Here is a 72,089-nt window from a genome sequence, read left to right as displayed (position 1 = left end):
CTTTGAAGGGAGCGGCAACAAACTGGTACTCGGCACTGAAGCCGGGTACCATCTTCTCCTTTGACCAAATGAGCCACCAATTCGTGGCCCATTTTGTCAGCAGCCGACGTCCCCGAAAAGGTTCGGAGTCCCTCATCAACATCAAGCAGAGGGAAGGGGAGTCCATATGGGCCTACATCAACCGCTTCAACATCACGGCGTTGGAGGTCCGGAACTTGGACCAGTCGGTTGCCATGGCCGCCCTGAAAGGTGGCCTTCAGAAGAATGACCTCTTGTACTCCCTGGAGAAGAAGTACCCCAGGGATTTTGCTGATCTGCTGGCTTGGGCTGAAGGATACGCCCGAGCGGAAGAGGCCTTCAAAATGAAGGATGAAGAGACTGCGAGGGAGCGCCAGGCGGGAGATTCTGGCAAGCCCGCAGTTGAGAAGAGGCCAAGGGAAGCCCGGCCTCGCTCCCGATCCCCTCCTGGGCACAAGCGCGCCCATACTCCACCCCGGGCACGCAGGCAGAGAAGCCCGGACAACAGGTTTCGACGGGGTTCCCCTCCAGGGAAGTTTCGCAGCTACGCCCCCCTCAACGCCTCGAAGGCCCAGGTACTAATGGAGGTCAGGGAGCTGATCCCTAGGTCGGAGAGGATGCACACGCACCCCGGGAAGCGCAACCCCAACAAGTTCTGCCTCTACCACCGCGACCACGGCCACGACACCAAAGAGTGCATCCAGCTCCAGGACGAGATCGAGGAGCTCATCCGGCGAGGTCGGCTCGACAGATTCATCCGCCGCAGGCCCGAGGGTAGAGGAGACCTGCCAAGAGCCCTCCCACCGCCCGAACCACAGAAGAGGGAGGAGCAGCCCGGAGACCGGCCTCCTATCGGGACCATCGACTCCATCACTGGAGGGCCTCAAGGAGGAGCGGGAGAACTGTAAATGTATTGCTTACTGTTTCGTTTTGAATCTACTTTTCTTTCTAGCTAACGCACCCCTCCTGCTTAACGCGGATGTATTATGACTGGATATGACCTCTCCAAAAAACAACGGCCGTGTCAGGAACAGGAGGAGAACCTCGTCCTGACATGAGCAAAGTCAAAGGCCCGGTTCTTTTAGATCGGATGGGGGGAGAGGCCTTACAACGCCCTAATGTGCCCCCACAGCCCTGTTAGGGACAGGAGGAAAACCTCGTCCTAACTTGAGCAAAGTCAAAGGCCCGGTTCTTTTAGACCGGATGGGGGGAGAGGCCTTACAACGCCCTAATGTGCCCCCACAGCCCTGTTAGGGACAGGAGGAAAACCTCGCCCTAACTTGAGCAATGTCGAAGGCCCGATTCTTTTAGACCGGATGGGGGGAGAGGCCTTACAACGCCCTAATGTGCCCCCACAGCCCTGTTAGGGACAGGAGGAAAACCTCGCCCTAACTTGAGCAATGTCGAAGGCCCGGTTCTTTTAGACCGGAGGGGGGAGAGGCCTTACAGCGCCCTAACGCGCCCCCACAAGCCAGGCTGATGACGAGAACCTCGCCACCGGCCCAAGCAAAATGGAAGACCCGGACTCCTACGGGAGCCGGGTTCCGCCGCAAAGGTAGGCTCCACCCGGACTCCTACGGGAGCCGGGTTCCACCGCCAAGGTAAGACTTCACCCGGACTCCTACAGGAGCCGGGTGCCGCCGCCAAGCAAGACTTCACCCGGACTCCTACGGGAGCCGGGTTCCGCCGCCAAGCAAGACTTCACCCGGACTCCTACGGGAGCCGGGTTCCGCCGCCAAGCAAGACTTCACCCGGACTCCTACGGGAGCCGGGTTCCGCCGCCAAGCAAGACTTCGCCCGGACTCCTACGGGAGCCGGGTTCCGCCGCCAAGCAAGACTTCGCCCGGACTCCTACGGGAGCCGGGTTCCGCCGCCAAGCAAGACTTCGCCCGGACTCCTACGGGAGCCGGGTTCCGCCGCCAAGCAAGACTTCGCCCGGACTCCTACGGGAGCCGGGTTCCGCCGCCAAGCAAGACTTCACCCGGACTCCTACGGGAGCCGGGTGCCGCCGCCAAGCAAGACTTCACCCGGACTCCTACGGGAGCCGGGTTCCGCCGCCAAGCAAGACTTCACCCGGACTCCTACTGGAGCCGGGTTCCGCCGCCAAGCAAGACTTCACCCGGAATCCTACGGGAGCCGGGTTCCATCGCCAAGCCAGACTTCACCCGGACTCCTACGGGAGCCGGGTTCCGTCGCCCGGTAAGACTTAGCCCGGACTCCCACGGGAGCCGGGCTCTCATCGCCACTTCTACGACAGGGGTCAATGATGGTAGCAAGATTCGGCCGCGCAACAAGATCGGATGGAAGGAAGGAGCTCCCCCCCCCACGGCGACATCTACATCAAACAAGCCAAACGACAAGAAAGGCCCAACAATCGACATTATCAGTACTACACGCGAACAAGGTAACACAAAGCGCTCCTTTTTCTATTTTCAATATATACACTACAAAGCCAGAGCGGCCAGAAAAAGAAAAACAAAACGACAAAAAGAAAATAGCTACATAAAGACAAAGGGGCTCTAAGGGGGCCCTGCCTCCTCCGACCTTGAGTCACCACCTGCATCCCTCAACCAGGACGGCCTCAGGCTCTCCACCATTTCTTCTAGTTCTTCCTTCTTTCGCAGCACATCCTGGAGCGCCTGACGAAGTCGCCGGACCTCAGCCTCCGCTTCCCGATGCCACTTTTGCAACACTTCAGACTCCGCCTCTGCGTCCGCGACGGCCTTCCGCTCAAGCCCCAGTTGAATTTTTACTTGTTGTAGCTCAGCTGTCTTCTCCCCAAGGGAGACAGAAATCCCTTCGACAGAGCCTCTCAGGGCTTGGAGCTCTTCGTTATCTTGGGCGTTAGCAAGCTGCGCCCTAGTAACCAACTGCCTCTGGAGATGGACTACCTCGTCCGCCGCTCGACGGAATCTCCCCTTGTACTCCTCTACCTGTCGGCGCCAGCTGGCCCGCTGCACATCGTGGCTCATCTCAGCATCTTGAAGCTGCTTCTGGAGGTCGAAAACTTTTTGTGACCATATCTGCTCATCCCGCGCTGTGAGTCGGGGTGAGTTCCCTTCCAGCTGGCCGATCCTCCTCTTGGCAGCCGACATCTCCACTTTAAGGGCGCTGATCCTGGCCTCTTGAGCCCAAGTTCGGTCACTGGCGCTCTTCTTACATTCCTCAAGCTCTTTTGTGAAGCTCGCCTTCCGCCGACTGTAGTCCATGATCGCCCTCACTTGGATACTCCTGAAGTGGGCGGCCTCGGCAGCGGCCTCGGAGTAGCATTTTTTCGCCTGGCGGAGCTCGCCCTCTGACTTTTTCAACTTCTTCGTCAAGTGGAGGACCTCCTTTTTGAGCCGCTGGATAGTCGACTTCAGCGGGACCCCCAGGGGCAGGGGGAGTGCTTCGGCGGGGCGCTGCCATTGGAAGAGGCAAGCGTCAAAGACCGATTCGTTACAAGAAGAAAGGCCGGAAAGAAGGAGCAGAGGGAGGAAAAAATCATCCACAAAAAGGAATTCGGCTTTATTGATTGATCTTGAAGACAAATGAAAAGGAAGCATGATAACAAAAGAAAGATACAAGGTCGGAGGTCTCAGACCTCGGGAGCGGGGGGTGGAGAGTTCGGCACGGGGGGTGCAACTGCTGTGGCGGCGGGCGAAGGGCCGGCCTCGTCGTCGGACTCCTCCAAGAATTCGAGGCCAAGATCGGGATATCTGCTGGCCACCTTCTCCCGGCAAAGCTCAAACCCTTTGGTAAATGCCTCCAGGCCGAACTGGACGTTCAGCTCCCTCATCTCCGCGGAGGCCTTGAACTCCTCCACCGCAAGGGTCCTGGCCTCCGAGACCAGAACCGGAGTTTGCTCGGCCAGCTGGGCGACCTCGGCCTCCGCCTTCCTCACCGACTCCTCCAGGCTCCGTCTCTCCGCCTCCCGGGCTTGTCTCTACTCCTCCCGGGCTTGTCTTTCCTCTTCCCGGTCCTGTCTCTCTCTCTCCAGGGCCTCCCGGAGGGCGGCCACCTCGGCCGTCTTCGCTTGAAGACGAACGACCTTGTCTTGGCAGCGCTCCTCCGCCCGGAGGAGATCCCTTCTCATGCGGCCCGACGCCTCGACATAGGCGAAGAGCTGGTGCCCGATCTGCAAAGACAGATGGAGAATTACAACAAAGATCGAGGCAACTGTGCAAATAAAATCCGCTTACCTCAAGAAAGGACCCCAAGGTGTCCCAAGCCCGCTGCTCGGGATCGGCGCGGTCGATCCTCTCCACGACATCGGACAGGATGCAACCATCGAGCAGCCGACGGATTAGAGCCTTGTCGTTGAAGGGATTCTCCGATCCCCCCTCGGAGCAGACGGACTCGTCTGCAGCGGCTCGGTGGCTGCTCGGCCTGCGGGCCACCGATTTTCTCCTCCTCCCCGCGGCAGGCGCCTCCGCAGGGCGAACCTCCGGAATTGGGACCCCAGTCGGTGGGCTCCCTGGGGGAGCCCGAGGGGCCGCTGGCTCGGCATCCGAAGGAATGTCGATCGTCGGGGTCGCTTGGACGGGCGCGGCCAGGCTCGTCTCCTCCACCCTGGCCCTCTTCGCCGAGCCGGAAGTCGTCGCGCCCTTCCTTTTCTGGGCTCTCATGGCCTTGGCAAGCATCCGTGTGGCTTCGACGTCCATTGCTAAAAAAAAAAAAAAAAAAAAAAAAAAGAAAGAAAAAAGAAAGAAGAAGAAAAGAAGAAGGAAAAAGCAGCACCAGTCAGTCCAAAAAAAAAAAAAAAAAAAAAAAAAAAAAAAAAAAAAGAGAAAAGAAAAGAAGAAAGAGGAAAAAGGAGAGAGAAAGGAAGAGAGGGAAGAAGAAGACAAGAAAAGGAAAGATGTATACTTGCTGGATCTTGAGGGCTCAGGCCGATGTTGAAGAGAAGCGGCTCCCTCAGCAGGTTTGGAAGGGAAGGAGCGGGATAGCTCAGGAGCTTCTGGGCGGCCTGAAGGTCGTCCTCTCCTAGGCCAGGAGCCCGGCGGACGGAATCCCTCAGAGACCCCCAAGGGGGTAGGCCCAATTCCATGGTCGGGCAGTAAACAAAGAGGAATTTCCCCTTCCAGTTGTGAATCGAAGAAGGGGCGCCCTTCAGCAACCCCTTCTTGCCGAACTGAGGGGAGAAGTACCACCAGTCCTTCGCTGAAGGATGGCGTTTGAAGGTGTAGAAATGTCTGAATAAGGAGAGGGATGGCTGGACCTCGGCTATGTGGCAGAGAGAGAGAAACCCTATTAAAAACCTAAAGGAATTCGGGGCAACAGAAGCAAGTGAAATATCTAAAAAGCGAAAGAAGGCGGCGACGAAGTTTGGGAGCGGAAGCCGAAGCCCGGCGCGAAAGGCCTCCTGATACAGACAAAAGCGGCCGGGGGGGGCGCTGGCCCTATCAGAGGGACCAGGAAGCTCCAGGTCGTACTCCGCAGGGACCCCGTATCGAGCCCTTATCAGGAGAAGTTCGTCCGGAGTCGACGAACACGAAATGGCGCCCGGCGCGAAAACCGGGCGAGACCCTGCCCCGAGCGCGGGTTCATCCGCAGAAACGGGGGCCTGGGGGTTCGAAGCAGAAGAACTCCCAGAACTTACGGGGACAGAAGATTCAGAAGACATTTTTTCTCGGGGAAGAACCTAAAGGGCCCTAGAAAGGCAAATTGAGAGGGGAACGAAGCGCCAAAGGTCAACCCGGAGGAAGACACGAAGAGAATGAAAAGACGAAAGAGCCCTAGGCGGTGAAAAGAAGGTGGGCACTAACCTATCTTGCTCTGAGGACCCGGGGGGCGAGAGACGGAAGGCGCCTACGGCTCGAAAGGGCGTTCGCAAGAGCAGACTCTCGGGGAGATGACGGACGCCAGCGAAAATCAAAAATGGAGTAGGACGCCTGAAGGGGGGAGGACGGGTTTAAATAGACCCTGGAATCCGGCGCCATAATGATCTCGAATCCCCCCAGGCCAGTCCGCGCTCGACACGTGTCCCACTCCCCATGGCAGACGGCTGAAGGCGGCTGGCGGTTGGCAGGGCCATAATTGTGCCGTACCTAGGCCAGCGTACTTGCGGGGTCTTCGAAGCGTCCCCTCGTTCCGCCCCAATTCGAAAAGACTCCGGCACGCGCTCATTTAATGCCAAAATATCTGGGAGCGGCAGGGCGCGGGATTCGAAGGGACGGTTCCGGCTGTACTTCTGTGTACTTCCTTCGTTTGAAATTCAAAACTCGGATGTAGGGAGACTGGTGTTGGGTATAAAATATCCACAGCCGGAGCCACGGCGGAACCGCCATCAGCAAGCGCTGCTCCGCCCGGACTCCTACGGGAGCCGGGCTCCACCGACAACATCAGCAAGTGCAGCTCCGCCCGGACTCCTACGGGAGCCGGGCTCCGCCGCCATCAGCAAGCGCTGCTCCGCCCGGACTCCTACGGGAGCCGGGCTCCGCCGCCGACATAAAAACAGCTCCGCCCGGACTCCTACGGGAGCCGGGCTCCGCTCTCAACATCAATTGCTGGTAAGCTCAGTCCGGACTCTTACGAGAGCCGGACTTCACCCTTGACTTTGTTTGCAGCGCAGCTCCACCCGGACTCCTACGGGAGCCGGGCTCCACCGACGGCATCAGCAAGTGCAGCTCCGCCCGGACTCCTACGGGAGCCGGGCTCCGACAACATCAGCAAGTGCAGCTCCGCCCGGACTCCTACGGGAGTCGGGCTCCGCCGCCATCAGCAAGCGCTGCTCTGCCCGGACTCCTACTGGAGCCGGGCTCCGCCGCCGACATCAAAACAGCTCCGCTCGGACTCCTACGGGAGCCGGGCTCCGCTCTCAACATCAATTGCTGGTAAGCTCAGTCCGGACTCTTACGAGAGCCGGACTTCACCCTTGACTTTGTTTGCAGCGCAGCTCCGCCCGGACTCCTACGGGAGCCGGGCTCCACCGACAACATCAGCAAGTGCAGCTCCGCCCGGACTCCTACGGGAGCCGGGCTCCGCCGCCATCAGCAAGCGCTGCTCCGCCCGGACTCCTACGGGAGCCGGGCTCCGCTCTCAACATCAATTGCTGGTAAGCTCAGTCCGGACTCTTACGAGAGCCGGACTTCACCCTTGACTTTGTTTGCAGCGTAGCTCCGCCCGGACTCCTACGGGAGCCGGGCTCCACCGACGGCATCAGCAAGTGCAGCTCCGCCCGGACTCCTACGGGAGCCGGGCTCCGACAACATCAGCAAGTGCAGCTCCGCCTGGACTCCTACGGGAGCCGGGCTCCGCCGCCATCAGCAAGCGCTGCTCCGCCCGGACTCCTACGGGAGCCGGGCTCCGCCGCCGACATCAAAACAGCTCCGCCCGGACTCCTACGGGAGCCGGGCTCCGCTCTCAACATCAATTGCTGGTAAGCTCAGTCCGGACTCTTACGAGAGCCGGACTTCACCCTTGACTTTGTTTGCAGCGCAGCTCCGCCCGGACTCCTACGGGAGCCGGGCTCCACCGACGGCATCAGCAAGTGCAGCTCCGCCCGGACTCCTACGGGAGCCAGGCTCCGACAACATCAGCAAGTGCAGCTCCGCCCGGACTCCTACGGGAGTCGGGCTCCACCGCCATCAGCAAGCGCTGCTCCGCCCGGACTCCTACGGGAGCCGGGCTCCGTCGCCGACATCAAAACAGCTCCGCCCGGACTCCTACGGGAGCCGGGCTCCGCTCTCAACATCAATTGCTGGTAAGCTCAGTCCGGACTCTTACGAGAGCCGGACTTCACCCTTGACTTTGTTTGCAGCGCAGCTCCACCCGGACTCCTACGGGAGCCGGGCTCCACCGACGACATCAGCGAGTGCAGCTCCGCCCGGACTCCTACGGGAGCCGGGCTCCGACGACATCAGCAAGTGCAGCTCCGCCCGGACTCCTACGGGAGTCGGGCTCCACCGCCATCAGCAAGCGCTGCTCCGCCCGGACTCCTACGGGAGCCGGGCTCCACCGCCATCAGCAAGCGCTGCTCCGCCCGGACTCCTACGGGAGCCGGGCTCCACCGCCGACATCAGAACAGCTCCGCCCGGACTCCTACGGGAGTCGGGCTCCGCTCACGATGGCTCCGACCGTTGCCGAGCTTCAATCGACAGATCCACGCCCCCTGATAGGCCCGAAAAATGGCCGCGACCCTGCTCCACCTCCTGTGGCGGACTCCGTACAGCTCCATTATCCCCCTGGCAGGCCGCAGTAACGGCCACGAACCTGCTCCACCTCCTGTGGCGGACTCCGCACAGCTCCATTATCCCCCTGGCAGGCCACAGTTACGGCCACGAACCTACTCCACCTCCTGCGACAGATACCATGCGGTTCCCCTGACGACGGACGCTGCTCCACCCTTCATAACGGATTCCACGTGGCAAGTCGAGGTGATACCCGCGTGTCCGCTCCACTATCTTTCGCAATCAATTCCCCTGACCATGGGCGGCCCACTACCAGGCAGTTACGCACGTCGCCATCAGTCCGTTGCCTCCCCCGCCTATAAAAGGGGGGACTCAGATACGTTATTTTGGAAGCTCATTTCTCTTATCTCATAACTCTGCTAAATTCTCTGTTCGAGCACTCTATTCTTGTTGAGGCAGAGAACTGACTTGAGCGTCGGAGGGTCTTGCCGGAGCAACCCCACCTCCGGTTTAGACTTCCCTTGCAGGTCCCGGCGGCGACCGCGGCCTCCTCAACTCCAGCTTCTCCGGCGCAGGCGGATTTTTGCACCAACAATGGGTATCGGGGTCAAGAGTCCCACTGGTTGGGACTTTTCGATCAGGGTTACATATCGATGAATTCTGATGCCCGATTGCCCATCGGATTTGAACTCAATATTTATGAGAGATTTAATTAGTGATTTAATCACTAATTAACTCAATTTGATTGAGTAATTATTTTTGGATCAAGTCCAATTGAATTGGATTCAGTTGGGTTTGACCCGATTAGGTTAAGAGTTGACCTAATCGTCGAGATGGTTTGATCCCTGATTTGATCAGAGATTGGGCTTAGTCAATTTTTGATTTGATTAGAATTTTATTGAGCCTAATTAAGCCTAATTAAGTTAAGTTTAAATTAGTCTAATTGGACCTAACTTATTTGGTTCAATTAGATTGGTTTAAATAATTAAACCACCTTGACCCAATCTCCATGCGCCACCTCACTTCCATTGCACCTATTTGAATTCATGAGAAGGAACTTCTCATGAATTTTTTCCTCACACCAAGCCCTTCTCCACGCCCCACTTTAATGTGCCAAATGAATGGATAAGGATGATTGGTTGGCCATTTAAATTCAAAATAAAGTTTGAATTTGAATGGGCAATCAATCTTTGCACCTTATCCCTTTTTCTATGCCCTATTTATTACATGAGAAAAGGTTTCTCATGAAATCACTTCATGCACAATTTAAGCCATGCCTCACACCTTTAGTGGATAAGGGATAAGTTGGTGTCCATTTGAATTCAAAATTTGATTTGAATTCAAATGTGCAATTACTCATCTTTATCCTTTCTTTTGGATAAGATATTTGATGTTGTTATAAAAGGAGGAGAAGAGTGGGGCGTGCAAGAAGAAGATTTTTGGAGAAAAATTTTGGGAAGTGAGAAGTCTTGTGCGTGAGAAGGAAGTCCATATCCTTTCAAGAGAAAAAGAAAGAAAAGAAAGAAAAATGGGTGCAAGGTTTCCAGTGAGTTCCCTAGAGTTTTAGCCTGAGGTTCGGGAAGTGGAAAAGTGAGCTACAAGTGTCGTGAGCCCACAAAATCTCAGAGAGATCTTCAACATCCTCTCAAGCACATCTGTTGATGATCCAGAGCATCTAAAAAATTGACAGACATCGATCGAAGGAGTTCGATCAGCATCGGCCGTCAAAAGAGCTCTACAAGGAGCTAGCACTCGTGAGGAGTCAATCAGACCGGGAGCTTCGTGTGGATGATCTGTAGAAACTAGAAATGCTATGTGGCTATATCGTGATGATCAGACTCTCCCAACGGTGATCAGATTACGGCGATCTACTATCCACACAAAGGTATTGTGTTTTGAACACATTACAATAAAGTGTTTACTGTTTGAATTTGAAATTCAAATTTAAATGAATGCATGCTATATATCATATTTAGATCCTAGTGTAGGATAAATTTATATTAATTAATTAGATTAATTATTATTTTTTTACTGTAAAATCATAATTTTAAAAAAAGTTTTAAAATTATCATTTTACCTCTGCACTGAATTTTCCCCACAAATGGTATCAGAGTGGATTCTTAGATATGATATATATATTTACATGCGTAGATTAAGTTGTAATCTAAAAGTTTAAATTTAAAATTTAAAATTTAAAATTTGATTTTTGAAAGTTGTTCGAAATTCAAAATTCAAAATTTTGAAATTTAAAATTTAAAATTTGAATTTTGAAAGTTGTTCGAAATTCAAAATTTAAAAATTTGAAATTCAAAATTTGAAATTTAAAATTTGAATTTTGAAATTTAAAATTTAAAATTCAAAAATTTGAAATTTAAAATTTGAAATTTGGTTGAAATTTCAAATTTGAAATTCAAAATTTAAAATTCAAAATTTGAAATTCAAAATTTGAAATTTAAAAATTTGAAAATTTGAAAATTGTTTGAAATTTAAAATTTAAATTTTAAAATTTGAAATTTAAAATTTAAAATTTAAATTTTAAAATTGGTATATTTAGATATACTTGATCCAAGTAGTAAGTAATCGAATTGGGTTGGTTGCCATGACCGTCCGGTCATAGGAGAAAAGTAGGGGTTAAAGGCCCTCTCCTCCCATTTGATAGTCTCCTATGGCGGTAGGGGTGCCACTGCAATTATATCCCATGCAGATGAAGCAGCAAAAGAAATTAATAGTAAAAGTTCAATTGTGAAATTTATCATGAATGTGTTAGATTAGATCTAAAAGAATATTCATGATTTATTTTGATTGAGTTATTTTCTGTTATGTAATTAACAATAGGATTGCTATTTATGAAATATGCTGACTATTTATGAAATGAGTCAACATATTTAGTGAACAGAAAATAAAATCTTTCAAATTTAAAAATTATTTTTGAAATACCAAACCCTGACCCATCAGCCCAAATACTTAATTAAAAGAATTAAATGCTGTCTAGTAGGTCTAGAATTGTGAATTAAGACCTAAGACAATTGCATAAACTTGTGGGTCAATGGGTTAGATGGATTAGGTCCATAATTGGGTTAGACCTAAGGTTAGCTTAAAGAAATGGACTAAATTAGAGTAATTGATCAAATCTAATCAAAAATTGAATTAGATTAGGTCAAGGATACTCTAGACTCAACTCCAATAGTTGTAGTTGAATGGGTCCATGTCTTTAACTAGACTAAGATGGACTTAATTCATGGCTACGTGGTGGAACCCTATTTACTAAGTTGATCAAATTAAAACTAATAAACCGATTGGTGTCTAAGGTAAGTTTGGCATTTTGACCAGTAGTTTTTAAGTGGGAGCTACTCGTAGTGTTTGATCTCTGACGAGTTAATGGCTTATCCCCATCACTGATCTCACTTACCTGGCCAACCTAGTGAATTAGGTTTTGATTAGATCACTTGGTGATTAGGGCTCACCCATGTCATTAGGTAAATCAGTTTGACTGATTTAGGTGCTCCTAATGCCAGCTTTAAGTAAATCCTTTTTAATCTGACTTGGTGAAGTCAGTGGGAAGATTGAAATTGGCTGGATGTTTTCTTCTCATCTATCCTTTAATAAAATCCTCAAAAATTATTAGGTTCCTAAAAATGATTATGTTATATTGATAACTAAGTCATAGCCTCCCATTAAGTGAGTGATAATGAGTCCATTAGTTTAATAATAATTGGAGGCCCAAAGGTCTGGTGCTTATTGACTAATGGAATTATCATTCATAATATGATAATTTGGTTTGAGTCTTTCTGATGGTGATCAGGTTGGCCGGCCAAAGTCGGGCCTGATCATTTATTGGTCTGATTCACCAAATCAAATCATGTTAATGGTTGGACCTAACCAGATCTTTTCAGTGGAGGCAAAGCCTACTGATTAGGTTCTGGGGCAAAATCAATTACTAGAAGTTGTTTAGAGAAACAACTGGTTATGAACCTACCCATAGATGCACATGGGTTGACCAACCAAAGTTGGGCTCGTGTGTAGTCTGTGTGGATTCTAGTACCCACTAAGGAATTAAAGTAATTCCTCGAATTGGAGGTTGAGGCTACCAGTTCGTAAAAATACTGGGAGAAACTTTAGACTAAAGTCCAAGTCTTTAGTATTTATAATTTATGTACTAATAGAGGTCTGATTTTCCTTTATGCAGCTATGGCCACTACCCTGTCCCTCCGATCATTATTAGATAACGACAAGCTCATGGGACCTAATTTCGATAGCTGGTATCGAAAATTAAAAATCATCCTTGAGCATGAGCGGATCCTTTATATAATAACGGATCCTGCACCTGAGGAGCCAGCCCCGAACGCTTGAGGAACGGTTCGAGACACTTACCAGAAGTGGCTCAACGACCGCACCACCATTCGGTGCATTATGCTGGCGGCAATGAATGATGAGTTCAGCCGCAGGTTCGAGAATGCCCAACCACAGGAGATGCTTCAAATGTTGAACAACTCCTTTGGCATGCCTGACGATGTTGAAAGGCACAAAACTAGTTGTGCCATTTTCAATGCTCGGATGAGGGATGGAGCCTCAGTCACTGATCATGTACTGTACATGATCGAAATGATTGAGCGCCTAAGTAAACTGGGCTTTCCCTTGCACGAGCAGCTCGGTAAGGATGCGATCCTTAATTCATTGTCCAAGTCCTTCCTCCCCTTTCTTACTCATTTTTGGATGACAAAGCCTGTAGTGAACTACCACGGCTTGTTGGGATTGCTGCAGAACTTTGAGAAGGATCACCAGCTCCATAAGAAGTCGGTGAATGTTATGGGAGGGTCTTCTTCTGGTCGTCGACCCTTTAAGAAAGAGAAGAAGAAGAAGAATAAGAAGGTGCAGCTGCATGTTGGGACGTCTGCACAGGGTCAGACCAAGAAGCGCAAGCCCGACCAGAGCCAGGTGGAGTGCTTCTTTTGTAAGAAGCAGGGGCACTGGAAGAGGAACTATCCTCTATACATTGCCTCCCTGGACTCGAACAGGCCGAAGAAGAAGCAAGATACTTATATGATAACACCTTGTAATTTTTTCATTTGTGATACTACTGCCTGAGTATTGGATACCGGAAGCCCTTATCATATTTGCAATTCGATGCAGGGTCTGCAGGTCAGTAGGAGATTTGATGAAGGCGAGAGGTTCCTGAACATTGGAGATGGAAGCAAAGTTTCAGTTCTAGCATTAGGAATCATGAACCTTGTAATCAATTCTCGAAACGTAATTCTGAGTGAATGTCACTATTGTCCAAGCTTTTTATTAAATATTATTTTTGTAGGCCTTTTGGCTATGAACGGTTATCAATTTTTAATAAAAAAAAATATTTGCAATATTATTTTGAATGGTGTTACAATGTTTGTTGGATAACTTAATAATGGAATTTACTTTCTATCACAACCTGTTAATGTGGTTCAAACCTCCGGTAAACGCCCTAGAATAGATAATGTGTCAGAAGTCTACCTTTGGCATTGTAGGCTAGGTCATATCAATAAGAACAGGATAAACAGATTGGCTCAAGAAAAAATTCTTGAAGTAGGTGATTGTGAATCACTTCCAACCTGTGAGTCCTGTCTTCTTGGTAAAATGACCAAGTCACCTTTTACTGAAAAAGGTGAGTGAGCTAGTGAACTCTTGGCTCTGGTACATTCTGATGTATGTGGACCCATGAGCTCAAGTGCAAAAGGTGGATATTTTTACTTCATAACCTTCACAGACGATCTATCGAGGTATGGGTATGTCTATTTAATGAAGCATAAGTTGGAGTCGTTTGAAATGTTCAAACTATTCCAAAATGAGGTAGAAAAATAAACTGGAAAGTGTATTAAAACTCTTCGATCTGATCGAGGAGGTGAATACCTTTCCAATGATTTTCTGACATATCTTGGAGAGAATGACATTCTGTCTCAGTGGACACTTCCTGAAACACCACAGCATAATGGTGTGTCTGAAAGGAAGAATCGAACCTTGTTGGACATGGTTCGATCCATGATGGGGTTTGCTGGTCTGCCGATCTTCCTCTAGGGATATACGCTCGAATCGGCTTGTTACCTTCTAAATAGAGTTCCGAGTAAGTCTGTAACCAAAATGCCATATAAGATATGGATAGGACGTAAGCCAGTACTCTTGCACCTTAGGGTTTGGGGGTGTCCGGCTTATGTTAAACGTTTAATTACGGACAAGCTTGGACCTAGGTCTGACAAGTATAATTTTATAGGATACCCAAAAGAGACCAAAGGGTATTACTTCTACCTAGCTGATGAGCAAAAAGTGTTTGTCAGCCTTAAGGCAATCTTTTTGAAAAAGAAGTTTCTTGGTGAAGGGACTGTTGCCTCTAAGGTCGAACTTGACAAAGTTCGACAGGTGGAAAAACTGACACAAGTTGCTAAACCTGAACCGGATTTGATTAGATCAGATTCGAAGCCTATTATTCAAGCACCCTTAAGATGATCTGGTAGAGTACCACGTCAACTGGACAAATACTATAGTTTCTTGATCTGGGATGACGATCCTATCGAACTTGATGAAAATGATGAGGATCCGATCACCTACATGGATGCAATGCAGAGACCCGACTCTGAAAAATGGCTAGAGGCCATGAAATTCGAAATGGAGTCTATGAAGGTCAACGATGTGTGGACATTGGTTGACCCACCCGAAGGAGTAAAACCCAAAGGGTGTAAATGGGTCTTCAAAAGGAAGAGAGGCACAGACGGAAAGGTGGAAACCTATAAAGTCCATCTGGTTGCCAAGGGATATCGTCAACGTTATGGTATAGACTATGATGAGATATTTTCTCCTGTGGCAATGCTCAAATCCATTCGGATTATGCTTGCGATAGCTGTCCATCTGGACTATGAAATCTAGTAGATAGATGTGAAGACAGCTTTCCTAAACGGAGAGCTGGATGAAGAGGTGTATATGATACAACCTGAAGGATTCACATCCATAGATGAGTCTAAGGTGTGCAGGCTATAGAGGTCTATTTATGGACTTAAGCAGGCATCACGGAGTTGGAACATACGTTTTGATAAGACGATCAAGACGTATGGCTTCGTTAAGAATGGAGAAGAGCCATGCATTTATAAGTGGGCTAATGGTCCAGTAGTAGTATTTCTTGTATTGTATGTGGATGACATTCTCTTAATCGGGAATGATGTCCCTGCATTACAGGGAATAAAGATTTGGCTGTCGTTACAGTTCTCCATGAAGGATGTCACGCCCCTGGCCCGAGATCGCGAGCAGGAGGTCGCGACAACCGCCGCATACTTATGAAGAACTCTCTCCATAAGCATGCAAGGCATCTCATCACGATATCAATGCATCACAGCGGAACAAATTCAAATAATTATTATTCAACTTTAATTCAAGTAATTAAAATAAATATCTTACATCCAATAAAATTTTACTAAAAATAAAATAATAGATCTAAGTTCAATGAAGTTGACAATGCTAAATCTCGCCTCTAAAAGCTCTGTCCCAATATTTCTTCCCACGCTCGAAATTAATTATCTGAATCTGAAAAATAGAAAGAAAGGTAATGAGCTAGACAGCCCAGTAAGTAACAAATATCTCAACTAGATATTTCAGATATTATATAATTTTTAAGAATAATGTTGCAAATAAACATAAAAATATATTTCATGCTGATTTAATACAAATCTAATATTTTTAAATATTCACATATAATATAATCATAAATCTGATTCGATTCAAAACACTCGTAACTCAACAGCCTCGACTATGACCAATGTTTAACCCCCATTGGTGGGGTCCACAGAATATCAGCGCACAACCTCCACTGGCAAGGTCCACAAACATCAGCGTACAACCCCCACTAGCAGGGTCCACTGAGTACCAACGTATAATCACCATTGGCAGAGCCCACTGAAACATAGTTAGGCTGAGAGCATAAATTCGATCTGTATCAAAATACTTTGTATCATAATATATCATAATTTTTCACTGAACATGTGCATAATTGATGTACCATAATATTTTAAAAGTACTTTTCTTTCAAAACATAATTCATAATTCATGCATAATTTCAGAGAATAATTACTTATTTTCAGAATAAATATGAAATATCTCGAGAAGATGATTCATTACTTACTTTTCACAGAGCACTGAATGATAGATCGACTAATTTCTAGGAGATTTTTCAGTGCCTATTATCCAAAATTATATTTTTATTTTAATTTTAATTCAAAATTAAATCTAAACAAATTCTAAATCAAAACCTCACTTAGAATCAGACTCTTCCCTAAACTCGATCAAAATCATCAAAATGAAGCCTCTCACTACGCTAATCTTAGAAGGATAACTTTAGAGAGAGAAATCCATCTAGAAAGAAAATTCTAGAGAGAGAAGATTCTAGAGAGATAAAATTTTAGAGAGAGAAAGTAAGGGTTCAGACTGAAAGAAGAGAGAGAAACTCTCTCTCATTTTTATTTTATTGTTTATTCATTTATTTATTTTTTTTCTTTTTTTTTCTTTTCTCTTTTTCTTTTTTTCTTCTTTTTCTTCTTTTTCTTTTCTTTTCTTTTTTCTTTTCTTCTTTTTCTTCTTTTTCTCGGGCTCCTTCCTGGCCGAAACAGGGGACCGGCGAGTCCCCTCCTTTGCCGGGCCGTTCAGGCCACGGCCTTTACGGTGGAGGCCAGCGGCAGAGGGGGGCCACTTTTTCGGGTTCGGAGATGCAAGGCTGGCAGTCGGTTGTGATCGCCGGTGCTGGAAAATCAAAGGGAAGAAGAGGCCAAAACAGGGGTCTCTTTTTCAACCAAAAATTGAAGACACCTATCGCCGGCAGTCGCGCACAAAGGCACGGGAAGAAGGGGGAAGAAGAGAGGAAGAGAAGGAAGGCTTACTTCGACCTCCGGTGACCTCGTCGGTGAGCAATCACGACGAGAGCAAAACGAGTGTCCGCAGCTCCAATCGAGAAATCAGGGAGAAAGAGAGGGGAAGGGGGCCGATGATCGACTTCTAAGGAAGGGGAGGGTCTTTTTATAGAGAGCCCTAGGACTCCTGGTGGTCCTAGGACTCCGATCTCCTTGGTTTGATCGGAGAAGAAGACTCCTACCGGGAGTCTTCTTCCCGATCCCCTGTTCTTCCTCTTTTTTTTTGGGCTTGGTTCTTTTAATTTGGGCTTGGGCTTGGGCTATAACAAAGGATCTGGGAGAAGCTTCCTATATCCTAAGGATGAGGATCTATAGGGATAGATCTAAAAGGTTGCTTGGTTTATCTCAGTCTACGTGCATTGATACTATGCTGAAGAGGTTCAGCATGGAGAATTCTAAGAAAGGCTATCTTCCCATAGGCCATGAAATTTCTCTCTCGAAGAGGGATTGTCCGACAACACCTCAAGAGAGAGAGCATATGGGTAAGATTTCATATGCTTCGACAGTGGGATCTATCATGTACGCCATGACATGTACACGATCAGATATGGCATACTCACTAGGGGTAGTGAGTAGATACCAATCTGATCCAGGAGAGAATCACTGGAAGGTTGTTAAAACCATCCTGAAGTATTTAAGAAATACTAAGGACCAGTGGCTTATTTATGGTGAATCAGACTTGAGACTTATAAGGTTTACAGACTCTACTTTCCAGTCTGATCACGATGACAGCAAAAGTGTGTCGGGATTTATTTTTACCCTTAATGGTGGGGTTATCTGCTGGAAAAGTTCCAAGCAGCACACAGTGGCTGATTCAGTTTGCGAGGTGGAGTATGTCGCTGCATCAGATGCTGCCAAAGAAGCAGTGTGGCTGAGAAAATTCATCACCGAGCTCGGAGTAGCACCCTCCATTGTTGGTCCAGTTCTGCTCTACTGTGACAGCTCTGGAGCCATTGCTCAGGTGAAGGAACCAAAGGCACACCAGCGGACGAAGCATATTTTGCGCCGCTACCATCTCATCCGGGAAATTATGGATCGAGATGACGTCGATCTTCAGAAGATCGATAGGAAGGAGAACCTGACTGACCCATTCATTAAAGTCATTGCGGTGAAGGAGTTTGACAACTACAAGTCGAAGATGGGTATTAGATACTGCATCGATTGGCTTTAGGCCAAGTGGGAGATTATTGGGAATAGTGTCCCAAAGCCAATCGTCAGTCTGTTGATGGTTGTGCTTATTTTTTGTATATGTACATGAATTATGAATTAATAAAAATTATTTTGATATTTTTTTATCACAAAATATTTCATCTTCTAATGAACTCCTATGTTGTGGTGAAGTCCTTAGGACTATTTAGACTCGACAAAGGAGGATTTATCGTTGAGTCCTTAAATCTGTTCGCGACCAAATGATACGTTGTTATCAAGGACGACAACATTTATCAAGCATAAGTCATTGTGTGCCATATAGGTTGGTTATCCTCTTAACCAATGAGTGTGGAGACACTGGTATGGCATACAGATGAGATGTAAGGGTACATCTGCACTGAACGTGACCGACTTCGGAGCTATTTCTGCTATCAAGATTTGCTCTGATGGAATATGGATATAAATATCCCTCCGACCTGAGACCGCCACGGTGACTTGCAAGCAACTCACTGCACTTAGACACTGGACTACCTGAATTTCTAATTCAGTGACGGAAGGCTGCTGGGTGTAGTCAAGTACTTGACTTGTCAGTGCATGTGTCAAGATGAGATTGACCACTCCAGTTTAGGAGCTATGTACAGTCGTGTTTCAATTTAGCAAAACCTTGGCCAGGGTAGTCCTTGTGAGGAGTCACGGGACTGTTTGAATTAGCATGATTTGAATGATCTGATCAGGGTTGATAGTTTAACCCTGAGTCATCCTAAACACAGGGGTCAAAAGGATGAATTATACAGTAACCATATTCATGTAGGTTCTGAGTGTTGTGATTGCGACTCTCTGACCTATCCGAACGTCGGGTACCATTGCTAGTGGTCACTTCGATTAGTACAGGAATTGGTTCCTGTGCTACCGACTTAGGTTCGAACCTATGGGGTCACACACATTAGAGGTTCCTATCTGATCTGATGGTTGATGTAGAATTCTATATGTTTGGGACTCAGTGATCGAGAATCAGGATTCTTTGATCACGAGTTCCACACATTATGGGTATCGGGGTCAAGAGTCCCACTGGTTGGGACTTTTCGATCAGGGTTACATATCGATGAATTCTGATGTCCGATTGCCCATCGGATTTGGACTCAGTATTTATGAGAGGTTTAATTAATGATTTGATTGCTAATTGACTCAATTTGATTGAGTAATTATTTTTGGATCAAGTCCAATTGAATTAGATTCAGTTGGGTTTGACCCGATTAAGTTAAGAGTTGACCTAATCGTCGAGATGGTTTGGTCCCTGATTTGATCAGAGATTGGGCTTAGTCAATTTTTGATTTGATTAGGATTTTATTGAGCCTAATTAAGCCTAATTAAGTTAGATTTAAATTAGTTTAATTGGATCTAACTTATTTGGTTCAATTAGGTTGGTTTAAATAATTAAACCACCTTGACCCAATCTCCATGCGCCACCTCACTTCTATTGCACCCATTTGAATTCATGAGAAGAAACTTCTCATGAATTTTTTCCTCATGCCAAGCCCTTCTCCACAGCCCACTTTAATGTGCCAAATGAATGGATAAGGATGATTGGTTGGCCAATCAAATTCAAAATAAAGTTTGAATTTGAATGGGGAATCAATCTTTGCACCTTATCCCTTTTTTACGCCCTATTTATTACATGAGAAAAGGTTTCTCATGAAATCACTCCATGCATAATTTAAGCCACACCTCACGCCTTTAGTAGATAAGGGATGAGTTGGTGTCCATTTGAATTCAAAATTTGATTTGAATTCAAATGTGCAATTACTCATCTTTATCCTTTCTTTTGGATAAGACATTTGATGTTGTTATAAAAGGAGGAGAAGAGTGGAGCGTGCAAGAAGAAGATTTTTGGAGAAAAATTCTGAGGCGTGAGAAGTCTTGTGCTTGAGAAGGAAGTCCATATCTTTCCAAGAGAAAAAGAAAGAAAAGTGGGTGCAAGGTTTTCAGTAAGTTTTCTAGAGTTTTAGCCTGGGGTTCGGAAAGTGAGAAAGTGAGCTGCGAATGTCGTGAGCCCACAAAATCTCAGAGAGATCTTTAACATCCTCTCAAGCACATCTGTTGATGATCCAGAGCATCCGAAGAATCGACAGACATCGATCGAAGGAGTTCGATCGGCATCGACCGTCAAAGGGCTCTACAACGAGCTAGCACTCGTGAGGAGTCGATCAGATCGGAAGCTTCATGTGGATGATCCGCAGAGGCCAGACATGCTGTGTGGCTGCATCACAACGATCAGACTCTTCCGACGGTGATCAGATTATGACGATCTACTACCCGCACAAAGGTATTGTGTTCTGAACACATTACAGTAAAGTGTTTACTGTTTGAATTTGAAATTTAAATTTAAATGAATGCATGCTATGTATCATATTTAGATCCTAGTGTAGGATAAATTTATGTTAATTAATTAAATTAATTAATATTTTTCTACTGTAAAATCATAATTTTAAAAAAGTTTTAAAATTACTATTTTATTCCTGCACTGAATTTTTTCCACAGATCAATGATGAGGTTTGACGATTCATCCATGACCTACCATCTGATCGAGACTCATGATAGAGGGACTGTATCATACGTTAACTGCACCTAGATGTTCATCACCTTTTATTCTGCTGGAATACCACTATATACTACTAGGTGTCATTGGTGGATTGTGAGACCCACGAGCATCATCTTGATGATTGATGATCCTTGATGGGTAGAGTTGGAATTATTCCAACCTATTGAAAAGAGTTTCAATGATATTGTGATAGGGATCACAATATATCTCACTACCAAATAAAATAAAACCTATGGGGTCACACACAAAGAGGCATTTGACTGATCAGATGATTAAATTACAATTATAAATTATGATAGGATTTGATTATCAATTTGATTGATGATTGATCTAATACAAAAGTTGCATTAAGTAACTCGCTAAAGAGTTAGTAAGTTATAGGAGGATTAATTAGTAATTGAATTGCTAATTAGCTTAATTTGATTGAGCTATGAGGCTTGCATCAAGTCTAATTAAATTAGATTTAATTTGACTTGATATGGATTTGATTTAATCAAACCTAATTGGGTTATGAGAAAACTAAATTGCATGAGAGAATGATTCTTAATTGAATTCGAATTTGGGTTTGACTCAATTCTTAATTAGACTAGGATCTAAATAAGAATATTTGAATTCCTATTTGGACTAAAAAATTTTATTTTCATGGGTCCACCAAATCTTAATGGATTAGGATTAAATTGAGTTTGACTCAAGTACCAAGAGAGAGTTCAAAAGAACCAGGACTCTTTCTCTAATTATGTGACATCTAATCTAAATAGTTTGGGCTCCTAATCAGATTTGAATTTTCATCTATTTGGGTCTAATCAATTTCTAATATAATTAAAATTTGTTAGAGTTTTAATTGATTTAATTCAACCACCTAAAGAAGAGTCTCATATTCTTAAAACTCCCTCTCCCATTCTCCATAAAAGTCCTATGCCCAAACTAGTTTTTGATGCCATTCTTCCTTTGTTTTTAGCATGTAAGAATGACTCCTAAACTCCTTTTTTTTGTGAGAAACCTGGGTGCAAAAAGGACTTGTTATTGTGCAGCATAAAATTGCAAGAGTCCTAAAAGATTTGGACTCTTATCTTCCTACCCAAAAACCTTATCTCCTTTGCCTATTTAAATGTGGGTTATATGAGGCATTCAAGGGGCTGAGAAGAGATCAGGTATGCACCCAAAAAGAGACCAGGTGTGCATGAAAAATCAAGGGAGAAAGAGGGATGGCGTGAAGCTTCATGGTGTGAGGTAAGGTGGTTACTTCTATCTCTTCTTTCTTACCAACAAGCAAAAGTTGGTTGTTAGGTCCTTTTCTCTCTCTTTTGTCCATATTTGGACATGGATTTTTCCTCTTCTCTTGATCTAAAAGTTAGACAAAATTTTTACATCTCTAGTGTAGAGATTTGATGCATGGATTTAAGAAAGAAAAGAGAAAAAAAGGTTTTTCTTATGATCTCTAGCGTAGAGATTAACATCCATCTACGTTCTTCTTCTTCTCTAAGATTATCTTGAGAGAAGAAGATTTTCAACCATCAAGATGCGATCTCTGCAAGGGAGCTAGTATCCTGATGAGATTAAAAAGTTTTTGATCAGATCAGAGTCTCATATGGATATCCATAGATGTCGGACACTTATGCGGCTTCAAGGAACCTTCGAAAGATATTCATGATCATCAGTTCGCGGTGAAGATCGATCCATGCTAAGGTATGTTCTCTATTTATTTTTTTTTATTTGATTTCTATATTTGAATCCTATCTCACATATGATTATCCTATTTATGGTTTTAAAATTTGATCTTATGCATGCTTAGATTAAATTAGATTTAATCTGAAATTTTTAAATTCTGCTGCATACTCCTTTTGAAAAATTTTTTGCATGCATGAAATTATGAAATTCCAACAGTCTTAACATATGAAAATTTGATGTTCTATCTTTTTTGAGAGAATCAGGTCACCATCTTCATGAGTCGACTTGACCTGCTTGAAGGTTGATTCAAATTGTAGATCCAAAAATATAGTTCTCTATCTTCTTTGAGAGAATTGACTGTTCCTTTATAGGAGTCGACTCGAGCGCATGTCAGTTTGGTCCAAGCATGCTAGAGTCGAACCAAAAGTATATGTGGCACCTCAGATTTGATCATATTGGAGAGGACAGAATAAATAAAATAAAAAAAGTATGGGCTCCATGGCTCATTGACTTTCGAGTCATTTTCAGTTTGTGAATCCTGTCTTCAAGAAATGATGGCCAAACTACCCTTTGTAGGACATAGGGAGAGGACTACTAGGATACTTGCCTTGGTACATACTGATGTATGTAGCCTATTTGATATGCATGCCAGGGGTGATTATCTTTACTTCATTATTTTACTGATGATTTTTCACAGTATAGGTATTTGTGTGAGACACAAATCTAAAACTTTTGAAAAGTTTTAAAATTTTAAATATAAGATAAATAAGCAAACTAAAAAATCTCTTAAGATTTTTCGATCAGATTGAGGAGGTATATACATTAATGAGAGTTTCTAAACTATCTTAAGAAAAATGGCATAGTTTCATAATGGACTCTTCTTGGTATATCTCAACTCAACGGGATGTCAGAGAGGAGGAACAAGACTCTAATGGATATGGTCCGGTCTATGATGAGCTTCACTAATCTTTCTTTATTTCTTTAGAGACATGCTTTGCTTTCTATAATTTATATAGTGAATAGAGTTTTCTCTAAATCTGTTCCTATCATGCTCTATGAGATGTGATATGGTAAGAAATTGAGTCTTGATCGTCTTAAGATTTCAAGATGTCTGATCCATGTCAAACGACAACAGACGGATACGTTAGAGGTTAGGTCTATGAGAGCTTGTTTCATAGGATATCCTAAAGAGTCTTTAGGATACTACTTTTACTTTTCAGAGAATTACAATGTGATTGTGAGCCAACATGCTATATTCTTGAAGAAATAGTTTATCTAAGATAGATGTAGTGAGAAGAAAATTAAGCTTAAAGAAAAAGTCTCTAGAGGGCAACGAGTCATATAACCTAAAGAACCTATTCATGTTGAGCTAGTACATATAGTACCTCCTCCATCTCATAGATGAAGTAAGATCTTCCACCTACTGAAAGATACTTAGATATTCTAATAGAGGACATAGAGAAAATATTCTTCATGGGAGATAGAAAATATGAAGATGATCCTAAGAACTACTATGAGGTATGTCAAACATCAGCTCCAAGAAGTAGTTGAATGTCTTGAAGTCAAAAGTTGACTCAGATTCCAACCAAGTTGGTTCTTTAGTAGATCCACCAGCAGGTATAATACCTATTGGAAGTAAATAGATGTACAAAAGAAAGATAGGTTCGGATGGATAGGTAGAGACCTATAAAACAAACATCTCGGAGTTGGAACACTCATTTTAAAGATGTGATTAAATCATTTGATTTCATCAAGAATGAGGAGGTACTGTGTGTTTATAAGAAGGCTAATGGGAGTGCTGTCACATTCCTCATATTATATGTGGAAGACATCCTTCTGATTGGAAATGATGTTCTCATGCTAACTTCGGTTAAAATATGGTTATATAAGAACTTCTCCATAAAAGATCTCGGAGAAGCATCCTATATTCTGAAAATAAAGATCTATAAGATAAATCTAAGAGGATGCTAGGCCTCTCTAGAAGATGTATATAAAGGATATGCTGAAGAGGTTCAGCATGAAAATTCCAAGAAGGGTTTCTACCCTTTAGGCGTGGGATTGATCTCTCCAAGAAGATGTGTCCTAACACATCTGAGGAGATTTAGCACATGAGCTAGAACACTTATGCTTCAGCTATTGGGAGCCTTATGTATGTCATGATATATATATGATCTAATATAGCCCTTGCTGTGAGCATCACAAGCAAATATCGATTGAATCCAGGCTAAGAGCACTGGATAATTGTGAAAAATATCCTTAAGTACTTGAAAAGTACTTAGAATATATTCTTGATCTTTAGAGAAGGAGAAGAGTTGAGGGTAGAAGGATATACTGAATCAGACTTTATGTCTGATATTGATGATAGAATATCTACATCAGGGAGTATGTTCTTGTTCACGGGTGGATCAGTAAATTAGAAGAGTTTCAAACAACCAACCATTTTTACTATGAAAGTAGAATATATCACCACTTTTAAGGCTGCTAAAAAAGTCTTTCGGTTCAAAAGTGTGTTACAAAATTGGGTGTAATATCATCAGATGGTACAATAGTATACTGACAATAATAGCGCTATAGCTCTAGCTAAGGAGCTTAGGTCTCACCAGAAGTCCTAGCATGAAGAGTGATGATTTTATATTATTACATGACTATCTCGAGGAGAAATACTTCGAGGTATAAAGAGTAGACCCCATGGATTATGTGGTGGACCCACTAACTAAACCATCTAGCCAGCAAAGAATTAAGGTACATCTTGAGAAGATGGGGTTAGGTATATGGCATATTGACTTTAGTATAAGTGAGAGATTGTTAGATGTATGCCTTAGAAGTCAATCGAACTAATGCAATTATTTCTTCTAGGATATAATTTTATACTTGACCTTATTATTTATTAATAAATGAGTAGTTTATTTCTATTTATGTAGTGTATGTATCCATGAATCATCCAAAGAATTAATTAGAGGATGACACATATTCTCAAGAGTTGAGAATTTGAGATATATGTCATTAGTGATTAATTTCTAAATTACTTTTGATTACTATTGGATTCTAGTTACGCAGTGAAATATAATTTTTAAAATTTTTTATATATTTAAAAATAAATTTAAAACAGAACAATCGAAACACAAATCCTAAGAACACCTTGTAGATATCAATCAAACAAATCATGCATACATATAAGATAGAATTTATACCTTCTCAAAGATGATGAACCGTTGCGATGATGGTCTCCATAAAACACCAAAGTAGATATCTTCCAATGATGATCCTCACAGAATTGATCAAGGTCCTTCCTAATTTGATGTAGTGCTACAGCCTTCTTCACAAATTCACTATTGATTTTTTTTTTTCAAGAATGGATTGCACTACCACCTGAATGCCTTCAATCTTCCATTAGGGCCATATCAGAAATCTTTTTTCAAAAGATCTCACCACTCCAAACTGATTCAAAATCCAACCATTGAAAATTCTAAACCCTAGGATTAGCAACATTTGCCTTTCCTTTTCCTCTCTTATTTTTCTTTCTATTTTTTTCTCCTTTTTTCTTATCTTTTTTTCAGATTTTTTTGTCTTTTTCTTGTCTTAATCTTATGCCTAAACACCCATAATCTTGTATGCTAACCCATAAGGAGCACCCCAATATATAAGGAATGAAGGGGCATGGAACTCTTCCTTTAGCGCACACACATCTCCACATATAACCCTTAGACTTCCACATAATTAAGACATCACATGGAAACCAAGGCATATGGAGGAGACCAACAGAAGAAGGTCTCTTCTTCCCTTATCCAGAAGTCAAGGTGCCATGAGATGGCATGGGGAATAAGGTGTTTGCGTGAGAAACAAAGAGAACTAAATAAGGACTTCTTCTTTTTGCCAAAATAAATGGGGTGTTAACCAAATTAAATAGCATAAAAAAGCCTTCATACAGAAGGAATCCTCCTCTTCTACACCCACATATTTTCAAGAGCCATCTGATGGTGCATGGAATAATGCAACACTTGGGAAGATAAAGAAGGTTGTTAAGAGGAGTAGCCTAAAAAGACTCTTTCTTCTGGATGCCATTTATTATTGGCTTGTCATTTATTTTGGCATAGCATAATGGCATGGAGGAAGTTGGTTCTAGATGAAACACTTTCAAATGGATTAGTTAAACCAACTAGGAAACCTTAAGGTTTGAACCTAATCCTATTAGGTCAAGGCATCAGGCTTAGGATTAGCTCAAATATCTTTGAACTAAACTTAATTGAAAACTTGAGTTAATTCAATATGCTAGCATGTTAATTAAATACATAAGATTTACAATAAATCTAATTAGATTAGACTAAGATCAAATCTCTAATTTGTGTGATCCATTAGATTCCATATCTAGCCAATAGTGGATTCAGGCTCATGACCTGAACCAATTCGATTAGATTAGGTCAGTCCAAATACATCAATTAATCAGAATATTTTTTAATTAATTTTTAAATTAACTTTTTTTAATTTTTGTGAGTTGATAAGTCAAAATTGATATCTAACAACATATCATGATGATTCAGAAGACATAAAATTTGATAAAAATATCAAAAATACCCCTCCATGGTGAGTTACGAGTTACTATATAATTCAATCCTTCGATCACACAGCATCCCAGACAAGCTATGAGTCTGAAATCATATCAAGCTTAAATATCTATCTATATGTATCTCGATTTAATGATGATGATCCGATTAATGAATCATTAGAAATTCTTTCTAATATTTAGCTTGCTCTGGTCAGAGACTTCTTGAGTCATCATCCTATGAGATTACATAGGATGTTCTCTTCCTTTATAAGGAGTGATCGATTTTTTGTTGACCATTCACAACCTTCATACACACTTCACCAAATCCAAAACATCTCACACATATCTCAAATAGTCATGCTAGGGAATAAACTAAAGCATGGATCCACATACATAAGGTACCATGATAATCTCAGGTCTAAGGATCACTTGCACCACTCTCACTGGAGAACCATCTTTTGACATGCTAATAAGGCTCTATCAGATGCTCTCCATGTAGATCAGTTCAGTAAACTCATTCTCTAATGAGTACCTACATCCTTATATTAGTGTCATCACACAAGTGATTGTGAGATCAATCACCCTCTCCATTGAGCATACATAGGATGTATCAGTCTTACCGGCATCATCAATTTCTGACTCGATGATCCTATAACTATGAATATTTTAGATTAGGGCTATCAAAGTTTCAGATCTCATGATATGATCTCATTGTGGTCTTAAAATTATTGTCCTAATCTATGGGGTTCATCATAATCATAATTAAAATATAATATGATACAGCAAATGATGAAATAAGATACCTTATAAGTATAAAATAATCAATGTCATGCACATGAGTAGGAAGATAATACAGAATAGTCCCATCGCATCATCCATACGATTGACTTATAGGGTACTATTCTTTCAGGTGGATCATCATAGAGATGGTGATTAATTCGATAAGATTGATGCACGGATAACTTTTTTTTGATAGATAAGTCTCGAGTCTACAGTATAGGAACATTGGAGTAAGAGTATAGATGATTGTTAGAGAACAAGAGTATCAAGCATGATCAATAGGAGAGGTCACTTAGATGTCTACTCACTCATTAGTGACTTTCTTGATGCTATAGTAGTATGACTGATTCTTTGATCTACGGTGCCTCAGCTACTCATAATGATGTTGCTGTAGTTTGATAGTACATACACTGATCCTTAGCCATTCAGATTCTTGCAATACAGATTGGCAGTAGTAGGTTCATTGTAGGAGTAGAATGTACATCTAGATGGAATCTATCGATCTTAATAGATAAAAAGAAGTCCTATATTATTTATGATACTGAGCTCTAAAGACCATGGTAATGACAGTGTAAATAATAGAAAAGAGTTTATATAAGATTTCATAGTATGAACTCGAGTCGAATAAATCTTACATATAATAGATGATGGGGTTTGACGAGTTTTCATAACCTCCATATTGTCGAGACTCATGATAGAAGAACTGTATCACATGGTAACTACATCTAAAGGTTCAATATTTTTAATTTTTCTAGGTTGTCACTATATACTATTAGGTATCATTGGTAGATTATGAGACGAACGAGAACTATTTTGATAGTCAATAATTCTTATGTAGTGAGTTGGAATTGCTTCAATCCGTTGAAAGGAGTTTCTATGATATTTATGATAGAGATCATAATATATCTCACTACCAAATAGAATAGAAGCTATAGGATCATATATATAAGAGGTTCTGGCTGGTCGGATAGTTGAATTACGATTTTGAATTACAAAAAGATTCAATTATCAATATAATTGATAATTAGACTGATTTGTAAAAATTATGTGAGAGGACTTGTTAAGAGTTAGTAAGTTAAAGGAAGACTTATTTGTAATTATTATTATATTATTTGATTTGATCAAATAATTGAGGTTGAGTCCTAGTCAAATTAAATTAAGATTTAATTTGATTGGACTTGATATGAGTTTGAGTCAAATTGGGTTGGACTAAGTCAAAAAGTTTAATTTGGTTAGAGTCTTATGGAACTAAGACTCCTTTTGAATTGAGATTAGATCTCATAAGGTAACCCAAACTTGATTGGACTTGGACCAAGTGTTTGACTTGGTCCAAGCAAGTCTCACACCCCAAGAGGGATCATGCTATGTTTTCTTACAGTGGGATAAGATGTGCCAATATATTCACGTGAGAGAGGAGAGAGAGCGTCAAGGAATTTAATCTACAGAAGGACTCTCCTCTTTCAGATGGCACCTCATATAGGACTGCCTCATATGGTTTGTGCGTGGGATTTATTTTGGCACAAGAAAGGATGAGGCGCCTCTATCTTGAAGAGTCTAAATCCCTCCAAACTCTATCCAAAACCCTAGGGGCATTGGGATTAAAGGGTTGGTTAAAATCAGTGCCTCCTAATCTGATTTAGTTGTTGAACGACGAGAGAAAGAGATCTGAAAAGGATGGGAATTAGCGTAAAAGAATTCACGCATAAGAAAAAAGACTTTAGATGCTAGGGAGGGTGTGCGCACTTCTTATCTGATGCCTCCCTTTCTTCTGTGACATGTCCAAGGTGTTAGATGTTCTCAAGCCTCCCTTCTTTCTTCTCTAGGGTGTCCAAGGGTTTGGATTTTTTCTAGCTTCCACATCCCATCTCTTCTCCCATCTTCCTCCTTCAGTTCTTATTATTCTCTTGAGAAGAGAAAAAAGAGAAAATATTCAGCATCTAAGAAGCGATCTCTGTAAAGGAGCTAGCACCCTGATAAGATTGAGATCTCTTGATCAGATCAGTCTTGTGTGGATACCTGTAGAAGCTAGATGCGTGTGTGGCTTCAGAAGAATATTTAAGACATCCACGGATCATCAGATCACTATGAAGATCTATACATGCAAGGTGAAGATCAGATCTTTCTCTATTTTATAATTTCATATCTGAATCTCATCTTTCATATGAAGATCCTATTAAGTATTTTTGTAGATGAGATCTTATGCATGCCTCTTTGATTAAAAGTATTTTAATCTATATTATTTTCGCTGCATTCTTGTTTTAAAAATTTGCATGCATGAAAAACACTAGATCTTCTAACATCTGCACCATGAAGTACGATGGTGTAGCAATGCCAAGCTTGGGCCTAATCACCTCAAACTTTGCCAACCCTATGCTCGGTTGAAAACTTCATCTTCAAGTGATAAGTAGAGATCATAGCTCAAAGCATATTAAGTCCTGAACATCTAAGGATGGCATTGTAGGCTCACGATGCCCGAACTATGAGAAAGTCAACTTGGGTTATGGATCATCAGGGAGCTTTTCTAGCTATCACTGTGAGGGTAATAACTTTTTCAATAGGTACCACATCACTAGTGAATCCTACAAGGGGGAATCTAGTCGCCCCAATTGCTCAGGGATTATGCCCATTTGAGAGAAAGTATCGTAAAATAATATATCAATCGAACTTTTATTATCTACTAAGATGCAGCATACATCATAACTTGCAATGTTCATAAATACAACCACTGCATCATTATATGAGAATTGAATCCTTCAGCATCCTCTTCAGAGAAAGTGATTGCTTCCTTTGACTTCAGTCTTTTGGCGAAACTCCCTGGACCCATTCCTCCATGCCTCCCAGTGATTGTATTGATGATGCTTGCCACTGGCTGATTTTTCACGGGCTGATCTTGTTGGGGTTGCTCTTCATGCCAAGGTGCCCTTGGGGGCGCACAGGACCTTCCCTTATTCTATGGATGAAATAGTCCAACCTTCTTCGAATAAACTCCTCAATTTCGTCATGGAGCTGAATACAGTCTTCAGTATCATGATCGTGATTGTGATGATAGAGACAATATTTTCTTCAATCATAGTTCTTGGACCTCATTTTCGGCGACCTTGGGAGCTACTCCTAGATTTCCATGAGCACCTGAGCCCTTGAGGTATTTAGGGGGGTATAGTTAGTGAACCTCTCCTGTAGAGAGGTGTACCTTGGAGACAGGTGATGCTACCAAGGTGGGCTTTTGGGTCTTCGGGTCCGTGGTGGTGTCCAAGACCTTCGACGTTAAGGAGGGGTTCTAAACTGTGGGTGACTCCTAGCTAGACTTTTCAAGGCTATCAGCTATTTGGGGTCTTTACTTTCCTCAATTAGTGCTTCGGCCAAAGTTCTGTGCTTCTTGAAAGCTTCATCAGCTTGGGTATATTTCTCCACCCGATCCAGCATTTCCACAAAATCCCGTGGATACTTCTTCTCCAAAGAATAAAAGAGGGGATTCTTCTATAGTCCCTCCTTAAAAACAGTCATTGCGATCAACTGGTCTAGGTCACACACCTCCAGAATGGTTGTGTTAAAGCAGGCTATGTAGTCACGGACGAACTCTCCTTCCCTCTACTTGATACTAATCAGGGATTCAGATCGTCAATGCTATCTTTTACTGGTTGCAAAACGGGAGATAAATATTCGGCTCATCTGGTTGAATGAGTAGATAGAGTTGGCTTTCAAACTGGAGTACCAATCCCTGACTGCTTTTTCTAGGATAGAACGAAAAGCATGGCATAGGATTTCGTCACTTGCTCTGTGAAGGAGCATGAGGGCCTTAAAGCTCTCTAGATGATCAACTGGGTCAGTTGACCCATCATAGGTCTCTAATGAGGTGCCTTGAAGCCTGCGGGCAATGGTTCCCACATGATTTCTTCAGTAAAAGGTGGATCAGTGTGGAAACTGGCTTGGTCATTCTGCTTAGTGGCTTGGTGCTGCAAAGCTTCAATTTTGCGGTTAATCTCCTAAAACTTTCGATCCACATCAACATCGTGAACCATGCAAACTTTCGTACAATAAATTGGTGAGCAGCCTAGAGTGGAGCCTTTTTCGGAGTGGGGAGTGGGAGAGCGCCTCCTTTGCTCGAGACTTCAAGGTCGACTTAACCGTGTCTGTCTCCTCTAGTTTGGACTTCACATGGATGAGGTTGTGAGGTGGCTACTACACCGAATTCTGCTGTCGCATGGCATCCATGATGGCCGTCAATGCCTACATCTGTGCAACCAATGTGTTAAATTGATCAACATTTACCTCAACGGCCGGTGGTGGAGGTTGAGCAGATGCTTCTGGCCACTGGGTGGGAACATGATCCTTGTCCAGGTTCTCAATCGGACGGGATGCCACGATGGCGGAGCCTCTGGCAGTGGAGTGTCTTAAGGATGCTTTTCGTGGTGGCATTATTGTTGATGGCACGCTCCTTCCCAAAAAAATGAGCAAGTCCTTCCTCTAGCGCTAATCTTTTGCCGCTAAAATTCAGCTCTTAGTCGAGTTGATTGGAGTTGAGGAATAGACACATCCTTTAGGGAAGATGACTTATAAAATAAGTTCTAATCAGAGTTGACTCCGACGGAGATCTTCTGACGCTAAAATCAGATCTCAAAGAACAAATGAGAAGGAGAGTGCGAGGGACAGTGTGTGCGTACCTTGAGGATCCCTTTTTGACCTCTATTTATAGATAGAAGCGTGCGTTATTAGTGGGGCATTTTTTCTGGCCCATTCCAATCAGATCGGATGTAGCGTGCTGAGAATTAGGGGAGAGATTTTTAGAGTGTGGTAGTTATTACTACCTTATCCGCTTTGGAGCCCGTTGTTGTGCAGTGGCCGTTCGAATTTGAAATGAAAGCATGGGACTAGATCTAGCTAGCTTCGACTGAATGGAGGTAAGCGCCAATTGGGGAAGGCAATCGAGAGCTACATATATTATGGAAATAAGGATCGGTTGAGTACGAAATATACCTGCTACAAAAGTCAAGATCGGCTTAATCATGGGTAAGTATATTGTAGGGATGAAGACCAGCTAGATCCGATGTAACCCAACTAGAACTTCTTCGTGTCTTCAGCATAAAGATAATATTGCCCCCAACAAAAATAATAAAAAGTAATAGCCGTTATACAATTTCATGTTATTTAGAAGTGATGAAAATTATTGTAAAGACCGCTAGAACAACTATAATCTTATTTAAAACCACAGCAAAAATCAAAGAAAATCAGGTCAGGACTGCATTTTGAATGGCTAGCTCTATTCAAATTTCACAATTCATTTAATTGGCTTATGATAGATTCATTCGCTCTCGATACTTTCTGTTCATATAGGATGCTGAGCATTTATTTCACCTGCTAGTTTTCTTGGCGTCATGCCAGTCCAAGCCAGAATGAAAAAAAAAAAAAATACTGATATTTGGGAACTTTTACTTCTATAATTTTATTTATATAAAAATATTTTTTTAATAAAAAACAAAAAAAATATCCATTGTGGCAGGAAAAAATCTTTCGGCCCTCCTCGTTATCTTCAGCGTTCACCACAGCTCATGTTGGTGGCTGTCCAGTGCCAAGCAGTGCCCATTTATTTCTGTCGCACTTGGTTGCTTCACTCACACCACATCTCTCGCGCGATGGCGGCGTCGTTGCTGCCTTTCCGTTCCTGCTGCTCGCCTCCCGCCTTCGCTACGTCACCCTCCGGCAGGGGTATGTTTATGACTTATAACCGATTCGATTGTCGACCCTAAAAAAAAAAATATTATATGCAATTGTTGCGTTTCCTCAAACCGGTCTTGTAGAATTGTTGCTCAACTCATATTATTTTCTCAATTTAGGGGTTTAATATTGAACCGATCGTGATAGTTTTTCTACGTACACACCTTTTTTGAATTTGCTTCTCTTTAATATTGATGTTAAAGAAGATGCTCATAGTTCGTATAATTTGCTGGCAACAACCAATGGCACATAACAGAGTTGTCGTCCTGTGAAGCTGTTAATTATGTCAGCGCTTACTTTCCAAGAAATCGCCGAAAGCAAAGGTTTTGTCGCACAGTCCGTAAAGTTAGTGCTGTTGCAGTGCCTTCCACGGAGGAACTCAAAGAGTAAGCGTTCTTAATCACGTTTGTATCTTCTAGCTTTTAATTGTATTTTTTAAATTAGATGAGGTAATTAGATGTATAAATTCTTTTCTGTTTTCTTGTTAACGTCAGTGTAACATCGCTCCGTTGTTTATTTTTTTATTCCTCTCTTCAATTAATCTTTTGGGCCAATCCATTGTGTAATGTGCGGTTATTGTTTCTAGATTGTTATATGCACTTCTATCTAAGCAAGAGAGAAGTACAAAGCATATTTATATTGGAAGTTTTGGGGGCTCTGAATTTGATGCTCACTCTTCACTTATATGTGGAATTTTATTTAAAAAAAAAAAAAACACATCAGAATGGGTTGCTAGCATGAGAATAGATTATATTCTGCTGAATAGACCATCTAGGCAACATGATATATGATGTAGACTTGCGAGCAACTGTTAACTCAGTCAATTGGCACCACTCACCTAGGAGTTTGCCCTTGGGAGGGTCCAGGGTTCCAAACCCTGGTGGTGGCACAATGACCACCCTATTGCTCCATTTTTTTTTTTTTTTGTAAGAACATGATGTAAAACTAAGAAACATAATTAGCAACAACATTAGATGATGTGTTGGTGTTGCACAGTTGAGGATGGAGTAGGGGATATTAGATGGTATGGGCATGTTTGATAAAATTCAGAGGAGGATCAATGTGGAAAGAAGCTTCGGTTTGAGTGACAATCTTTAAGATTCATGAAGGAAGAGATAAAGATAGATGTGATTAGCAGGAAGTGGTAGCATCATCAAAGGACAATGAGTAGTGATGTTGGTATCATAAGGCCAACTTGTTGCATTAATGATTATGATAGCATGAAAACCTATCTTCATACAAGTAACAAGACGATGAAGTCATCACTAGCACAACCACTAACATTAAGCGATTGTTTAATGAATTTATATAGTAGCATAAACTGAAATCACCTTAAAAGTTGAGTTCCAGAGCATTTTTGGTATGTCAAATCAGATCCTAGAACAATTTCAGTTTTACCTTCACTTTAATTTGAGAATGCATAAGGATCATTTCTTTTTGGTTATGTTGAGTTGCTGTAGCAAAAATGCTTATAGCTTTTGGTTCTTATTTGTTGACTGTTTTCCTTCTGATTTCTTTATATCATTTCAAACTATGTAGCATTAACTTTGTGAACTCAGGTACTCTCTGCCTACTTGGTCTGAATTTGAACTAGGAATGGCTCCTGTGTTCTGGAAAACCATGAACGGCCTTCCTCCTACTTCTGTATGTTTGGAATTCAATTCATTATCAGTGTCTCTGGAACTTTATTTTGACCCACTAAGAATTCACTTCAAGCTTTGACAGGGAGAAACTTTAACACTCTTCTACAATCCTGCTGCAACGAATTTTTTTCCAAATGATGAATATGGGATTGCATTTAATGGTAAGTTTATCACTCAAAGTGGTTGCTTCAATTGTAATTGTCATAAAATTTCTAGATTCCACATGAAGACTTTAAAAGCCTACAGGTGGATTTAATCAGCCTATCATGTGTGGTGGTGAGCCGAGAGTAATGACGAGGAAAAATCGTGGGAAAGCTGACCCTCCAATTTTTACTATCAAGATACGTGTTCCTAAACATGGTTTGTATGTTTTCTTAAATATTTTGTAGTTCTCTAGTAATATGCTGGCATATGAATAATATCTTATAACTGTGTTTAGTTTCAAAATTGTACAGCTGTTAGCCTGATTTTTTCGTTCACAAATGGAGTTGACTGGGATGGTCCATACAGACTGCAGTTTCAAGTTTTAAAGATGTGGCAGAACAAACCAATAAGCTTTTTCAATGAGGTAAATTGTTGCTTCACACTTCCTGTGTAATGTTTATTGAATAGTTTTACTGTTGTCACACACATAAAAGGAAAAGGAAAAAGGAACCTAGAAAAAGTAAAAAAAAAGTAACTGTACAGTTCAGCCTGAGCAAAATTTTCTATCATAATTAGAACTCAAATCTATAGTTCTTGCAGTTCATTTTAGTCTTTGGAAATTGCAAGTAAAGAGATAAGTTTGTTTTCAGGTTAAGGATGATTTATTGTGCACAGTCTTAGTATCCAATTGATGCTATGCTTGAATATGGAAGCGAACAGGACCTGCTTTATGCATAATTTATGTTTTTGTTGACTAAACTAGTCCATGCAGTTAACATGATATGGATCGGATCTCACCATTAAGATTTCTTCAATCAACCATGATTTGTTAGAAACTGTAGCTCAGCTTCTTTTGCTTCAGTTAAAATCAATAGCAATTCACAATTCACCAAGTGATTAAAATTAAAAAGAAAAGTAAATTCCCAAAGAAAGGGATCAAGGAAATTAAGTGGAGTCACTTTGCTTTATTCGAATTCATACATCTTAGGCAACATGCTTGAAATGAACCTTCAATCAAGAAATATCTAACTTATCCTACTCCCAGTATAAAAGGCCAAGAGAGCCTTATCTGATGTTGATGTTGATAAAGAAACTGTGCATGTGTGCGCTATGCCTATATATGTTTGACCCTTTGAAAGAATCTTTCAATATTTGTAACAGAAAAGTTGATTATTTCATCCTACATTAACTACCTTTGCGTTGCCACCTGTAGCAATAACTACCTCATTGTTGGTGCTACCAAGATTTTAAGTTCTGGTGGGACTGGGGGGAGGGGGGTGTGTCCTAGCCATCTTATCCTGTTTCCTCCCTCCTCCCTCCCTCCCTCTATTTCCTTCTCCCTCTCTACGTCCTTCACCTGTTTCTCAATTTTAATACTGAAATCATTCCGGTCTGCCGCCAGACAGCTCGGTATGCCTTGAACTATATGTTTTGAAATAGTTTTGCCAATGCTACCTTGGGTGCTACCATCCATAACTTCTTTCTGTAAACTCTGTTGGGTCACCTCCAAAATTTAAGCTTTTATGAAAAAGATGCTAGAGATCAACAGCCATATCACTGCTTAGTTTATGGTCCTATTCAAAAGTTTGTGACTGGTTGACAGCACCTGGGACACTGACTAACACCAACTTTTCATGTGCTACATTTATCCTCGACTGCCATGCTGGATCAATGAACTGATGGTGAATGAATGGGTGATTTTTAGCAGTACTTTTTTCATGGGTAGTTGGCTATATCTGCATAAGTATCATGGTTAAACTCCTTAAATGCCACATGTCATTCAGATTACTCAGTGATCAAAACACAGTTTGACTGATTGACTGCCAGTTTAATACCTCCTTCCTCTTCATATTTTTTAATTGCACGCGTGCGTGCGCGCGTGCATGTGAGAGAGAGAGAGTATTTTTCATGAGGATTAACATTTTTTCCACAAATTGATAGGTAATTGATGAGTATGTCAAAATCTGTGGATGAATGATATGTGAATATACCCTAGTTTTCCCCCAATCTTTCCCTCAATGGGTGCAGAGGTGATTGTCTACTTATCATCACTGCTAAAGTAATTTTACCTGCACCCTCACTATGTTCTGTATCAATAGACTGACCATAGAATCTAAGTAGCCTCTGATGATGGTAGAAATTATTATGCTTATGTTGGCAACTACAGTAGAAAACATGGTTCATTGTGCATCCTTGCACTGAAAGGGCTGAACTCACCATAAAGTTCACACTAAAACACTCTGTACCAACTCTCTGTTTCATTTTATCTAATGTGAAGACGTCACATTGAAGCAAAAATTGCAATTTGATCTGCCATTATGTTCCTTTCATAGAATCATCCCATGGTCCTGTCTGCTCATGAATGGAGTCATGACCGAGTGAAATCCATGTATGACACCATATATAGGCAGATGGAATGTTTTGAAAATAATGCATACACAGGTAGAGTTGCATAAAAAAATCTAGTGTAAGATGACATTGTCCACCACCAATATGTTGAAGTACAATCTTTTGTCATCAATTAAAATTTTGTCCCTTCATTGTTTTTCATTCTTTTTTAACTGTACATTCATTCATTCATTACTTTTAAATAAGCATGATTCTCTGAAATCTTAGTTTTTTTATTTTGGGGTAGTAAATTGCATTATGTATCATATTTGTTGTTGTGTCAGTTTGATGACATTTGATGCTTTTGGGTTATTGATTTAATGTTATGACTTTAAATATTCTTGTAGATTGCTTGCAAGGAACCATAGAGCCTCTTTGATCCACAGTAGTTTCACAGAATTTGCTGATTGTTTGATAAGTTTTTTTTTTTTCCAAAAAGCAGTTCCTTTTTCAGTTCTATCTGCACGTCTTTTATCTGGTATTGTACGAAAACTGCCTTTGATGTGATAATGGTATAGAAATTATGTTGGTAATATGCTCTGCCATAGACATTTCTTTATTTACTTTCATTCCAGCAGACTGTCCACAATGATGTAATGGTAGGGAAAGTCCCTCTCTCTGTTTTGGTGGTTGTTGTGCTATCGCTGTTGACAGATGGAAGGGCATTCTAATATATTCCTTCTCAAATTTACAGCATGATAGTAGTGAAAATTTTTTATATCACTGGCAATCAAATTGTCACAAGGACATCCAAGCATCCCTTAGTCCATTGACAGCTAAAAACACTGCATAACATGCTTATAGCTTAAAAAATCTTAACTAATTTGTAAACCAGCACAACTTAGAGGGTAATATAAATTAAATAAAGAACTGCTGGACACAGACGGTAATGTAGATTGAAATACAAGCTTGCTTAACATAGATGGTGAAGAAAACTTGTTTGAAAGGATTCAGAGAATACCATCAAATTCATTATGCTACAGAATAATCTACCTGGAAGAACTTCTATGGTAGGTGATATTTTTCATGGGGCTTGTCCGGATGGTTCAAATAGCGCCGCTAATTGAGGCCATGTTCACTTACTGTCAAGCTTGTAGCACACATGCCTTCCAGTTGGCATGTTAGATTTTTCTATATATGCTATTTGATAAAAAGAGGAGTTTTGTGCGGTAACATATCGATAATTAAAGAGTCGTCAATATATGCATGCAGGGTCTAGCAGAAGAATTGAGTGCAGAAGGTGCCTGTGACAGAGCAATCTTTCCAGATTCAAACAATGTGATTGCAAGTTGTGCAATTGGCCACTTGTACTCTGAGGGAGTAAGACAATTCCTTCTTTTCATCGTATGCAAGAATCTGGAGGATAAAAAAAAAAAAAAGAAAAGGAATGATGGAGTAGGGACATTATCCTCACAAATGGATGCTGACCCCATTCTTTTACAGGGAAATCGCTGCAAGTTGAACCTTGTCCCGGGCTGCATGGATCCAAGCTCCCCATTGTTCGATCCTTTAGCAAATGTGGATGATGGGTCTTGTTCATTGGACTCTGATTCAGAAGAATAATATTGTCCACTGATAGTCAACAGTTCCTGGTAAGAACTGTGATTGAGAAGTGAATATTTGAGGTCTGCTCAAGATGTATATACCAATTATGCTTGGACGCTACATTGTTTATGCTGCAGCTTTGGTTCCCTCAACACAGTTGAGAATCTCTCTCTCTCTCTCTCTCTCTCTCTCTTTAAGGGTAGATGCTCTTGATTTTAAACTTGATGTTATGCTGCTTCCTCCTCATTGCAAGCTAAATTGGTTGGTACAAGTCTGAAAGGGAAAACACTGATTTTCTGATCCATTGATTTTGAAAGTAGCGAGTAGTGGTTCTGGTACTTGCCCACCGCATTCTCTCAAATTTTCCGGCAAGAATGTTAAACAGGAAGCCAGATGATTAGCTGAGAGAGTGCGATGATAAAGCTGCATCTCTTGCTAGAGCTATTGATCTTGCCGTCTCAACTTAGTCACGGTGTTCTGAGTGGAGGTTGGTGGTGTATAAGCGGTTGTATTTCTAGCCTCATGTTAAGAATTTTATTTATATATGAGGCAAAAGCGAAATAGCGTTTGAAAATTACAGACTAGCAACTCAAGGTGCTATGGATACTTAATTAAGGCAAAACTGGAGCATAATAATTGTTGCATTAACTTGCAAAATTTTTGGAAGATAAAGCTAGCTTGAAAAGCCACATGTTTTCATTAGTAGAGATGGTGAAAAGTAACTATCACCCTTATACTATGCTCTACTAGTCGTATTATGATACTTTTTACAGAACTTATTGCTTCCGGTTTCATGTTAACTTTCACCTTTACTTCCTTATGATGCTAGATTATAATGTTGATATGTTTCATCAAATGGATTATTTTCATGTGCCTCCCTAATTTCCTATTTGCCTTTCTCTAATTGTAGATTTGTGCACTCTGTATTTCTCACCTTCGATCTCTACCCTTGCTGGATGTATTTATTTGGGTCTTTCCTTGTCTCGTCCAACCACACAATGCAGTGAAGTACTTGGCCTTCACATGTCCCTTTGTGAAACAGAATCTCCGGCGCTTGATACTTTGGTCAATCTATTATTTTGTAACCTCATACCAAAAAAAAAAAAATCTACCTTTTATATGACTGGAGCAATGTTTGTTGCATTATTGGAACTCTACCATCCCAATATGCACCTAGTTCGGCAAACTCACTAGTATGATTTTCTTACCAAGAGGGAGCAACCTTGCATTGAGAAATATGCGCTGAAACCCTTCTTCCATTCCCATCCAAAGATGTTCTTACTCTAACCTCTTATATTGTTTCCATCACTGTATCTTCATAGGGTACATTCTCCTTTGGCATTTTTATTTGTAATTATTTTATGCTTTTTTGCATATATGCTAGCATCTCTCACTATTTTCCCCAAGCTGATGCAGTTAGCTCTACCTTTAAGCATCTAGCATGTATTCCTTGGGCGAAGTTTAGGCTCAAGGATCATCATAATGTCGTCTCATCGTTGTTTTGATCCTTCAGTTCAATGCTTGTTTTCTAATTATGTCACCTTCTGAAGGAGTCCCTCAGTACTCGGCTTGTGCTAAACCTCTCCTTGAATCTACAGGAGCATGACACCTTGCCTAGCCTGTCTAGTACTTCAAAGTCCTTTCCCATCGCCTTTCCACTGCTACCCTTGTTCTCTCCTTTCTGAGCTTTCCTTTCACTGTAACTCTTGGATGCATCCTTCAAGCAAACTCTCTTTATACTTTCTTCCTCTTGTCTTCTTTTAGGCATCACCTAGTATATTCATTTTCTAGATATTCTTCATCAAAGTTCTTCTGTATCTGATGCGCTCTCTCATTTCTTCAGGAATTCACATGTCCCTTCTTGCTTAGATGATGATCTGACTATCTGATATTGCAATAATTCTAAGCACACTACTTATCACTGCAATCAAGGGGGTTGTGTCCTATGCAATTTGACTACCTTTCAGTTGATATGCCGGAATAAAATTCCTTCAGGAACCAAATCCAGAATCAAGACTATTGAAGTCTGAGAACCCTGCTTTTTGGGTCTCAAGAATGCATTTTTCTTTTCCTGGAGGATGCTAGAATAATCTAATGGGTTATGGTAACAGAAGAGAAGAAAGTACTAGATTCATTATAAATTTTACTGCCTTGGAATTGCCGATACAGCCTTTATACTTCAGATGAAAGAGGAGGACACAAAATTTGCAATATTTGTTTTTTTCATCGATGAAGATTTGCAAGTCCTGGAATCTTTTATATTACATTGTTTTCAAAGAGCATATGTAGATGTTGAGAGAAATTTTACATCTTAATTTTCTTTTATTTGTTGACGAAGAAGAATTAGCTAACTCACATAAGTAGGCAATATCTCTATATATGCAAGTCTGATGTGAAATTCTGCATGCATAGAGTTAAATAAGCATCTCGTCATACAAGACTTGAGGGGTTGGATTTTTTTCTCTGTCGTTTTTGGAACTATTCCTTCTACCTGGAATTGAATCTTCAAAACCTTTTGATATGGTTTGTGATCTGCAAGACGGTTCCGAGGATGCTACCGAAAAAGTTACTTTTGTTTGAGAGCTGCTTATTGACAGCAGATCTGTGCTTGTTTCTTGCTCGCCTATCAATTCATTTGATGTTGGTAAGCTACTAACTGAAGAGCGTGCTGGAGAAAAATCTTCAATTATGTTAATTGTTTCTCCATCTACTATGCATTTTAACGCATGCTCGACCTGTCATGGATCCAAAAAGATGACATTTAGAGGTTCATTCAGTTGAGAATTTTGAACTCTTGACTAGTAAATTTTGTCTAAATTGGAATTCTTTTGAGGAAACTTTCTTCAATAGATTTTGTCAACCCAAATTGAATGTCAATCCTCTCCTGAATTATTTTCTTCATACTGTCCCCTGAATTGTTTATAAACTCATATTATTGCCTTTCTAAGTCAGTGACTCCTATCTGCTTCGTATTCTATAGCAAGCTGTAACATAAGAGTCAATAACTTGTTTGCACCATAAGACATGGCGGACTAAAGTTATACTGACTACGATTTGATTATGTTTCAGAGTATTTGGATGATAAAAATTTGCATTTTCTGTTTTTATAGCTACTTGCTTAGAAGCATCCTTGGTGTTTAATTCACATACACATTATGAAAACATGTTGCTGGATCATGGTGTGTCTGCAAACTCCCGGTGCTATTTGTCTTAATTAATTAGAAAGGAGTCCTACTGGTTGCTATTCAACTAGTCTCACTGGATATGTAAGAATTTGCAAGGAAGAAATTTGTTGATGGCAATATAACCGTGAAAGGAATCAAATATAGGGGTGTGAAGAAGATGTGCCTTTTTTCTCATTATGATTTTTGATGTTAGGATAGGTACTTTCTAATATCATTTCTTTACACAACATGCTAGGAATTGAACAAACAAATAACCTAAATGAATAGGTAGCTTGGTGATTGTTTAGGGTTCGAATCTGATAATACACTGACCACGTGTGGGAAGGCCTCTCACATTGGCATTTACTGAAGAAAGGTCTGGGTCCCCTATACAACTTCCCTAGCAGGTGCTTCTATTTTCATGTCAAGGAAGATATGGCTTATATGTTTGCTGCTACATTGCTTCATGATATGATTTCAGTAGTCACTCCACCTTAATTTATAAGGATGCATTTGGTTAGTCATTAAAAAAATATTTTTTTTGTCTTTTGATTTTTAAAAAATAAAAATCAAAAGACAATGTTTGATAACACAATGAAAAACAAAAATCAAAATAATTATTTTATATATAAAATAAAAATTTTTTGCTTCCTAAAATTTGTTTTTCTGTTTTTTTTGCTTTCACACATTTAAAATGTCAAACTAAAAAATAAAGAGCCCGAACCCTTCTCTCTGGTTGAGCTCTTCACCTCCCCATTCCCTTCTCCCTCTCTGCCTAAACTCTTCTCCCTCGTCGAACTCTTCACCTGCCGTCTCCAAACGTTATATTTTGCTTTATAGCAATGTAATTACCAAACATATTTTTTACTTTTTTGTTTTTACTCAACAACAAAAATAAAAAATAAAAAATAAATATTTTTTAAAAATCAAAAAGTGTAATCAAATGCGACCTTAATTTATTTCACGCTGCTTTAGTCAATATTGTTATGTAATGCTTATGGTTAAACTTAACAATAACTGGGTCTCAAAATGCTACAGTATGAAACTATGAATAATATAGTAAGTATTTCATCTTTGCGAGACAAATTAAATAAAGAGTTATAAAGCGCATGTGGTACAAGGTTTATTGCCTTATTAATGGCAAGATTATGAGATGTCCTCAAGCATCTTATAGATTGAGGAAACGAGTAAATTACATGTTTGCATTTTTGAAAATTACAAATGTAATCTAATGCTCAGAAAAGAATGCTCAAACATGTGTTGCAAAACATTGTTAATGGTCGGAGTGCAGGTCTCTTGGAGTTTTGTCTGGCTCGTGGAACTTAGCATTTTTTTTTCTTTTTTTAAAATTGGTTCATAACTAGTCAAAATAAAACTTCTATTAAAGAAGATGATGTTTGCAGTTGGTAATTCAAGCACTGTGACTTTGAGGTTCATAAGGCCTAGATGGGGTGCAATTAGTAACAAGATAAAGATCATAGATTCTGGTCAAGAAGTTTTGTTAAATTATGATCTTAACATTTGAGGATGAAAATAGAATCAGTACCACTCATAAGACCTAGATGCCACTAGAAATGGAATGATCAGTGTCAGAACTGTGACATTAAAATTATACAGCTTAACCAAAATAATTTTATTTCTAGAGTGAGGCTTATAGAAGCAAGGTGACTTTTGTTGAGGCTTTAGGTGTCCCTCCAGCGGGAAAAGTTATCACTGTGAAGCAGTTGATCAGGTATATCCTGTAGCATGATGTCTGTCTATTTGTAGGAATAGATTAAAGAACTGGTCCAAATAGAAGCAATGTGATTATTGAATTGCAGTGTGAGACGGTCATGTATTAGCATGCACGTTGACCTAATGGGAGATGATTCACTAAGGAAGGTTCCATGATTAAATTCTTGGTGGTCTATATGAGATTTCAAACCTCTCTTATAGTGGATTATATACCAACTTCGCTCGCTCCAGCAAATACTATCCTTTCTACTTCTGGTATCACTTCAATTTTTGATAACAATTCTTCAGGAGCAGATGTACAATTTTTTTTTTTTTTTAAATTGTGCTGTTTGATCATTTAACTAAAACTATGTGGTAATCAAAAGAAAATTCTGCATCTATTGATGTGAATTTTATTTCTTTACCTTTTCCATGGATGGCCTATCATCAGGATCCTTACTAAGACACTTGTCAGCCACAATGACCATCCAGAAAAGTTGATGAACATCATGACATTCGATAATTCTTTCATCAATCAGTTCTGGATACTTTCTTTCCTTTAAAAGTGGTCTGGCCTGTAAAAGAACAAAAGAAAACTGTGCTGAAGGAAGAAACAGTGAGATGATCAAAGAAAGAGTGCTATTGCTTAACCTTACCCATCCCACGAGACTTTTCTCTTGAAGAGTCTTGTCCAGAGGAGTCCGTCCGGTGATTAGCTCTAGTAGAACTACTCCAAAGGAATAAACATCAGTCTTTGTTGAGACCCTACCTCTTTCTGCATATTCTGGTGCCAGGTATCCAAATGTTCCCACTACCTTATTTTCTGATAAGTGATCAGACTCATCCTGTTGTGTTCTTGCCAGCCCAAAATCTCCTAACTTGTATGTTCGACAGGGAAATGGGATTCAGCCTATAACTTTATCATTTCAAACTTCAAATTAACACGAAAATATTCATGTTTAAGAATAGCAATCCAGTACCAGAGGTTTATATTCATGGTTTATAAGAATGTTGTTGGGCCTCATGTCTCTATGAATTATGTTGTTTTGATGCAGATAATTTAAGCCTTTAGCAGCTCCAAGTGCTATATTCATCCTGTGTTTCCAACTCAAGACATTTGGACTGTGCTCTGCCATCATTCAATAAATGGTTAAGAAATTATATCTCAATTGTCCTGTTGTTGGATGAACAAGAAGTAGCTAAATTCTAGTTTCATTCCATCATGTATGAAGCAAAAGTAGAGTTAGGTGTGGCCTTGAGAGATAAGGCTTTTCTAGTCTACGAAGAAGAAAGGTCATACAGATAGAATAAAAATAGTATGAGAAGCAATTTTGCCTAATAAAAATTGATAAAATAAAGTTTTTCAAGTACAAAGACCCTTTAAAACTGTAATTTTGGTATCCTCTGCCTCTTCATAATTGACAAGTCCACAAAGAATTCTGGGACGGCTGTTTATGAGATCCTGAAAAATTTTCATGAGCATTTATTATCCGTGACTAAGCCAATAACAATCCTTTTCCCTCTTTCCAAATCATGTATCATTTTCAGGACATTGTGGACAGACAAAGTTTTACCGATAAATTTGAATGGAGGTAAATGATGCGATAAGATGAAATAATTGAAGATATACTACTTGGCTGTTGCATATGTCCAATGCCACAGGAGGGCCTGTAGTGGCATACCTTCCAGTATCTTATTACGAATATGTCTTTGCTTGCAATGATCTTTGTAATGTCATGGAGATGAACTCTGTAATTCTTTGATGCCTTTTATTTCTTCCTAAATAAAGAAACATCTAGATTTGTAGTTAAGTTTGTCTTGTCATTGCTTCATGATTCGCAAGTTAGTGAAGGCCACATAGTGTAGGAAGTTCCTGATGTCAAATGTTCAGTTGGTTAACTGGTTTTGTTGTTCTTTCTATTTGTGCTTCATAAACCCAGAGGCAGCAGTTCATGCATTTTGAAGGGCCATAGTGTTGAAGAAATTCCAACTGCAGGTGCTACCTTGGTATGTGGCTGTCAAAAGGACCGCTTAATATTCCTTAATGCAGCTACATAATTTCATAACCTTAATGCAGCTACATAATTTCATAAAACAACCCAAACAAACACTGGTGCAGCAGATTAAGAATCTTACATCGGTAGTTCTTTTAAATTTCGATTAGAATTCTTGTCTGAAATAAATTTTAAGTGTATTGAACTATCAATTAAGGCAAAAATTCTCTTATGGGCTCTATCAATGTCTGGGTATGGTACCAGTCCGATATATGGATGATACTATGGTAGAATTGTAAGTTGGAGGAAATTTCCATATGACGGTTGAGTTTGAGTTTTCAACAACATCCATATACAGGATTCGGAGAATCCAGTGAGAGGTGATTGCTGATATTTCAAGAATCCAGAAATTTAGCAATCAACCTCTTCCCCTAAAGTATCAAAGGGTTCAAATTGATCTCCCACCTATCTTCAGGATATCCTATATATAATGCAGTCATTCAAAAATCACTGACTGTCAGTTACTCTAAAGAAAGTTATCCTAGTTTGATATATAAGATGAGTTCACAGAGACTCAGAAGCATTCTTTATTTTACTCTAAATGATATGATGTCCCGGTCTGAAATAATGGGAAAATCCATCTAGTTGTTAAGTTTGACTTATCTTGTCACTCTAGCATCTTTTGCTCTTAATTTTCATTAGTCATATTTGTCCATTCGAGAACAGCATTTTTCTCTCTATATATCAGCCTAGTATATACATTATTAAAGCAATATATCAGTTCTAATTGTTCTTCACAAACCTTTGCAGTTTATATGGTATTTAGTCCTAGAGTTTAAATCCTTTAAATATGACTTGATTGGTGAATATCAATTCTTACCTTTTGTTTAATCTGAAATATAAATTTCTAAAGTCATGTTGGTAGGACAGTAATTTCAGCAAGATCACTCTTTAGAGATTATCTTTGAGTAATTTGTGCATTTGACTGCCTAAACCAGTTAAATAGCTACATCAACTACCAAACCCTACCAGATTGTATCAAGGGTGTAAAGCCCCTAAGGCTGCTTAATTGCTTTGGCCATGTGAAAAAATCCATATATGTGTGAGGTAGAATGTCCAATCATTGTCTTGTTGCCTGCATAACTATATAATTAACTGTTTAACAGTGCAGGTTCTGGTATTCTACCACCCTTGGATTAAATCATGTCATGATGCACCCAAGCTGATGATATTAAAGTTGGTATGATACTCTACAGATTATGGATTTCTAGATCCACCAACAATTCATTGCATGGGGCGTTTGATGTTTGTGTAGAATAGATGTAAACCTGCATCTGAAGTATAGCATGGTTTCTGGGGTTCAGTTTCCATAATGTTTCTAAGCATGTCAGCAAGGAACTTGATGGTTTTAAGTGCATGAAAGTTTTTGTTTTAAATATGAACATTTGCTACTATTTTAACCATTATAACTTTTCTCTAAAATGGAAACTTGGAGTCTTAGATGGTTAAAATGCTCAATTTATGATTTCAGCCAAACACAGTTGACTTAAAACTAATCAAGATCATTATACCAGAGAAGTCAACAGAAAATTTTAGGGTGTCAAATTCTAATTAGAGCTAATGATGGTCTTATGTGCAATGTAATTGAAACAGAGTATAATGACCGTATTGTTGTCTTGTTCTCCATACAGTTCATGAAGGATGGAAGAGGTGGGAGGAAAAAACATTAATAGAATCAGATTTTACCCAGGTAAAGATATTGTTGCTCTTGGAAAGATTGCATTAAGTACTAGCAGTCCGGAAAGAAGTAGAAACAAATAATAAAAAGATGGTTCTTACTTGACAAATGTACATCCAATGAACGATTGCAGACGTATTCATAAACAAGGAGCCGATGACTTCCTTCTGAACATGAGCCAAGTAGCATGACCACATTTTCATGTCTAGCCTTGCTAAGTACATGAACCTCTGACCTAAATTCCTTCTCTCCCTGCAAACTTGCATGTTTATGTTGCTTGACAGCAACCCACTGCCTGTTTTTGAGCCTGCCTTTGTAAACAGACCCAAATCCTCCTTCAGACAGAAAATTTTCGTCGGAAAATCCATCTGTAGCAGCATGGAGCTCAGTGTAAGTAAAATCTATCTTGGCTTCAGTTTTGGGTTGGTCATTCCGACAATATGCACATATAGGATTTTCTGACATTTCTTCCAATTGTTGATTGACAAATCCGCACGTCAATGTCTCCTTAGAAATGGTGGCACTTTTCTGTTCTGTTTCCTGAATTATGGATTCCTTACTTTGTGTGTACTGTATTTTGCAGTGGCTAGAATTCAGCAGTAATGAGTAGTTATCTTCTGCTCTTTGGGTTCCTGTAAGGTCATCTTCCTCTTGCAATTGAAAGGGAAAATGCCTTGTCTCATCAGCGATAGAACCTGATAAAATCTCAGGATTTGGTTGGTCATGGGTTGAAGCTGTGTTTGGCAAAGCTTGGTTGTCATTTGATGTTGATGCAGAAAAAGAAGGAATTGTTGTGCTAACTTCTGGGGCCTCTTTGATGTTGTCATTTGAAATCTCTGCATTGGAGCTGTTTATATGAGGGCTTCTTGACTCAGAAAAATATTTGATATTTTAGATTTCACTCCTCTAGAAAACAGTTATTTTTATTAAATGAAAAAAATTGTTCTTTTTCATCATAAAATCAGTATGGAGGTTCACAGTAAATTCGTAATGCACAACAGAACAGAAACTACAGTCTTACTTTATAGTTGTAGTTGACAAGTCTACAAGCAACATGATGGCGCTAGTTTAGTTAAAACTAACAAGGCTGGCAATGCAAAATGACAGAAAAGTAGACTGTCAATTAAGTTGGCGGAGGTACAGATGGTAGAGAGAGGGAATCACATGTAGATGATATCTAGAATTTACATGTAAGGCTGCAAATGAACTTTTGAACTGGCCTTAAGTTTGTTGATCAGAGATCAAAAAATTGAGCATAAGTTTGGCAAAGCTTTAGTTTGAAGGCTTGAATCAGCCTCCACACCAATCAAGACCTTGCCTGAAGCTCAAATGTTTATACACACACACACACACCTCAGAATCAATCATAGTCGATGCGGCAAACCGATCAATTAGAGCTTGCCATGTACTTGCAGGCTAACCACTCAAAGCTCGCGACATAGCCGACACAGAAGGCATGTGGAGAACTCTTCACATTTCAAACTCTACCTGCAGCTAGCAGCATCTTGGCCATGATTGCAAACTATTTCCAAACAAATGTGATACATGAGCAATCCGCATGGCTGAGAAGTGCTGGTATGATTCATAGGTGAGATACTCGGGCTGTTAGCATAACGGCCAGCACATGCACACAAATGACTTGGCATGGGCTCCAGCCCTTGCCTATATTGGGTTGCTAGGGGCCCTCTAGGTAAGTTCTTTTTTTGACTCTCTTACACTGTCTCTCTACCACTTTCAAGCCTCCTATTCTATAAGAATCATGTCTGACTTAGGCATTGAAGGATCTCCTACAGATACACTTCAATCGGTGGACTTCCTTGTCCTTGTTACTTCAAGTTGGATCTAGCATCAGAGCAGTAGTCCAAGCAAGACCTCCATTCAATGCCAGCTCAATGATATGCCACATCAAAGCCACAGCCAACCGAGCATAACGCCAACCGGACCATCATCGTGGAAGCAAGCAGAACCCCAACATTCCAATCTGGATGGTGGATGAACCAAGCATTCCGACGACCTTGTCAGCTTGGTGCCTTGGTCGAGTTAGTTCCTAATGGCAGTAGATTGGTGCTTGAGAAAAGACCCTGATCCCATCCTTGGAGGTTTGACTGATCAACAAGCAATATGCAGAAGCCATGAAATCAATGAGAATGTAGGCAGCGCTTAAAACTATGTAGCAAGACACACTTTTGGAGTCTGGTGGCTCTTTTTAGAATCCTTGGAGAACTCCTCTGCACGAGCCATAGACAAAGCTACCAGTTACTACTGAGCAATTCTGTGTGTTCATGCAGTGAGTTAAGATACTGACCATAGCCATCTGGAACCTACAATAGATGGCTGCCAACTAGCAGTAGTTGTTGCAGTAATAATAGCAGCTACTGCATTAGGTCGCACACAAGGTAACCGGTAGGACCCGGTGCAGCTGAGTCACCATAACCATCCTCGAAGCCAAGGACGGGCCCAATACAGCTATTGCTCTCACCCATGAAGTACAAGGCAAGAGAGAAGGCACCGATCGCTGAGTTCATAGTCTTGGGAGGTAGTGACACTAGGCCATTCACCCTACCACAGACAAAAAGGGATCTCCAAGAGGAAGGCTGACTTTGGTCACAAGATCAAGTATATGGATCATCACCTCGAAGCCTTGAGAGGCTGCAATGCCAAGCTTGGGAATGACGTCGACTTCACAATGGAGCAGGATGGTGCAAATCAAAGCCAACCTGAAGCTACAGGGGCTTGGCTAGTGGACTTCCTCCAAGCCAACACTGACATCTTCGCATGGTCAGCCTCTAACATGCCAAGTATAAGCTCTAATGTGATTGTTCATAGGTTAAGCATGGACCTAGCATACAATCCTATTCAGCAAACTAAGAGAAGCTTCCCCCTTACAAAGGCAACACACCATCGATGAACAAATGGACAAGCTCCTCAAAGTGGGTTTCATCCAAAAAATCCACTACCCCGACCGGATAGAAAATGTCATCCTCATGAAGAAGGCCAATGGGAAGTGACAATTGTGCATTGACTACACCAACCTCAAAAAGACCTATCCCATGGATAGCTTCCAATTTCTAAGGATCAACTAACTTGTGGATGTAACGGGGCATCGGATGCTAAGTTTAATGGATGCATTCTCAGGCTACAACCAAATTCAGATAGTGCCTGATGATGAGAAGAAAACCTCCATCACTGACAAGGGACTCTACTACTATAGGATCATATAATTTGATCTAAAAAATGCAGGAGCCACATACCAACACCTAGTCAACAAAATCTTCAAGGACCAAATTGGTTGTAATATGGAGGCCTACATTGACGACATGCTAGTGAAGCGCATGGAGGGCGAGCAGCATATGCCTAACCTACACAAGCCATTCACAACCTTGAGAAGATAATACATAAAGCTCAATCTGAGTAAATATGCCTTTGGAGTCACTACCAAAATATTTCTTAGATTTATGGTCATATAACATGGGATCGAAGCTAATTTGAAAAAGATCCATGCTATAATGGAGATAGTGGCCCTAAGGATGAAGGAGATCCAACCCTTAGTAGGTCAGATTGTGGCATTGAATAATTTTGTGGCAAAATAGGCTAAAAGGTGCTTGCCCTTCTTCAAAGCACTGAAGCAAATCAAGAACTTCAAGTGGTCTGAGGAATGTCCTGCCTTCAACCAACTCAAGTAGTACCTTAGCTCACCACCTCTCCTCACCAAGCCGAGCCTAGGAGACATGCTCCGCCTCTACCTTGTGGTATCCTTCTCAGCCGCAAGCTTAGTCCTCATCCTAGAGGATGGAGTGCAAAAGTCTATCTATTAAACAAGCCAAGTCCTCTATGATCCTAAGATGAGATATCCTAAGTTCGAGAAGATGGCCTATGCCCTTATCATCTCGATCAGAGACTCCGATCTTATTTTCAGGCACAATCCATCATTGTGCTGATTGATCAACCCATGCAACAAGCTCTACAAAGGTTGGACACATCAGAAAGACTGACCAAGTGGATGATTGAGCATAGAGAATTCGACATCAAATATTGTCCCTGATTGGCCATCAAAGCACAAGCATTAGCGGATTGGCTTGTGGAATGCACCATTTCGAAGGGAATGAACATGCAAGAAAGCTGAGAAGAGTTCGAGATGGAAGACTTCCGGATGCTACATGTCAATATGTCTTCCAGCTTGAATAAAAGCAGAGCTGGGCTAATCTTCACTAGTCCAGAGGAGTTGTGTTGGAGTGTGCTCTACACTTTGGCTACAAGATGCCCAATAAAAAAGTTGAATATTAGGCTTTCATTATCGGCCTCAAGGTTAGGAGAGAGCTGGCAGTCCCATACTTAAAAGTCTTCAAGATTCCCAACTACTCGTCGGGCATGTCTAAGAAGATTTTGAGGAAAGGGTCCCATGATGGCCAAATACCTCCACAAAGTCAAGGATATTTTCTCAATCTTTAGCAGGTTTAAGATGTAGTAGATCTCAAGACTGGAGAAGGTAAGGGCAGTTCTACTTCCAAAGCTCGCCACTTTGGAGTGTGATAACTTAGAAAAGCCGATTTTGAAGTACCTGAAGCACTTCAAAAGAGGAGTTGAGCTCGATCATGCAAGCCAATTTTAATCCGAATTGGATCTACCCCTGATTGACTATCTTTAGGATAGAAAGCTACCAAAGGATCGAGGAGAGGCTCGAAGACTCAAATCCCAAGTAGCTTGCTATGCCCTCCAACATGGGACATTTTATAAGAGGTCCTTTACCCTACTTTTTCTTATGCGCCTCCGACCTTTTGAGGCTAATTGTGAACTTTAGGAAGTCTATAAGGGGATCTACGGCAATCATTTGGGGAGCAAGGCCTTGGCATAGAGGTCTTATGGCAAGGCTACTACTAGCCAACCATTTATAAAGATTCAGCTCACTTTGTGAAAAGGTGCGACCAATGCTAGTGACACACGAACATCCAGTGCTAGCTGGCAGCACCACTCACACTGATCAACACTCCTTGGCCTTTCATCAATAGGGGGTAGACATTCTCGGATCATTCCTACAAGCAATTGGGCAAAGAAAGTTCCTCATAGTGGCCATTGACTACATCGAGCCATTAGTCCAGATCACTAAGAACAATGCTTGAGATCTCGTCTGGAAAGCTGTCATTGCCAATTTGGGCTTCCTCAGATGATCATCATCAATATTGGCAGACAGTTCAATAACACTCGCTTTAAGGAGTCCTCTATCGAGCTTTAGATTGATTATTTACTGACTTTGGTCATCAATCATTAGATCAATGGAGAAGCTGAAGTGACTAACTGAACCATCCTATAAGATTTGAAGATGAATTTGGATCGAGCAAAGGACCTTTTAGCGGATGAGTTATGCATCCTTTAGGCATACTGAACCATAAATTGAACCCCAACAGTAGAGATCCCCTTCAAACTTGCATTCGGCACAAAAGTGATGATCTTGTTAGAGATCAACCTATTGTCTAACTGGGTGGACTCATTCAATGAGCAATAGAACCCATAGGATCTTCGAGCCAATCTTAACCTATTGAAAGAAACAAGGGAGTAAGCTTGGATTTGGATGGCGGCACATTAGTGGCAAGTAGCTTGACACTACAATTCCTGAGTGAAAGTCAAGTTCTTTTGACTCAGAAATCTGGTGCTCAGAAAGACCTAAATATTGCAGCCTATAGAGCAAGACAAGCTTGCATTGAACTAGGAAGGGCCATACAGAGGTAATAAAGGTCATCCCCTCAAAAGCGTAACATTTGGATCACCTCGACGGGATACTGAGACCTTAATTGTTAGAACTTAGCCAACCTGTGAGTGTATCATTAGCAAGATTTATCTTATTGTCATGTAAACTTGACTTTAATGAATGAAACATCTTTTTTCTTTAAAAATTGTCAAGGTGTTTCGGGTTAGATGACTCGCTCTCAAGCAATCAATTAAGGGTCATATGTATCCTTTAAAGACCACCAACCTTCGAACATCAACAAGTAAACACACTGAAACTTCTCTAATCGACTACCTCTCTCAAACACCATCGATCATGAGTTCCAAACATCATGTGAATCTATGAATCTCCCTAATGACCACCGACCTACAACCCTATATGCTTACCACAAATTAGATATGTCGACCATCGACTACTAAACCCATGCAGGTAGGGAGCCAAACCCAAGGGTACTCCCATGGAGCTACACCTCTATTTCGTCAGCCCTCACCTTGAAGACCTAGTGAGCTAACCAGTCCCTTCAAGTTGGGATGGTCCAAGTGAGGAACTAGCCTTTGTGCCAAAGATCTAATAAGCTAATCGAGATCTTTAGGTCAGGACAACCTAGGTGGAGGTATTAGCCTTGCATTGAAGACCTGGCAAGCTAGCAAACCTCTTCAAGTTAGGATGACCAAGGAGAAGGTACTAGCCCTCATGCCAAAAATCTAGCAAGCTAATGGATCTCTTCACATTGGAATGACCCAGCTGGTCCTGGCACCGAAGATCTAGTGAGCTAACCAATCTCTTCAAGTAGGGACAACCTAGGTAAAGGAATCAGCCCTCGTGTCGAATGTCTGATAAGCTAACTGACCTCCTTAGGTAAGAATGATCCAAGTGGAGGTATTGGCCCTCATGCTGAATACTTGGAAAGCTAACCAATCTTTCCAGGCCAGGATGGTCCAGCTAGAGATAGTCCTATTCTACCAACTCGCATGCCAAAGATCTGATTAGCTATCTGTTGTGATGACCTACGTGGAGGAATGCCAAAGATCTGACGAGCTAACCGATCTCTTTAGATTGGATCATCCTAAATGGAGAAATTGATCCTCCATCGATGACCTGGCAAGCAAACCAATCTCTCTAGGTTGGGACGATCTATGTGGAACATACTCCTTCCACATTAACAACTTGGTGAGCTAACCGACCTCTCTAAGTCATAACAGCCCAAGTGGAGATGGCAATCTCCAAGTGATTGTAAAGTTAACTAGATCTATCCATCAAAAGGATCTAACAAGATTAGGGTAGCTAAAATCTAAATCAACCCACAATGCCTAGCTCCTTCACTCTCATCAACAGCAATAATGGCTTGGAAAATGAACTTTCGAATCCTCCAAGCCTCTAGATGCTCTCTCTCAGAAGAGTTCAAGTCCTCTGCCTCAACTAAGCATGGCTGAGAATGGGCAGCAAGATCCCTACTATCTACTAATGATGGTCTAGCACGTCGAGCTCCCAATGCACGGAGCTAGGTGGTGATTGGGACAATCATGTTCAGAGTCAACCTACACTACATAACGGGCCAATGTGCATTCCGTATATGCAAGTTCAAGCAAAGATGAAGTGCAAATTAAAATCAATTTCAGTCATTGCTGTAATTATAAAACCACCTCAGCTTGATGGCCGAATAACTTTACAAAATAAGTACAAGACTCAGACCCTATAAGACTATAGATTAGATAGATCAGATGAAGCAATTACTGATCAACAAGCCATGCTCCCTCTCGATCATCACCTTAATTCTGGAGCAACTTAAGATAACCTTTGTAGACTACAACATCTAGAAGAAGTCCAACTTTCACCTTGTGCTGCACCTTTTTAGGGAGGCTGAGGAAGTCAAGGAGGTGTCCTCAATCGAGCAGTTCCCAACAAGGACTCGACAATGTCCTGCTCATGCTTGGCTGAAGGCTCACACTCCATCCTCATGCGGCCTTCCTCCCCACCTCTGCAACCCAATGGTGAGCAACCAACAGCTCGCTTCCGAGCTCAAAGACCCTGAACTTTGCTTCATCCTGAGTTGGGCTCCTTTTGGCTCAGCCTCTATTTCCACAATCCTCTAAGAAGCATCAACAACCTTCTCTATAGCCTGCCTACTTCATGGAAGGCCCAAGTCTATCTCGACTTCAGCCATTCTTTTCATGGCTCATTGTAAAGCAAGCTAGAGCACCTAAAGGTGATCTGAGAGCTAGTCCATTGGTGAGGAATCCATGTAGTTGAAGAGAGAAATGGGTGAAAAATTGTATCCTAAAACCAATCGTGTGACGATTGAGTTCATCTTTGTATATGATTATTGATTAATGAATAAAAATTATTCTGGTATTTTTCATTACAAAGTTACATCTTCCTTGAACTCTTGTGCTGTGATGAAGTTCTTAGAACTATGTTAGTGTATGATAAAGAGAAGATTTATCATATAGTTTTTAAACATATTCGCGACCAAATGATACATCATTACAGGACGATGACGTTTATCGAGTGGAGTCGTGTGTCATATGAGTTGATTGTCCTCTTAACCAAGGAGTGTGGTGACACTGGTATGACATATAGGTGAGATGTAGGAGTACATCATCACTGAACAAGTGACTCACCTGCTGAGCATTCTGCTGTCAAGAGCTGCTCGTGAAATATATGGGTATAAGTGTCCTTCAGACCTGAGATCGCCATAGTGACTTGCAAGCAACTCACTGTGTCTTGGTGCTGGACTATCTGGATTTTTAATATAGTGACGGAAGGCTACTGGATATAGTCAAGTACTTGCGAAGTCTGTGTGGATCAAGATGGGATTGACCCCTCCGAATTACTGGAGTTGATGTATCGCTGTATTTCAATTTAGTAAAGCTTTGACCAAGATAATCCATGGGATAGATTTGAAAGGTTGAAATACAATGTGGATGAAGCAATCTCGGTTGACAGTTAACTTGAGACCATCCTAGAGCATTCAGGATCAAAAGGATGAATTATGCGGTAACCATGTGTATGAATTCTGGAATATTTCTTTACGATAATTCGATCTATCAAGACGTCAAAAATTATTACTAGATGATATCTCGATTAGTGCAAAAATCGATTTCTGTGCTACCGGCTTAGTGTTTTAATCTATGGAGTCACGCATACAAGTCAAACACCATAAAAAAATATTGACCTATGTTTGTATGTCCAATTTGGAAGTACTGGATTTGATTGAACATATAAGCTAATTTGATTGAGAATTAAGTTATGGATCAAGTGGGATTGAAGAGTTGACTATGTCTAACTAGCATTACATATGAGGTTCAGGTTCAATTCTGAGAATGAATAATTTCTGATCTATGATTCTTGGAGCATATAAAAGATTGAATTTAAGTATTAATTAATTTCAGATTAGATCTGAATTAATTAGACTTAATTGGATCTAAAATTTCAAGTTAGATTTGGTACAAAAGTTCTAAAGAGTTTGAGATTGACAGTCCTTCGAATGTATTTCGAACCAGCTTTGAATTAGATTCAAATTGGATCCGTTTTGGATAAGATATTAGGAATCCTACTTGCACTGAGATTTTCTTCTCCCTTAGGCTGACCAGCACCTAGTATGGTGCTGATTGTGGGCATCCCATATGGGTATGGGAATGGATGCATTGTGGGTGCCTTGTGTGGTTCCAATTCTATCTCATGTAGGAGTCCTTCTTTCATGAGTATTGGACTAATTCAAAGCATGTTTGAATTAGGAGTTCTATACTTATTGGATCAAGAGAATCATTTACAAATAGAGAGGATCTCTACCTATAGATGCATAAGAAACAAATTAGATTAAGAGAAGAGAAAAAGAGAGAGGCGTGAGAAGAGGGAGCTCCTTCCTTGGCGTCTCTCCATCATTGCTGTCCATCCTCTCCCTTGCCGTGGGCCTACCTTGGGCGTCCCCCTTGTTGGTGTGAGGCATCACACCAGCACCTCTCCTCTCTCATTTGGTTGGGTTGCGAAAGTGATTTGATTGGAATTCATCCCACTTTTCTGCGTTGTCTGGCGTGCATGCGAAGTAGAGGATCTGTACTTTCAGACCTCCGTAAAGGTTTATTTCAGATTTTTGGAGATTTGATCCCTAGTTTCGCTACTATTCATGTAAGGGTTTGATCCTTATTCATATAGATTTGTAAAAAAATTTTAGATGCAACCTGAGCTATCTGAAGAGAAACAATTTTTCTTCTCTTCAATTGATATCAGAGCAGGCCTTTAACATGCATGCATATTTGAATTTTTCTGAATTATTTACATATTGTATGTAATTGAGATTTTATGTTAGACATTAAATCTGATTTAAATCTATTTAAATAAAATTTCTGATCTGATTTTGATTGGATTAGATGATCCTAATCAATGGTTGATTAAGTTGTTATAAGATTGTTATAACAGAATTTTGCTGTTGCTGAATTTTGATGGAATAACAACATGATTTAAAATCTATTTTAAATTTATTTTAATAGAATTTTAATGTTGTTATTTTCATTATGAAGTGGGACTTATTTCAGATTTGAATTGGATCCGTTTTGATGGATATTTAGATCTGAACATTAACAAAAATCAGTACAACACCAAAGTAGATTTAACCAGAAATTTGATCCTTATGCGTTCATATTTACATCTAATTAATTTTTTATATGATATCAAATCTGAAATTAATATTTTATAATCAGTATAAGATATATTTTAGATCTGATATGATGTATATGATGCATCAAATGTAATTAGATTAGATGAAGAACATGATTAATAAGATCAAGGACATGTTCATAACATAAAATTATTTTGTCAATAATTACATATTGATGTAATTACATATGAAATTAGATTTCAGATCTTATTTACCTAGTACTCGAATTGATGAGATCACTAGACCATCCAGTCATAAAAAATTGAAGAAATTAATCTCTCTTTTGCCTATTCGACGGATTCTCTTATGACGTGTAGGGGTGTCATTGTGATCCGATTTCATGAAGAAGAAAAATAGACAGATTTTTATAATTTGTTTTGATCATAAATATGTTTAGATTAGATCTAAAGTAATTTATAATTTATTACAATAAGATAAATTCATATATAAAATTGTTTAAAATCTAAATAGCATGTTACATACGATGTAATTGATATTGATCTAAAAGTTGTCATGATGCATGAGATATATATATAAAGTTTAGATCATATCTATGCATGTTTAATTATTAAACATATTATGAAAATTTATTTTTATGAATTGAAATATATGGTATGCTTTACCTGAAAATCCTAGTAGAAAGTTCTACAGACTGAAACACATATTTCACATACTTAATTTTAAATTAAATCTGAATGATCTAGATTTGAGAATTGAAGATCATTAAGACACTATATAAATCGATTGGCAATGGATTAGCTTGAATCAGGTCCTTTTAATAGGTTAGACCTAGGATTAGAAACACATATGGATCAAGTAGAGAAATTGGTTAAATCTAATCAAGTGTTGAAATAGATTAGATCAGAATTTTTCTAGATCAACCTCAATAGTTGAAGTTTGATCAAGTCCATATTTTTGACCTTAATAAATGGACCATGATTATGGCTTCGTGGTTGAGCCCGAATCTTCTGGTGGACCAAATCAAAACTAATTAATCAATTGGTGTCTAAGGTAAGTTTGGTAGATTTAATTATGTGTTTTTTAATTGAGAGCTATTCACCTAAATGCGTCTACGATGAGTTAAGGGTACATCTCTCTCACTGATTTTACTTATCTGGCCAATATGATAGATTATGTTTTGATTAGGTCACTAGTCGATTCATGTTAATGGCTGGGCCTAATCAGGATTTTCAGTGGAGGTGCAACACGCCTGCTGAAGAGATGTCTGGGACAAAACCTAATTGCTAGAAATTGTTTGAAGAAATAATTGGTTATGAGCCTACCCATGGATGCACTAGGATTAACCGAGCCACACTCAGATCCGAATACAGTCTGTGTGGATTCTAGTATTCGTTAAAGAATTAATATAATTTTTTGAGTTGGAGGTAGAGGCTACCAATTCATAAAAATAGTGGAAGAAACTTTAGACTAAAATCCATATCTTTGAGATTAAAAAGTAATTCATATACTAATAGGCTTATATTTTTTCTTTCGGATATGGCCAACACACTATCCCTCCATACGTTGTTGGATAGCGACAAGCTTACTGGACCCAACTTCGATAACTGGTATCGAAAGTTGAAGATCGTCTTGGAGTACGAGAAGATTTTATATGTCCTTACGGATGAGGCATCTGAAGAACCTGCTGCCAATACTTCTCGTACTGCGAGAGACACTTACATGAAGTGACTCAATGATCGCATGACTGTGCGTTGTGTGATGAGGGCAGCTATGAATGATGAACTTAGTCGTAAGTTTGAGGATGCGCAGCCAAAAAAGATTATTTAAATATTGAATGAGTCCTTAGACACCCCTGAGGATGCGGAGAGACAAAATCTCCTGCGCAGTATTTAATGCCCGTATGCGAGAGGGGGCTTCAGTCACTGATCATATACTGTACATGATTGAGCAGATTGAACGTCTTAGCAAACTTGACTTTTCATTACATGAACAGTTAGGCAAGGATGTTATCCTCAATTCGCTACCGAAATCTTACCTACCCTTCTCAGTCATTACAGAATGACGAAGCCTACAGTGAACTACCATGATTTGCTAGGGTTACTGTAGACTTTTGAGAAGGACCACCGGTTTCAGAAAGAGCCGGTAAATTTAGTGGGAGGTTCATCTGCAGGACGATGATCCTCTAGGAGAGAAAAGAAGAAAAAAATACAAAAATCCCAGACCGCCGATCCTAAGCAGAGCAAATCGTCAAAAGTTGACAAGAGCTAGGTAGAAAAGATTTTGACCTAGAGCTATCTTCCAACTCGTGAAGAATTAGGTGAAGCGACAAAAGGCAAAGTTAATGTTTAAGTTGAAATCTATCTTTTGTAAAATCTTAGCATTTTTTCATGATTATTTATATAATCATGTTTGTCCAGAGACTTAGTCCTATTTGAACCAGGAAGAGAAATCCGATCCAAATTGTGCAAGGATAGATATCCTTCTAAAAAAGCTGAAGAAATCCAATCTGAACTATGTGAGGGTGGACCTCACTATGATAAATAAGGGCTATATACCTCACTTTATGGGGGGTAGAGAATCAATTAAAGAAAGGGGTACCTAAGCCCTACTTTCAAAAATCTTCTCTTCTTCTAATTTTCTTTTGTGAGATTCAAGTTGATGGGATTCAAAAAAATCTTTCTTCTTCCCAATCGGATCATATTAGTCTCAGAACATCGATCCTCTACATCTACAAAGGTCTTAGTTCATGGTTCAAATGCACAAATAATACAACCAATCAGGAGAAGGGCTATCTGTGCTTCAAGGACATCGAAGGATAAAGGCAAGTATGGCTGCTAGTTTTTCCTTGATGGATGATGAGATGAAGAAATATCTCATACAACCACAAAAGAAGATTGCTCAACTCATTGAGATTGTCTTCAAATTGGTGTTATCTCTAGAACAAGCACAAGCATCAACAACTCCTATTACAAAGCTGTCTTCTATATTTGGAGATGAAGATCCTCCATCCAATAAGAGGATGAGCAACCCCAAAGATACATAGAATCTCTCTTCAACTCTTTAAAGTTGAAGCTTAAATTGAGATCCCTATATACGATGGGACTGCTAATGCAAAAAGGCTACATAATTGGCTAGAGCTGCTAGACCATTTAAAACCTACTTTACAATCTATCGATACTCCAATATCCAGAAAGTAGCTTTTACCCATCTTAAGCTTTATAGCAAATCTCTTACCTAGTGGAATTTACACATGAAGAACAACAACATTTCTAATTTGACGTGGAGCAAATTCAAGGCCCTAATCAAGAAGTAATTTTATCCAATTAGCCATGAAAAGGATCAGTTGATCAAGTGGCAATACCTACTATAGAAGTATGATCAATCTATCCAAGACTATATCCACAAAGTTCCACAAGCGAGCAATCTCCCTCAGAATCTCCATCAATGATCATGCAGTCCTTTTGAAATACATGGAGGTTTCCACAAAAGTATCCAAAAGGAGCTGAAGCTCTTCAACGTTGAAGACATCAGCAAAGCTAGCATAGGGGCCATAGGGATTGAGGAGAAAAATCAGCCTAGGGAAGACAAGAAAGGAGACAAGTTCAAGAAAAGCAATGGAAAATCAAACTAGGAGTAGGGCAAGAAGTAGGCCAATACGACTCAAAAAAAATATTACGATCAGTACAACTTCATGGACACATCAAAGATAAGTGTTGAAAGCTTCATCTCGAATTGAAGCCGAAATGGAAGAAATTGAAGCATGATGATTTCAAGAAAGGAAAGATAATTCTCAATATTGTTGAGTTTGAGGAGTTGCTGGACTCAAGTAGACTCCAAATTGAACTTGTTGGAAAGGAAACCTAAGATAACAATTAAGGCAAATCTAGAGGCACAAGAGGAACTCTTCCATTTGACGATCCAAGTAAAGCAAAGCATTATCGAGGCTATTATAAATCCTGAAAGCTAGAAGAACCTTATCTCTGAAAATCTGGTTCAGAAGCTAGGGTTATAGACTAAGCCTCATCCATATCCTTATCTTTTTAGTTAAATTTAGAAAGATATTGAGTTGAAGATCACCAAGCATTGTACCTTCAAGTTCACCATAACTCAGATGTATATTCATGAGGTAACTTATGAAGTAGTTCCCTTGAATGTTTGTCAAGTTATCCTTAGGAGTTGGAATCGAGATAGAGTCTTCTATAGGCGGTAGATGAAGAATCATTTCACAAAAAAATGGAAAAGCTAAATTCATAATCAATGCCTCCGAAACATAGATCTTATGACTGCTACCAAAGTGAATCAAATTGTTTACATCCAGAGCAAGTTCGTGATTATGGTGCGAGAAGCCGATACTACTCATAAGAGGCCAAACTCTTATCCCTTAGTTCCACAATCGATCAAGTGAGATTAAGATCAAGATGAAATCACAATAAACATCATTGATGAGGAAGGATGGCAAGAAGCCTCCTTACAATGAAGTCTAGATGTAGGAGCAAACTAGGTAGTTCTCTGAGACCTGAAAGCAAAGAGGAGCAAGGTGAGAAACCATCTCGAGCAAAGCTAGATGGTTTAACCATGAAACAGAGAAGCAGAAGATTCCCCACTTTTAGTTTTAATTTAGTGGGAGCTAAGTCTTCTAAACAAAGAGAGTGTTGATCCATGAGGATCCTCAAACTTGATGTGGACCACTTTAACTACTACAAGGAGGGCTAGATATAATGCTTAAGCAAGATCCGCTATATCAGGAAGCCGAGTCGCATCTCGAACTTCAGGAGGCCATAATTTGATTATACAATATTCTATTGAGATGATTTTTTTTTTCCAATTTAATATCTTTTTAGATCTATAACTTGAGGCTAGCCCCTAGGTGGTTGAATCGGGCCACAATTTCATTATTTGGATCTTGAAATTGGTTGGTCAAACCGATACTTTTCTTTTCAGAAAAAAATTTTAATTAGAAGTTATCTTCCAATCTATGAAGAATTAGATGAAATGACAGCAAGAAATGATGCACAAATCGAGCTCTATCGTATATAAAAATTTTAGTATTTTTTATGATTAATTATATTATATCTTTTTTTTTAGAGACATAGTCATAATCGAATTAGGAAAAGGAATCCAACTCAAATTGTGTAAGATCAGAGATCCTTATAGAAGCTAGAAAAAGGAAGCAAATCTGAATTGGATAAGGTTAGACCTCACTATTATAAATAGAGATTATGTACCTCAGTTTATAGGAGAGTAGAGAATCAACGAAAGAAAAGGCGACTTAAGCCTTCAATAATCTTCTCTCTTCTTTATTTTTTTTTTTGTGAGATTCAAGTTAAATGGATCGAGGAAAATCTTGAAGCTACAACATGTCATAGTCATAAAAATGAAGCTACTAGTGCAGATGTTTTGTTGTGTATGGATAAGGTTAAAGTGGGCATCTACAGCAGCACCAAGTAAACGAGCGCAACAAGTGACTCCATGAGCAAGAAAGGGCTAAATCTAGAAGATATTTAAGCTTAAGAATTCTGCTCAAATGGTGAACAAAGTATGATAAATGGAAGAATCAAAGAAATCTTGAAGAAGAATTGCCAATGGCATAATTGGTTATACAATCCATATGCAGAAAGTGGATATAATCAAGAAAATCTGAATATAGAAGCACTTAATTGCAAAAGATGATGAAATGAGGCAACAAATTCCTATGACAGATTGATTCAAGAATTAAAGCCATACTCCATTTGTAGATGTCCATCAAAGAGCATGGAAGCACCAGACTTCCCAGTATATTTTATATTAAAAGGGCCAAAAATTCAGAAAGAAGAGAAAAAACTCAAATCCTTGTCATAAAATATGTGATCAGAAGAAACTTAGTAAATGATCGAAAACAAGGCATAAAAACCTAAGAAGAAACAACCAACTAGAGTGTTGGACTTCATTGGATGGCAAAATCATGATTTCTCCATAGCTAGTGAGTACAAAACAATTTGGGGTCTCACAAGAAACCAGGTAGAATAGCAAGAAAGTTCAAAACTTCATGAAGTTGACAATATTGGCTTCTGCAAAATAAAAAAAGCCATCAGCAAGAAGTTTCACTGTTGTTCAGAAAATAGAATACTCCACATTAGCTACCCTAGTCAGAAGCCAGGGAAAATCTTAACACTTTATAGAGAATTAGAGAGCAATCTTATTACTCTACTTGTCATTTTTGTTAATAGTTTGGAATGGAATGTTACTTGAATCCAGAGAACCCATTATGTGAAGTCACCAAAACCTTTAAACCTCAGTGGCCCTGTCAGTCACAAAATCTTTCAGAAAACCACATTCCTCTTATCAAAACCATCTTTTCTCTCAAGATGTACAACTACAATTTTTTTTAATATTTTTCAACTTTTAGCAATTAATCTCAGCCTACCATTGGTTTTAGATTTGAAACTTAGTCAAAGCTTTATATAACTCATACGATATATTTGCATTATTAGAATGTGCAATTAAAGATACACATGTAATAGTACCGATCATTTCTACATCCCATAATTTATGAATATGTATAGTGTTCATCATATATAGACTGTTATACAGCTTGTAGATTTGAGTTTGTACCTACATTATGCATTTGGTGTATAAATCTGTGGACCACTCAGTAGAAGCTCCACCAATTTGGAGAGAATGTTATCTGATGTCACTGAGGGACACCCAGAATAATGTAACTGATATGATTCAAATAATCAAGTATTCCTTGAACATGGCAAATAGACCAAAGAGGATCAACTAGAAATTGCATTGCACCGATCAGGATAATGATTGGTGTGCCATCTTCTGTGTTCCCAAATAGATAGCAGACTACTGCTAAGCAGCAGTTTTCAAATTGAGTTTCTATGGAACATAAACATCCTTCTCTTGATTCCATTTCTCTATCAGTATATCTCATGGAGGTATTAGTATACACCAGATTTGTTATGAACTCAAAATGGCTTAGCAATTGCAGGGTTATATTGGTCTCACCTTAGACAGCAAAGGCCAAACTTGCCAATCTGAATTCATGCTCATAACTGTGGTATGATGGAAATTGATGAGAGATCGACATGGCAAGCACAAAAACATGAACAAAAATGATCACCATATAAATACAGTTTTATAAATTGTACAATCAATTTACCTTTGGTCTTAATGAAGCGTGGCAAATATTATAGAGACCAGAAATTTCAAAAATCTGGCACTAGGAGCATATTGTGCAGCTATGATTTATATTAGGTGAGGCACCATAAACAGATGACTCAGCATACAGATGCATCTTATATTTTTTCTTCTTTCCCTTAAATAAATATCAACATTTGAAAAGAAAAGAGTCTGACTTACTCGTTGGGTCTAGTTCCAAACTGAAAAGATCATCATCATCCGGAATCTCTAATATAACATCAGAATTTCCTGGTTTTGTCTCTGGTCCTGGTAGCATCTCGTCGTATGTCACGTTGGTTTTCTGATTTCCTATCGGCCTTCTTAGGAGTTCAATGCTATTGTTGCGTTTCATCCTTGAGATACCACAAGATAGCCTCTCCATGAAATACTTCTTGTCTTTTTTCATCTGTCTGTTAACAAGAAAATTTCATTGTTTAGTTAAAAATAAATAAAAAACAGACAAGCTAACCAGAAAACCATGATATGCATGCTTGATTTTAGAAATAGCTTGTACATAAAATCTTAGAGTAGAATTTCATAAAAAAAGCAAAAGAAAAGGCAAAAAGATGCATGACTTGTTTGTGTCTAATAAGGATTCTGACAGGAAGGCTATATTTGATAATCGTTAGTGTTATCAAGGAGGCGTAACATTGCAAGAAACCCTGTGCCCCTTAACAATATAGTCCATTACTGTGTTTTTTCCTCTTACATACAACATTCATATGATGTTTTGATTTTATGGTGAACAACATTTTCATTCTTATAGATACTTGCATGAACTTAATGAATGGAGATTCCTATCCTCTTTTATAACTTTTTTGCCTAACCTGTCAAGAATTATCCATGTTGCCCTCAGTTTCTTGGCTTCTTCTAGAGCAACTACTTTTGGTGATGCTGCTGCTACCACCCTTCTGTGAAATGTAATCTGGATGCCATGTTAAAAAAAAATTCATGTCAACAACCAAGTCTCCTTAGTAATCTGCTAGCATCGCATGGCAAATAATACATGTGAAAATTGCACAAATATCTGTGCCTCATGTCACAGTGAGTTATGTATGTAAATGTTTTCCTGCTATCACATAGCAGATAGATACAAACATTAAGTAGCATCTACAAGTATAGCCATTCTAAATGGATTATTCTACTCAAACCTTACCTTTTTTGTTTCATAGATCTCACTAATCAATGAAATCTCTGCACTATTCTGATATTCTTCCTCCTTCTTTTTAAGTTCTTCATCGATGATTTTTTGGTTTGCCCCTAACATAGAATTTGAGTCTACCCTGCTTTTGTATCCCACTGGGAAGGAACAAAAACAAAGGACAATGGAAATCAAATGGCAGCAAAGAAAATAACTTTTCATAAGCATATTTGATGCTTTCTACATAAGTCACCACCATTTCTCTCCTTTCTCTAAAAAAAGTTGGAATTCTTACTCAATTTTCCAGCTGCCATGAAAGGAAACGTACTAGGGGTATTGACCTGGTGAAGAACTCCAAGGAGTGTGAGTTCATCCCCCAGTTTGAGGGAAAGGCCATCTATGGCCCATTTGATTGCGCTCAAACTGATGTCTCTTGATGCATCCTGGATCACCACCACCCTCTTTGACCCCACTGACATGGTATCTCCAGTTAAGAATTTAGCACTGCATAAGGAAAACTAGGAAGAAAGAATATCATATGTACAAGGTGTATGACCACTAGATTTTTGTTATTTTAATTCACATATGTTATTCTGCAACAAAATACTGGGTTAGTGCATGAGTCTGTAAAAATATTTACACACGCATGAATTCATGTTTGTTGTGATAACAAAGGTGCAAATTAATGGTGAGAAGGCCAAGTCTTAATCAGTTGTGTCAAGTTGAGATATGATCTCCGACTTAACCATATGAAGAGACAACAGAAAATCTGACAAAGAAGAATTTCAACTATGGATACCTAAAAATACAGTGAGTTAAATGAATCATGATAATTTCTTCATAGAACAAGAAGGGAAGCCTTTCACTATGACTGCTCTGAACTTTCTACAGGAAGTGATTAAAAGAAATGTACAGACAACAGCAGAAGCATAAATTTTGTCTATTAGCTTCAGGATCACTAACTCAGGAGCTTCTGGCAAAGAATTATAAAGGAAAATAGGACTAGTATGCTTAAATTTTCGAGCTGATAATGTTAATTGATCTGTTAACTGCCATAGGGTAAGAAAGAGGGAGTTGATAGCAGAAAACTGATCAACTTTCAGGTTTCAGAAAAATAATAAGATATGGACATCCTATGATTTTTGGTGGATCGGAAACAGTGAGCGAAATGATGGTGTCCGGTGGATCCAGGAAAGCATCTCAGATTCATGTCCGAGCGCATATTCGGATATACAAATGTTGGGAATTTAAAAGGCTTTATGGAGGCAATGAGTGCAGTTTAGTTGATGTTATATTCAGCAAATCCCAATGTATTTTGTCATGTCTCTTTGCACATGCTGTGAGCAAACCAAAGGATGCGGAGAAACCAATGACCATTTTAATGGTTTATTGTGTATACAGCTGGTTGGTCACTGTCTTATTTGGTGAGTTAGATGTAATCAACAAATAGTCTTGGATATGAGAATATAAAATCCAAAAATATCATGCTCTACTTGGAAATTTTAGTTACTGCTAAGATATGATTCTTGATTTATGACTATTAAAAGTGTTTTTCTTCTGAGGGGTCACTTTTATGGGAAGCTCAGGAAGGTGGTGCATCTGATGATCACTTATAGGAGTCCATGTTTTAGTCTCCACCAGCACTGTTTTTCCTGTAAAATTGGATCCTAAGTGGCCAGCTACAAATGCGGTTGTCTGAATCTTCCCAGGAGTTCTTACGAAGAAGAGGTTTGAACTTATTTAGATATTAAAATGTGCTGCCAATCCCTTTACAAATAATTTATAGACCTGCACCCAAGGATCCACTACAATCTGTTGAAATCACAAGCATTAACAAAGAATAATTAATTAACATAAGCATATAATTTTATCGTCAGTTGCTTGTGGTTAAAACAGTAATAGGATATATTTTACCTTCCATACTTTCAGTTTTTTCCAGAGACAGGATTTCCATTACATGGTTGCTCCAGTCCTTCCATCTACTTAAGGTTCAAGAAAGAAAGTTTCTTTAGGTGTAGATAATGTCCTCAAGAAAAGTATTTAGCAGCCAATATGACCTAAACAAAATGAAAAGCCATGGCAAGCCATACTCTCAGTTGTCCTCTCATTGTTAACATTACTATTATCAGGTCACCTCAAATGTGCTGATAAAAGTATATTGATATCCAGCTGCGGTGATTATGATGCCCACACAATGCCCAAATTGTGATGATTGTGTCGATGATTTTGAAGTTGTAGGAGTGCAAAGATCAACAGATTTTGACCACAGAGTTATAAACAATGATCCTATACCATTAAAAAATAGCCTACAGCTGCCTATGTATTACATTGGTTGTTCATAACTTGTCCCTCAATATAAGTCTGTCTAGTCCCAAACTAGTGGAAGCTTGACCTCCTTATTCAAGGGTTCATAATAATTACGAAGCAGCTGAAATCAGGTTGTGGCCTAGCCAGCTAATTATGTCATTAGAAAAAAAATGGAATGCCGACTCAAATTTTGGATATCCAAATCAAAAGCACTGGTAGACTATTATAGGCCTGCTATTTCAAATTGATGTTTGTGTACCAAGAGCAAATATGAGCTTTAGAGCTGTTGGGTCTTACAAAGATGTTTTCTGTAGGACTCTGTGAATCGCATTTATTGAATTATGAAAGGTTTGCCTGCAGATGAGTTGATTTAGTTATTGTTTATACACCTAAAACTGTTTTCTCAGACAACAGCTAGATGACATAGCCACACAGCAAGTCATGCTAATATTATTCTATTTATCTTGATTAAATGCAAAACAGCCTTATGCGTTTGTTTGGAAAATGTCTGATTAAATCAGAATAAGCATTTACTTAGCGCTTCCAAGATTTTTCTTTTTTTTTTTTTTTTTTTGTTTAATGTTAAGCTTGAAGCTCTTTGATTAGAGAACAGCTAGATGACACAACCTGCTGCAAGTCAGGCTAATATCGCTAATGTTATTTCATTTAATCTTGAGGTTTTGAGCTATGCTCGATTACTTTAAAATCAGAAATTAGATAACTCTGCTAAAATATCTTGTTGAATTGTTGACTCTGATGTCTGGTAATAGGATATTTTTCCTTTTGACTCATTTTAGTATTTATTAGGTTTCTTGTGTTATTCTACCCAGTATCTCTTCGGGGACATCAACAGAGAGAACATGAGACAAACAACAAGAAAGAAAAAAGCTGTATCCAACATGTTGATTTGCATGATAACCAACTAATAGCAGGAAGATTGTTAATTGCATGTCCTTGTGTTATAGCCCAAAACAAAAAAAAAAAAAAAACAGAGCAACCGGGAAGAAGACTCCCGGTAGGAGTCTTCTTCTCCGGCGAAACCCATGGAAATTAGGACTCCTAGGACCCCTCGGAGTCCTAGGATTCTCTATAAGAAGACCCCTTCCCCTTGAGACCGAAGATCGACCTCCTCCCTCTCTCTTTCTCTCCGTTTTTCTCGATCGAAGGCCGCGGACACCCTTTGATTTCTCGCCGTGATTGCCGCCGACGAGGTCTCCGGAGGCTGAGGTAAGTTTTCCTCTTCCTCCCCTCTTTCTTCTCCTTCCTCCCCGTGCATTTGTGCGCGGCTGCCGGCGACAAAAGTCGCCGATTTCCGGTCGGGAAAGACACCCTGTTTTTGAGCTCTTTTCCTTGAATTTTTCGGTGCCGGCAATCGGAATTGATCGCCGGCCACCCTTCTCCGTGACCGGGGGAGTGATTCTCGTCGGCCGCCGGCCTCCGCCGCGGCGGCCGTGGCCCAAACGGCCGGTCAAGGCCGGAGAACCCCCACCGTCCCCTGTTCGGCCTGGAAGGAACCAAGGAAGAAGAAGAAGAAGAAGAAGAAGAAGAAAAAGAAAAGAAAAAGAAAAAGAAAAGAAGAAAAAGAAGAAAAAGAAAAAAAAAAAAGAAAAAGAAGAAAAAGAAAAGAAAAAAAAATAATAATAAAAATAAATAAATAAATAAATATATATGTATATATATATAAGTAAGTAAATAAATAAATAAATAAATAAATAAAAAATTGAAATTGATGAGAGAGAGAGTTTCTCTCTCTTCTCTCTCTTCTTTCAGACTGAACCCTGATTTTTTCTCTCTGGAATTGGACTTTCTCTCTCTACTTTCTCTCTCTAGAATTTTCTCTCTCTAGCCTGTTTCTCTCTCTTGATGGATTTTTCTCTCTCTAAAGTTATCCTTCTAAGATTAGCGTAGTGGAAGGCTTCATCTGATGATTCTGATCGAGTTTAGAGACGAGTCTGATTTTAAGCGAGATTTTGATTTTGGGATTTGTTAGATTTAATTTTGAATTAAAATTAATGTAAAAATATAATTTTGGATAATAGGCACGGAAGAATCTCCTAGAAGTTAGTCAATCTGTCCATTCAGTGCTCCGTGAAAGGTAAGTAATGAATCATCTTCTCGAGATATTCCATATTTATTCTGAAAATAAATAATTATTCTCTGAAATTATGCATGATTTATGAAATTATATTTTGAAAGAAAAGTGCCTTTGAAATATTATGGTACGTCGATCTATGCACATGTTCAGTGAAATATTTATGATGTATTATGATACAAAGTGTTTTGATACGGATCGAATTTATGCTCTAGCCTAACTATGTTTCTGTGGACCCTGCCAGTGGGGGTTGTGCGCTGGTATTTGTGGACCCTGCCAGTGGGGGTTGTGCGCTGGTATTTGTGGACCCTGCCAGTGGAGGTTGTGCACTGGTATTTCTGGACCCTGCCAGTGGGGTTGTGCGCTGGTATTCTGTGAACCCCGCCAATGGGGGTTAAACGTTGGTCATAGTCGAGGCTGTTGAGTTACGAGTGTTTTGAATCGAATCGGATTTATGATTATATTATATGTGAATATTTGAAATTATTAGATTTGCATTAAATCAGCATGAAATATACTCTTATGTTTATTTGTAGCATTATTCTTAAAAATAGATAATATCTGAAATATCTGGTGGAGATACTTGTTACTTACTGGGCTGTCTAGCTCATTACCTTTCTTTCTATTTTTCAGATTCAGATAATTAATTTCAAGCATGGGACGAAATATTGGGACAGAGCTTTTAGAAGCGAGATTAGCATTGTCAACTTCATTGAACTTAGATCTATTATTTTATTGTTAGTGGAAAAAATTTATTGGATGTAAGACATTTGATTTAATTACTTGAATTACAGTTGAATAATAATTATTTGAATTTATTCTGCTGCGATGCATTGATATCGTGATGAGATGCCTTGCATGCTTATGGAGAGAGTTCTTCATGAGTATGCGGCGGTTGCCGCGACCCTCGATTCACGAATCTCGGGTCGGGGGCGTGACAATATTAATATGGTATCAGAGCATAAGTGGATAAATTATGACACATAGAATTTAACATATATGAGTGTAGGTGGGTAGACATTAGGAATATTGGGACGTTAGAGTATGAGCATCATAATAAACCCATCCTAACAAATAGATCAATGAATCTAATAAGGTTTTACTACCACAAGGTTATCATGCCTCCCCGTAGAATGACAAGAACTACTCAAGGAATTTCAAGAGAGACATCACAACCACGGGATGGTAGCACTCCCCATCTGACCAGTGGCACCC

General features: G+C 40.1%; 2 protein-coding genes across 3 annotated transcripts; one reads left to right on the top strand and one right to left on the bottom strand.

Annotated features, from left to right (window-relative positions):
• Positions 1–33,329: 33,329 nt before the first annotated feature.
• Positions 33,330–39,370, top strand: LOC105035656 (protein POST-ILLUMINATION CHLOROPHYLL FLUORESCENCE INCREASE, chloroplastic). Of its 2 annotated transcripts, none has more exons than XM_010911290.3 (8): positions 33,330–33,489; positions 33,755–33,884; positions 35,058–35,142; positions 35,224–35,302; positions 35,388–35,501; positions 35,597–35,709; positions 38,886–38,993; positions 39,117–39,370. In XM_010911290.3, the coding sequence occupies exons 1-8, from the start codon at positions 33,333–33,335 to the stop codon at positions 39,234–39,236; spliced, it is 906 nt and encodes a 301-aa protein (XP_010909592.1). In that variant the 5' UTR covers positions 33,330–33,332; the 3' UTR covers positions 39,237–39,370. The 2 variants fall into 2 exon arrangements, with proteins under 2 accessions (XP_010909592.1, XP_010909593.2); XM_010911291.4 differs by having other exon boundaries at positions 33,341–33,489; positions 33,773–33,884.
• An 8,508-nt stretch (positions 39,371–47,878) lies between these two features.
• Positions 47,879–67,696, bottom strand: LOC105035657 (inactive protein kinase SELMODRAFT_444075). The gene is made up of 5 exons (XM_019847396.3): positions 66,771–67,696; positions 66,491–66,633; positions 66,162–66,259; positions 65,515–65,744; positions 47,879–48,663 (listed from the first exon to the last, which is right to left on the bottom strand). The coding sequence occupies exons 1-5, from the start codon at positions 66,952–66,954 to the stop codon at positions 47,879–47,881; spliced, it is 1,440 nt and encodes a 479-aa protein (XP_019702955.2). The 5' UTR covers positions 66,955–67,696.
• Between the last annotated feature and the right edge of the window lie 4,393 nt (positions 67,697–72,089).

Source organism: Elaeis guineensis, chromosome 1 (assembly GCF_000442705.2).
Source record: "Elaeis guineensis isolate ETL-2024a chromosome 1, EG11, whole genome shotgun sequence".
NCBI classification, from domain to species: domain Eukaryota; kingdom Viridiplantae; phylum Streptophyta; class Magnoliopsida; order Arecales; family Arecaceae; genus Elaeis; species Elaeis guineensis.
The sequence above is the reverse complement of the archived record's forward strand: the minus strand, read 5'-3'. Positions and strand labels throughout refer to the sequence as shown.

What these genes read in the sequence shown, in the direction of transcription:
- LOC105035656 (XM_010911290.3), top strand. Translation starts at nt 33,333, where the DNA reads ATGTTGGTGGCTGTCCAGTGCCAAGCAGTGCCCATTTATTTCTGTCGC. An exon ending in TACGTCACCCTCCGGCAGGG is followed by an intron (nt 33,490 to 33,754) that starts GTATGTTTATGA and finishes GGCACATAACAG; the next exon opens with AGTTGTCGTCCTGTGAAGCT. An exon ending in ACGGCCTTCCTCCTACTTCT is followed by an intron (nt 35,143 to 35,223) that starts GTATGTTTGGAA and finishes AAGCTTTGACAG; the next exon opens with GGAGAAACTTTAACACTCTT.
- LOC105035657 (XM_019847396.3), bottom strand. Translation starts at nt 66,954, where the DNA reads ATGTCAGTGGGGTCAAAGAGGGTGGTGGTGATCCAGGATGCATCAAGA. An exon ending in CATGGCAGCTGGAAAATTGA is followed by an intron (nt 66,634 to 66,770) that starts GTAAGAATTCCA and finishes GTTCCTTCCCAG; the next exon opens with TGGGATACAAAAGCAGGGTA. An exon ending in ACATGGATAATTCTTGACAG is followed by an intron (nt 65,745 to 66,161) that starts GTTAGGCAAAAA and finishes TCTTGTTAACAG; the next exon opens with ACAGATGAAAAAAGACAAGA.